The sequence below is a fragment of the Sphaeramia orbicularis genome, chromosome 7 (genome assembly GCF_902148855.1).
Source record: "Sphaeramia orbicularis chromosome 7, fSphaOr1.1, whole genome shotgun sequence".
NCBI lineage: Eukaryota > Metazoa > Chordata > Actinopteri > Kurtiformes > Apogonidae > Sphaeramia > Sphaeramia orbicularis.
Window position 1 is genome coordinate 3609776 of NC_043963.1, and position 72089 is coordinate 3681864.

A 72089-nucleotide genomic window follows, 5' to 3' on the forward strand; every position below is an offset into this window, starting at 1 on the left:
TCAAACATCTTCTCTGACTAAACTACTGGTTGGATTAGTTTTACATTTTATATGTATCTTCCTCGGGACAATGTCTGTAAAGTCTGTTCACAGTTTTTGAGAAATTTAGATTTATGAAGTTTGGATGAATTTTTCAAATATTTCAAATGTTCCTTTCTTTCTACTGGTCCATATGTTGATGGTTTAGAACGTGTAAATGGTTCCAGATATCAGTCTAGTTCCTATTGGTCACTGATAGAAGTCATATCTGGACTGTGATTGGATGAGTTGAGTTCTCGTCCAGTGAAAGTCCCGCCCACTTCTATAGTTAGATTGATCTGCATCCAGAACTACAGGACTGGAACATAGAAGAGATGCTGACGTACAGGGAAACTGGAACTGGTTTTTTTGGTCATTTTCATCTTTTTTCAACTGTTGGGTCGTGTTTGTCTTTTTACTTCTTTAACATTGTTTTCTTTTTGCGTCTTATATCTTTTCGCAACTTCTATGTCACTTTTGTCTTTTTGTTATTTATATATTATTTTCATCTTTTTATTATTATTATTTTATTATTTATTTTCATTTTGTTTTCGGTCGTTTTTGCTCGTTTCGTTGGTTTGTCTTGGTGCGACTTTTCTTTTTTTGTTGCAAACATCTTTCCGTTCTGTCTCGGGGGTAAAGGTGCTAAAACCTCATCTGATGCTCAAACTAAGAACCATAAAGTCTGTTGTTTGTTTTTCTCTGGATGCTCCTGGTATCTGACTCCTGACTTTTCACCCTCCTCGTATTAAATACCGCCCATGTCCACGTGTTCGATCCCGTCTGTCTTCGTCTATTTCAGTTTCTTTTATTGGACTTTATTAAAGCGTCAGTTCAGAACACATCCATCTGACTTTAATGGCCTTCACAGACACAAACCATCCTCGGTGATGATTTTACTTTTTAATTTTATCATCGTTGCTAACGACCATGAAGGGGTGTTTGTCTCATGAACTCCCAGAATGCCTCACTTTGTGTGTCTCACCTCCTTTTTCCTCCTCCTCTCTCTGTTAACCTTCACATCTCCTCCTGTCACCTCCATCGTTTCTTCTCACCTCTGCCTTTAGGTTTGATCTGTTAAAGTCTATTTTAAAAAGTATATTTACTGCAGAACTGGAATATTTACGTTCTACTTTCCATTAGTACTGGACTGTTTACGTTCTACTTTCCATTAGTACTGGACTGTTTATGTTCTACTTTACGTTTGTACTGGACTGTTTATGTTCTACTTTCCATTAGTACTGGACTGTTTACGTTCTACTTTACATTAGTACTGGACTGTTTACGTTCTACTTTACGTTTGTACTGGACTGTTTACGTTCTACTTTACGTTTGTACTGGACTGTTTATGTTCTACTTTCCATTAGTACTGGACTGTTTATGTTCTACTTTACATTAGTACTGGACTGTTTACGTTCTACTTTACGTTTGTACTGGACTGTTTATGTTCTACTTTACGTTTGTACTGGACTGTTTATGTTCTACTTTCCATTAGTACTGGACTGTTTATGTTCTACTTTACATTAGTACTGGACTGTTTACGTTCTACTTTACGTTTGTACTGGACTGTTTATGTTCTACTTTCCATTAGTACTGGACTGTTTATGTTCTACTTTACATTAGTACTGGACTGTTTACGTTCTACTTTACATTAGTACTGGACTGTTTACGTTCTACTTTACGTTTGTACTGGACTGTTTACGTTCTACTTTCCATTAGTACTGGACTGTTTACGTTCTACTTTACATTAGTACTGGACTGTTTACGTTCTACTTTACATTAGTACTGGACTGTTTACGTTCTACTTTACGTTTGTACTGGACTGTTTACGTTCTACTTTACGTTTGTACTGGACTGTTTACGTTCTACTTTACATTAGTACTGGACTGTTTATGTTCTACTTTACATTAGTACTGGACTGTTTACGTTCTACTTTACATTAGTACTGGACTGTTTATATTCTACTTTACATTAGTACTGGACTGTTTACGTTCTACTTTACATTAGTACTGGACTGTTTACGTTCTACTTTACATTAGTACTGGACTGTTTACGTTCTACTTTACGTTTGTACTGGACTGTTTACGTTCTACTTTACATTAGTACTGGACTGTTTACGTTCTACTTTACATTAGTACTGGACTGTTTACGTTCTACTTTACGTTTGTACTGGACTGTTTACGTTCTACTTTACGTTTGTACTGGACTGTTTACGTTCTACTTTATGTTTGTACTGGACTGTTTACGTTCTACTTTACGTTTGTACTGGACTGTGTTTCAGATGATAAACTGCACTTTTTAATTCAAATTCAGAAGAAGCAGGAAATTAAAATCAACCAATGAACCACATTTGGACACAAAACCAAAATAAGGAATTTATGCCATGAATTGTTACGGTGTCTACATTTTACTTGCCCTTTCATCATCTGGTGTACCAAAGAATCATCCATCCATCCATCCATCCATCATCCATCTATCTGTCCATCCGTCCATCTGTCATCCGTCTGTCCATCCATCCATCCTTCATTCCATCCATTCATCCGTTTATCCATCATTCTGTCCATCCATCCGTCCATCCATCCATCCATCCATCTGTCATCCATCCATCCATCCATCCATCCGTCTGTCCGTCCAACCTTCATTTCATCCTTTAATCTGTCCGTCCATCCATCCATCCTTCATTTTGTCTTTCCATCATCCATCCATCCATCCATCCATCCATCATTCATTCCTTTGTTCCATCCATCCATCCATTCCTTTGTTCCATCCATCCATCCATCCATCCATCCATCCATCCATCCATCCATCCATCCATCCATTCATCCATCCATCCGTCATCTGTCTGTCCATCCATCACTCCATCCATCCATCCTTCATTCCATCCATTCATCCATTTATCCATCATTCCGTCCATCATCCATCCATCCATCCATCCATCCATCCATCCATTCATCTGTTTATCCATCCATCCATCCATCCATTCATCTGTTTATCCATCCATCCATCCATCCGTCCATCCATCCATTTTCAACTGTTCACATTTTTTGAGGTGCTTTAATCTACTTTTGCCTGGTTGACTTTTTTTTCCTTTTTTTCCTTTATTTTAGTTTAGATTTTAGTTTCATTTTCATTTTGGTTTGTCATGTTACACCACTGATGTAGTTTCATCTTTTCTTCATTTTCATCTAAAAATATAAATAAAGATTTTTAAATGTCATCTTAGTTTGTCTTGTTTATTATTGTTTACCATTTTTGTTCTTTAGTTTATTCTTTGCTTAGGTCTGGTGGTGTAGTTTTTTTGTTTTAAGCATCATCTAGTTTATATCATTTTCCTGTTTTTTTCTGTCATTTTCTTATGTCTTGTTGCTTCATTTAAATTTTTTTAAATACTTTTCTTCGGTTTTCAACTGTCATTTACATCTTTAACATTCTTTCCATCTCATGTACATTATAAAATCAACTCTGGTGCTTTATAGCTTTGGTTTAAGGTCAAATATTTCTTCAGCGCCTTTTAAAAATGTATTTATTGAGTTGTGTCAGCCGTCTGAGGAAGATCCCAGATGACCTTAAACATGACAAAATAATCCTGACTCCAGGTTGTTTATGAGCCTTTTTCAGAGCAGCAGCAGAATGAGTTCAGATCATGAAGACAGTGAAACGCGGCAAAACACAACCTGAAATCACCTGATGATGACGAACCCAGCTGATTTCACATCTGCTCATGTTGACAGACAAGATGAAGGTCAGCAGTATTTATTGATCTGCATGTGAGGACGATGATCTGAGGGGATTAGAGGAGATGAAACCAGATTAGAGCTGTTGTTTTAAGGCAAACACTGATTATCTTTTCAACCAAAAGCCAATAAATGACAGAAACTATACTGGATATGACAGTTTTCTCAATACATGAGGATATTTACCACATACTGTGACACTGACATGTATGAAAGAGCAGATGAATATTTTATCATCTACGTGGATTAGGAGGAAAAAATTAGATCAAGATTAAAAAAAACACACAAGGTTATTGATAAGAGTGTTTTTTTAAGCCCATAAAGACCCAGTGGTACTTCTGTGGCAGTTCCCAAATAAATTTTTCTCTCAATTTCACCTTTCTTAAGTGATTTATCACCATTTATTACAGAATTATCCTCTGTATTTGGGTTTTTCAATCACATATTTTTCTATATTTAATGTACTGATCATGCAGATGTTGATTAAAACTCAGATTAAAAGTACTGTATAAATCTAATCCATTATTATTATTAAAACTTTTTGAAACATCTTGAAAGGTTGAAACTAATAACACCTTGAAACATCTTAAACATCCTGAAACTTTGCAACAAAACTTAAAATGTCTTGAAACATTGCAACAAAGCTTAGAACATCTTAAATATCCTAAAACCTCCAGAAACATCTCAAAACATGTTGAATCATCTGTCTGTCTGTCTGTCTGTCTGTCTGTCTCTGTCTGTCTGTCTGTCTGTCTCTGTCTGTCTCTGTCTGTCTGTCTGTCTCTGTCTGTCTGTCTGTCTCTGTCTGTCTGTCTCTGTCTCTGTCTGTCTCTGTCTGTCTGTCTGTCTGTCTCTGTCTCTGTCTCTGTCTGTCTGTCTGTCTGTCTGTCTCTGTCTGTCTGTCTGTCTCTGTCTCTGTCTGTCTGTCTGTCTGTCTGTCTGTCTGTCTGTCTCTGTCTCTGTCTGTCTGTCTGTCTGTCTCTGTCTCTGTCTGTCTGTCTGTCTCTGTCTCTGTCTGTCTGTCTGTCTGTCTCTCTCTCTCTCTCTATGTAGGTCTAGGTCTATTTTTTGGTCCTTTCTGGTGATTTCCAACCCTGTTTGGTAAATGTTCTGCTTCCACACAGTTAATTAAGCTCAGCGTGAAGCAGTAAAACCAGTTTTGAAGGCAGAACTCTTTTTTATCTTCCTCTATTCAACTGCTGTAATCCCCTCAGGCTTTAGTCTGAAACACTAGTTTAGTCAAAAATGAAGTTTTTCCAGAAGGTGAAACTCTGAGAATGTGACGGTTGCACTTTGTCAGACATGAAATGGGGGAAGTGAACGCCACACGGGGCGCCTGGTCCGTCCCCGCTGAGACCAGGAGGGCTTTTCCTCTGCAGACGCTGACAAATTAACAGTCACATCATTTCCACCTCGACTGCTACATGTTTGATTACAGCTGTAAAGTCTGGGTTCTGCTTCGCCGCCGTCGGATGCGTCGGCGTCATATTCTCGCTCACAGCGGTTTTCTGCGAAGTACGTGTGTTTTACTACAGCTGCTGAAGCCTGCGTGCCAAAAAAGAACTCACATTCAAAGACGCACGTGACTGACTTAGTTTTACGTCAGACAGAAACGGACGAACCAGAAGAACCACCGAGGGGGCGGGTCTTCAGGTCTGTGGTACGGACTCTGAAGGGTTCTCCAAAGCCCTGAAATCAGATAGTTTTACAGAATAATTATACTTTTCACTGACAGAAGATGGAGATGACTAGGTATAAAAGTTACATTAGTTACAAATGAAAAATGGGTGCTTCTCTGAAACTGGGTTTATTTTAGTTTCTGTCACTTTTCCATCTTTTTAGACCCAATAATCAAAGGTAAATGTAGACAGATTTACCCCAGGATGGACCTAATGATGACCTCAGAGAAATGCAAAAAAATTATCCTCATACTCTGATCCATCCCATAATTTATGAATTTATAATCAAATATTGGGTCAAAAAATAGGACCCAAATATGGACATTAAATCTCCCTAGGTGTCAGTGCATTAGATGTGTAAACGTGTGTAAATGCTCTTCTATAGACTCTAAATACAGACACTGTGTTCAGTGTGTGGATCCTAGTGGTTTTTCTAATCCACACATGTGGGTTTGGCATCAGTCTCATTCCAGGTTTGGTGTGGAACCCATCGTGTCCACTGGTGTTACATGCGGAACCCATCGTGTCCACTGGTGTTACATGCTGAACCCATCGTGTCCACTGGTGTTACATGCAGAACCCATTGCGTCCACTGGTGTTACATTCAGCTATCACACTTTTCAACTCTGACAGCAGCTATTTTAGTCATTTTATATGAGATTTTTCTTTTTTTTTTTTTATGTTAGCAGAACCAATAGGATCTTATAGTCTTTTAGTCTGCATTGGTATTTATTGATTATTCATTGTTGATTATTTAAATGCATTTATTCGTAGTTGCTTCCAATGATCTTGTATTTGTGCACTGATATATTTACGTTTGTCACACTGCACTTTGGATGTGGGCTGATGGAGCAGCAGTAGTACAGTAGTTTTATTTCCAGCACAGAGAATCATCAGATCACACAGAACCGTACAACACGGTCAAACAACATTTTTCTGCGCTCACAAAGGAGTGGGCTGAAGTATACAGGGGTTGGACAAAATAATGGAAACACCTTAAAAAATCAACAAAATATAATTTAATATGGTGTAGGTCCGCCTTTTGCGGCAATTACAGCCTCAGTTCTCCGAGGTATTGATTCATACAACTTGTGAATTGTTTCCAAAGGAATTTGAAGCCATTCTTCAGTTAGAATACCCTCCAACTCTTAGAGACGATGGCGGTGGAAATCGACGTCTTACTTGAATCTCTAAAACTGACCATAAATGCTCAATAATGTTGAGGTCTGGGGACTGTGCCGGCCATACGAGATGTTCAACTTCATTAGAATGTTCCTCATGCCATTCTTTAACAATTCTAGCTGTATGGATCGGGGCATTATCATCTTGAGGTGAAGGTGTTTCCATTATTTTGTCCAACCCCTGTAACTTACTGACTCCAACCCCTTTTTGCAAATTACTAATTAAATTAAATCTGCTTCCTTTGCTTTGTTTAGGCAAGGCAAGTTTATTTGTATAGCACATTTCAGCAACAAGGCAATTCAAGGTGCTTCACACAGGACATTGAAATAAAAGAAGCAAAAAGAAACACATTTAAAACATTATAAAAGAAACATGTAAAAGGTGATTAAAAACAGCAAGTAAGAAAACAACACATAAAATAAAAAAATAAAATAAAATAAAATAAAAATAAAAACACACACATATTAAAGTAAGAGTTGCAGTGCAGAGTTTCAAAGAGAATATAAAATTTAAAAAGTCAAAAGCCTTTTAGTCAAAGGCAGCACTGAACAGGTGAGTCTTTAACCTGGACTTAAAAGAACTCAGACTCTCAGCAGACCTGAGATTTTCTGGTAGTTTGTTCCAGATATACGGAGCATAGAAACTGAACGCTGATTCTCCATGTTTAGTTCTGACTTTGGGAACACAGAGCAGACCTTACACACCTTTTCTTCTGTATATTTTTCCAATAACACCAAACATCTGTACAAACCATTCACATCCACTTTTTTAGTCAGCTCACACTCAATCAGATTTGTGTAATCAACCATTTTTTAATATAAACTATAACATTTATATGCACTTTAATTATTTACTACAAATACAACGATCAATAAATGTGATAATATGTTCTTATCATGATAATTAATTAATTACAATAATATCTTATTTTATGTGTATTTCTATGTTATAACTACAAATTCACTTCTTCAGATAATGTTCTATATGTTGTTATTATAGTGGATATATGTCTGTATATAGTGTGTATGTCTGTGGTAAGCTGCTAATGAACTGCCCGTATGGGATAAATACAGTTTTCTGAATCTGAATTAGAACCCGCCTCGGTTCTAATCGGGACCGGAGCTGGAGCCGGTGAACTGTTGCTGTGCAGCGCTGTGTACCAGTACTCTGGAGGCGTGGCTTCAGGGGGTTTGGACTTTTGAATTGAGTATTTTCAAAACGTAGCTGCTCGAACCGTTTTTCTAAGATCTCGTACCCCACCTTTAAATGGAGTCTGCTGCCACGTCATCTCAAATCACATGTGTCATCAGGATGCGCTGACGCATCCACGAACCCTCTACAGCCACATTCACCCCAGTGTGATCTCCAGTGGGCCGGACCAGTGAAATAGTATCAGTGAAAAAAGTCAAATGACATTATGATGATGTTTACATCTATATTGTTTCCTTAAAAAACTGAATAACGTGAACGATTTGAAATGTCTTAAGAAAAACAAGTGCGGTTTTAATAATATTCTGCATCAGTTTATCATTTACATGTGTGCATTACAAGTTATATTACAATTACAAATACACAAAACATTTAGTAACAGGTATAATATTGATAATATTGCATTTACTTTTGTCAAGACATTTCACGTTATTCATATTTCTTCAGGTTATTCACATTTTTTGAAAGAGGATAGTTTGTCAATGTAAACATTTTCATGTAATTGTACTTTTTTTTACTCTAAAACTCAGATAAAATCTGCAGTTGTCATTATTTACAGGTTATTATGACCCAAATGAGATGTAATTGGTTTATATGTGTATGTATGGAACCTGAAATAAAATGATTTTTACACTATTGACTGATATCTTCAATGTAATTTTTGCATTTCATAAATTCATCCTATGGGCCAGATCGGACCCTTTAGTGGGCTGGATCTGGCCCCCAGGCCGCATGTTTGACACCTGTGCTCTAGAGTTAATGGATGATTGACTTCATTTTTGAGAAAAATACATGGATTTAGCCTAAATTAGGCCATGACAAGGTAAGAGAAGAACATACTGAGAATTAGGATGGCTTTGACGAAGACCTGCACCATTTTTTAAATTGTGCTTTTGGAAAATTAACTGTATAAATCACAGGTGACAGACAGTTCTGACAGTTCTGTTATACGTTTATTTAATGACATGATCTCCGTTCACAGTCAAAGACCATCAGACCGTCCAAACTACAAACATGGGATTAACCTTCATCAACCAGAAGTTCAGGACTGAACTTGTTTCTGCGTACAGAACACATTTACATCTGCTGTTACAAATGGAAATGAGTGGAAGAACTGAAAGGTAACGCAAAGGAAAAACACAGAAATGGAGGAAAATATATATATGGGATGTGGCTTTTGATCACAGCTTCAAGCGGTTGATCCTTGAAACAGAACGAGGAGATTCAGGTTTTTCAGTTTCCTGTGAACTCCAGATGCCTCTGCTTGACTTTGTGATTATATACAAACATTAGCAGAGGGGGGGGCACCCAAAGATGGAGACGGACGAGAAAACGAAAACAGCAGAAAATGAATAGTGCGAGGCAGAATTGAACACAACAGAAAAGAACAGGCTGCGATGGGGAAACATGAAATATGAATAGGCCCTTGATGATATTCCCACTCTATCTGCCTGTCAGTGGGACTTCATTGATATTCAGAGGAGAGCTCCCCTCCGAGCTGCACATATCAAAAGCCAGTGTTATGATCAATAAATATGCCATGGGAATCAAAGCTTTTTTCTTTGATAGCGTTGGTCATTTGCCCAGAAACTGTTTGGAAGTCGGACCGGGCTTTGAAGGCAGTGCACTCTGAGTCAGTGGTTACATTTACAAAGAGCAGAAAATCAGATTCTGAACGTTTTGTAGGTCAGCTGAGCCGCCGATCCTCTGCAAGACCGAGAGCTGGTCCTTGAAAAGAACAGCTGTAAAAGAAAGTTGGGATTGACTGTAAAAAACGTGTGTAAACAGCAGCCGCCCGTCGGCCTGTGATTGATAAAAGAGCAGAAGTAACAGACGGTGGGACACGTCGGAGTTCACCTGAGGGTTTAGGACTGATTGGATGTTTGGACCGGCGTCGAAGCAGGTCCATAAAACCTGAGGACCATGATGAAGAGGTGGAAATAAAGTCCTGGAGCGGTCTGAGGACACAGACCAGCTGAAGGTTCTGATGTCACTGTATGACACAGGTGCCAAACATGTGGCCCGGGGGCCAAAACTGGCCCGCCAAAGGTTCCAGTCCGGCCCGCAGGATGAATTTGCAAAGTGCAAGTTAGGGCATCGAACTCAAAAATAATTTCATAATAACCTAGAAATAATGACAACAGCATTTTTTTCTCTTTGACTTAGTGCAAAAAACATGAAATTATGAAAATGTTGATGTTAACAAACTATCCTTTAACAATAAAATGTGAATAACCTGAACAAATATGAACAACCTGACATGTCTAAAAAAAATTAAGTGCAGTTTTAACAATATTCTGCCTGTTCTTAAATGTTTTGTGCCTTTGTAGATCTGATCTGTAATGCATATGTAGAAATGATAAGTCAAGGCATAATATTTATAAAATTGTACTTAGATTTCTTTATAAATTTCATTTTTTCAGGTTATTCACATCCTTTTTGTTTGGATAGTTTGTAAACGTAAATATTGGTATAATTTAATATCGTTTTTTGCACTAAAACCATTTGGAGTTGTCATTATTTATTGGTTATCATGCTATTATTTTACTGGTCCGGCCCACTGCAGATTAAATTGGGCTGAATGTGCCCCCCCCCCCCCCTGCAGAAGAAAATGACTTTGACAGCCCTGCTGTATGAGGACGGACCAGCTGAAGGTTCCTCTGATGTAGGGCTGCACCGATACTGATACCAGTATCAGCATCGGCTCCGATACTCAGTGTGTGTACTTGTACTTGTACTCGTAAAAGTAATCCGATACAAATGCACCGATACCTCTTACAGCCATGTGACATTCCCAGTTCAGTGCAGCAGGTACAAGGAGGAGGAATAATGTGTGTGAGTGTGAAGAGTGTGGAGACTGCACCAAATACATGACGGTGATAAAAGTAAGGCTGACTGACAGTACCGTTCAGACACAGATACAGACGCAGCCTTCTGTCCGTCCTCTGCGTACATTCCATCTGTTTTCCAGGTGATGGAGGATGAGTACCCAGACAGAGAATACCAGCGGGAGTACGGAGCGGTGCGGACCGCCGCCAGCGGAAGTGAAAACCAAACTTATGGTTCATTTGTCTTCTCTCTTCCTGCTGAAGCTAAACTTTTAAACCTTACCAGAGAAAACGCTGCAACATTAGTATCACAGTAGTGTTCCCTCTGTCGTCTACAGGTTTGGTATTACTGACTTTCTTCTTCTTCTTCTTCATTAAACTTTCCTCTTCTTCGTGGTATTTGTCCAGTATGGTTTATTCAGAGCGACGCCCCCTGGTGGATTAACTGACGAATGCTCATCCCAACACATTAAATGTCAGTAGCAGCACTTTGTTCCAGTCAGACTAATGACAACGACAATAAAGCACATTTACAAAAGGAACTAACAACTGGAATGGGATTATTAAGGACTAGGATCAGTACTCGGTATCGGCAGGTACTCAAATGTAAGTACTCATACTTGGTCTGGAAAAAAGTGGTGTTGGTGCATCCCTACTCTGATGCCACTGTCTGAGGACAGATGTTCACCGATAACAGACACATTCTGAGTTAGAGCGACTGCATTTACAGTGAATCCAATCAGATTCACAGCTGATGGTTTAGTTTTAGGTGCACCTCTGTAGAACCTTTTCCACAACACTTCTGCTCTGGAATATTCCACCTGTATTCTGGAACCACGTCTGTGTAAATGAAATGGTGGATCATTTGGTTCCACCTCTGGAACAGAGCGAGGCATGGGGGGGGGGGCATGGGTTTTTGAATTTAGATGGATGTTGTTTCAAGAGGTTTTAAGATGTTTCAAGACATTTTAAGATGTTTCAAGACATTCTAAGCTTAGCTGCGATGTTTCAAGACGTTTTAAAATGTTTCAAATTGTGTAGCAGCAGCAGCATGACACACAAAAATGGAACACAAGAGCGAACACTACAGAGTAAACATGATAATAACTGAAAGTATAAACCAGATGTGGGTGAAGAACCTGGATAATGACGGTCATGTGTTGGAAACAGGCTGCAATATTCAGAATAAGGTGCAAAATGACATTTAAGTACAAACACATTTATGACTGTAGTTATCAGACAGAGGTGAGTTATTGGACAGTGAAACAGAACGTGAAGGGTTAATGGTGTTAGTGTAAATAATTCACATCCTTAATCGTGACGTAAATGTTTGTGTGAATAAAAACTCTGTCTATAAACGACCCATAAGAAAAAGCAAACATCAAAACTCTGTTATGTGTCGTACCAGTGTGTTGTATGGAGGAGTGGCTCGTGTCCATTTGTGAAGTGGCAATGGGTCCCCCCCCCACCACCACCACCCCCACCCCCATCACCCCACCCTCCCACCGCCTGTCAGCTCATCACACTTCTATTAACACTGGAGCCAAATGCTGCTGCAATTACTATGACTGTCACAGCAAACACAAGTGGCACAAGCCTGGTGATTAGAGTCACACACACACACACACACACACACACACACACACACACACACACACACACACACACACACACACACAGTTGTAACTTGGCTAAGTGGGTGCTCAGTGGTGGGCTCCAGTCGACCACCTGCCGTTCCTGGTCTTCAGGACCAGAACCCTTCCTCAGACACTGGCTTTAGTCATTAATTGAGCTTAATGGTCTCATTGTTTAATTGTCTGAGACCGACCTAATGTTTCTGCCAAACTCAAGTGCACTCCACACCTGGCTCCAATAAACCTGCACAGCCTCTTAAGCTAAGGCTGGCACTGGAAACAGGGCAGGGGTTCACCTCCGCCGGGTCCAGGTGGTGACGAACGACACAACTTTGAACGACACCGAGGGACGGAGGAAAGAAAACTGAACACATACATGGAGGACAAGAGGAGGACAGGGGGGTCACACATGAGGCCCACGGGCCAGAACCGGACCACCACAGGGTCCAAAACTAACCCACCACAGGGTCCAAAACCGGACCACCACAGGGTCCAAAACGGACCCACCACAGGGTCCAAAACTAACCCACCACAGGGTCTAAAACTAAACCACCACAGGGTCCAAAACCGGACCACCACAGGGTCTAAAACTAAACCACCACAGGGTCCAAAACCGGACCACCACAGGGTCTAAAACTAACCCACCACAGGGTCTAAAACTAACCCACCACAGGGTCCAAAACCGGACCACCACAGGGTCTAAAACTAACCCACCACAGGGTCTAAAACTAACCCACCACAGGGTCCAAAACCGGACCACCACAGGGTCTAAAACTAACCCACCACAGGGTCCAAAACTAACCCACCACAGGGTCCACAACCGGACCACCAGAGGGTCCAAAACTGACCCACCACAGGGTCCAAAACCAGACCAACAGTGGGCCCAAAACCGGACCACCAGAGGGTCCAAAACCAGACCACCACAAGGTCCAAAACTGACCCACCACAGGGTCCAAAATTGACCCACCAGAGGGTCCAAAACCAGACCAACAGTGGGTCCAAGACCAGACCAACAGTGGGTCCAAAACCAGACCACCAGAGGGTCCAAAACCGGCCCAACAGAGGGTCCAAAACCAGACCAACGGTGGGTCCAAAACCGAACAACCAGAGGGTCCAAAACCAGACCACCACAGGGTCCAATGGGTCCAAAACCTGCCCACCAGAGGGTCCAATGGGGCCAAAACTGGACCACCAGAGGGTCCAATGGGGCCAAAACTGGACCACCAGAGGGTCCAATGTGGCCAAAACTGGACCACCAGAGGGTCCAAAACCAGCCCACCAGAGGGTTCAAAACTGGCCCACCGGAGGGTCCAAAACCGGCCCACCAGAGGGTCCAAAACCAGCCCACCAGAGGGTTCAAAACCAGCCCACCAGAGGGTTCAAAACTGGCCCACCGGAGGGTCCTAAACCGGCCCACCAGAGGGTCCAAAACCAGCCCACCAGAGGGTTCAAAACCGGCCCACCAGAGGGTCCTAAACCGGCCCACCAGAGGGTCCAAAACCAGCCCACCAGAGGGTCCTAAACTGGCCCACCAGAGGGTCCTAAACCGGTCCACCAGAGGGTCCAAAACCGGTCCACCAGAGGGTCCAAAACCGGCCCACCAGAGGGTCCAAAACCAGCCCACCAGAGGGTCCAAAACCGGCCCACCAGAGGGTCCAATGGGGCTCCAAGTGCAAAAATGACACTGAGGATATGAACGGTTAATGGTGTTGAACTGGTTTAGTTCAGGTTCCACATTCAGACCAGTATGAAATAAAATAAAATAAGAACAGAATGTTTTCACTGGTTTAATGTGAAAAATAATAATTTTATATTCTTCTTATAAATAAAGACGAGGCCAAACTGATGCAGCTGGGCTTTAGACCAAGGTCTGGGTTTGGAAGAAACACAAGTATGTGATTATTTGGATCCTTTTTTGACCAGTTTGTGTCTTTAATCTTTCTCATTACATTTGTTTTTCAATTCATTTTGGTCTTATTTTTGACTGTTTTTTGTCTCTTTCATTAGTTTTTAATCCAGTTTTTTGACTCATCTTTTTTAGTCTTTTTTTATTTTATCTTTTTGTCTCATTTTTTTAGTTTTTCTCTTTCTTTCATCTCTTTTTCATTTCACTTGCATTTAATTTTTGTCTGTTTTCTAGTTCATTTTTGTCTAATTTTACCTCCTGATTTCTTTTTTGTCTAGTTTTTGATGCTTTTTTGTCTTTCTTATCTCTCTTTTTCATTTCTTTATTTAATCCAGTTTTTTCTCTGTTTTTCCTTTTTCTTAGTCTCTTTCATCTCTTTTTCCTTTACTTTCATTTAGTTTTACTTCCTGATTTCTTTTTTGTGTGTAGTTTTCCTCTTTCTGTCGTCTCTTTTTCATTTCACTTTCATTTAGTTTTACCTCCTGGTTTCTTTCTTTTTTTGAGTAGTTTTTCTCTTTCTTTCGTCTGTTTCTTTCACTTTCTGTCTTGTTTCTGTGTGTTTCAGTATTTCCCTCTTGACAGAAGCTGCTCAGATTTGTACTAAACTGTTTATTTCGGTGCGTTTTAGACGTGACCGATGGCTGAAATTGCAGTTGGGATTTAGATCAAGGCCTGGGTTTAGGAATAAACACAATCCTCACACTGGTACCAACACAAATGTGAGTCTGTGCCTGAAGCCAAACTCCAATTACACCAGTCCAACACTGACTCTGGGCTCAAACTCCAACACTTGTTCACTCATGTATTTTATTGTTTCAGTCGACGGCGTGTTCGTTCTGGGCTGCGGTGGGAATGGATGGAGGTCCATGCGTGCGGCCGTTGGCTGGTGGGGGGGTGACCGGGTGGACGGCTGCCCATCCTTTGTGCTCCAAATCCGGGGGAATCCGCTGCCATTGTGGCTCCGTGCTTGTTCACCGGCCAGAGAGCTGAGAGAGGGGATTTCAGCTCCACAGAGCCGATGACCAGCAGCGTTTTTTAATCGTCCTCTGGGTTTCTCTCTTGCTCTTTTATCCTCTCGGTCTATTCTGGCTGTCTCTGTTTTGTTCGGGGGGTTATGCTCAGTCAGCCCCCACCTCACCAACCATAGGACGATCAGTCAACGCTAAGGGTTAAGAGTCGCACAGGAGCCGAGGTGTACGTCTGCAACATGGGCGTCAAAGTCCTGTACGTTCAGGTTTGTCCAGGACAACATATGGAAACTAGAAAAGCACTCGGAGAGCGCAGACCTCCCCCAAGGCAGATCAGTGTGTGCTCTAACTGGTTGTTTTTGACTGTTCCCAAAGTTCTGACAGACTTTGGAAAAACAGCATTTTCCCATCATGCACCATGGTCATGGAATAATCTTCAAAAAACTAAAACTACAAACAATCATTTCTCGTAATGATTTTAAAAGTATCCTGGGGAATGAAGAATTAATAATTAATTAATAATTGAGGAATGTCACTGTTTTTCTTGAGTCCATTACAGTTGAATAGATGTTATTGTGTTTTATTGTTCACTGTGTATCATGTTTGTGTTTTATGTTGTTGTAGATTCCTAATCTCAGTGGGACTTCCTGGTTAAATAAATAAGACAATAAACACGAACAAACTGAAATGCATTAAGAAAAATAACTATGAAAAGAGGTGACGACATGCACATCCAGGTCTTCAGGATCAAAAAGAAACAGTGGATGAAAGGATCAGATACGGTCCGCACAACCTTTGAACGCCTCAAACAAATGTTTTCTTCACCTCAGTCATGACGTTTGGGTCCACAGTCCTGGGACATTCAGACGAGTTCATGTCGTTACATGAACTTGATCATTGCATTAATATGAATTTGCTTTGTTTTAGTGGTTTGATTGCTGTCTTTATGAACTTGAATGAATTTGGACTAATTTGATCATTGTGTTTGTGTGCCTCTGCATGAACTCAGTGTTTGTATTAATTTAAAGAAACTTGATTATCATACTTGTATGAATTATTATGTATTTAAATACACTTATCCTTTTTTAAAAGTTACTGATTACATAAAATGATTTGCATTACCTGTCATGTGATTTCACAGTTCGTACCCTGTTTAAACCTCTGTGTGTCATCATCTGTTCCATGTCTGATGAAGGACTGTGGACCCAAACGTCAGTACTGAGGTGAATAAAACATTTGTTTGAGGAGCTCACAGGTTGTGCGAACCTTATCTGATTCTTTCATGTAAGAAAAATAACTGCAATTTGACCAATATTCTGCCTCAGGTTATCATTTACATATGTTCGTTACAACTTACATTACATTTAAAAATACACAAAACATTCAGGAACGAGCAGAATGTTGTTAAATTCCACTTATTTCTCTTTAGACTTTTCATGTTTTTCATATTTGTTCAGATTATTCACTTTTTTGTAAAAGGGTAGCTTGTAAATGTAAACATTTTCAAGTAACTTTACTTTTTTTACACTAAAAAAAGAGAGAAAATCTAGAATTGTCATTATTTATAGGTTATTCTAATGGTATTTTACTAAAGTTTAGATCATATTGGTCTGAATGTGGGACCTGAACTAAAATGAGTTTGACACCCATGTTCCAAATTAAAAGCTTGAGCTTTGTTTGTTTAGATAATAATAGTTTAAATAGTTGGTGTTACAGTCAGATATAAAAAAAAAACATGCCTGAGACCAGAAAATGGGCTTTTTTACTGCCTGTATCACTAAACATGCAACATACCCAAAACTCAATCTATTTTATGTGTTATAGTCAAATTAACAACCTCCACTTAATTTAGCGTTTACCTCCTGGGATGTGAATTTTATTTTATTTTTTTTTTGCATATATTTATAATCTTTATTTTTAACAAACTGATTTTACACCATTAAGTTACCATTTTTAAATACTGACTAATTCTAATAGTTCTTTTATCAACAGTGGGTCTGCGGGGGGTGGGAATGTACCTTGGAGTGTTTTTTTGTAAATGTTAAAAAAAAATTCAATAAGAACAATGTTATAATAATAGTTAATATACAATTTCATTGGTTTAATAATTGAAAATGTTTGTATTCACCAGGAAAACTTGAATATTTCAAAGTAAAAGCCCTCAAGCGTTTAGGTGGATTGATTATTTAACAGCTTTTATTGTGTGAATGTTTGGCTAAAAAAAATAAAACACACACCTGCAGTGACCGAAACTGCACAATAACACTTTGGATGAGTGATTAAAAACTGAATAATAGTTAAATATATTATATAATGTATTAAATCAAACATGTCAAAGTCAGAATTGTACTAAACTGCATCAGGTGTTTATCTATAATACTTCTTACCAGCTGATAATTAAGAATCAGTGTTAATTAGTCCATGTTGACCCTCTGCTTTTATTAGAGAAAAGGTTTAGAATTGACTCCTGGTTCTATTTGAGGAAATACAGTAACTGTTAAATAGCAGTTTCATGTTTAAGAGCTGGATTTTGATAAGATTAGATAAGGTAAGGTAAGATAAGATAAGATAAGATAAGATAAGATAAGATAAGATAAGATAAGATAAGATAAGATAAGATAAGATAAGATAAGGTAAGGTAAGATAAGATAAGATAAGATAAGATAAGATAAGATAAGATAAGATAAGGCAAAATAAGGTAAGATAAGACAAGATAAGACAAGATAAGACAAGATAAGATAAGATAAGATAAGATAAGATAAGATAAGATAAGATAAGATAAGGCAAAATAAGGTAAGATAAGATAAGATAAGATAAGATAAGGTAAGGTAAGGTAAGGTAAGGTAAGATAAGATAAGATAAGATAAGATAAGATAAGATAAGATAAGATAAGATATGATAAGATAAGATAAGATAAGATAAGGCAAAATAAGGTAAGATAAGACAAGATAAGGTAAAGTAAAGTAAGGTAAGGTAAGGCAAGGTAAGATAATATAAGGCAAAATAAGATAAGATAAGATAAGCCCTTATTTGTCCCATAAGGGGAAATTCCAGAAAATTGTGAGTTTCAAGGTGAGTAGGATGTGCTCTTATTTTGAAAGAGCAAAGGTTTCATTGATACAGTAAGCAAGTTTAGCATCTACTTGAAAGCAAAAACACAAATCCTAATTAATTTTTTAGTATACTTGTATGTAAATTCAGGCGTTAAAGGGTTAAAATGATCTTGACTCCACTGATAGTTCATATCCTCAGTGTACTGTTTGAACTGGACCCTTCGGTGGTCTGCTTTTGGCCCATGGGCCGTATGTTTGCCACCCCTGCTCTACATCCGGCCCCTTTAACAAGCCCTTCTTCAGACCGACCTATTTCAGCTCAGACCAAATCCACACTTATCCTGCTATTACCTGCACAGCACTGTTTTCCACCCAATCGTCTGTGAAGCAGCATGTAGACATCAGACGAGCCTCAGCTGAAACCAGGACTAATGAGATCCTCTCAGGTGGGTTGGCAGCCTCTCAAGGCAGGTTGATGCACCTATTCCTGTCAGAGAAAATGGCAGTACAAATATATTTAGTAACACAACGACGACGACGGCAAAGGCTCCCACACGTTCCACAGCTCCTGGTGACACTAGTTTGAACTCTGCAGGGGAGAAAAAATAAGGCTGGAACTGTGAAGACCTGCTCCAAACTAAACACAGACTTCATTAACACCAGCTTTATGCTTCTGTTGTTTGAAAATGATCACAGAGCATGTGCAGAACTCCAGCAAATCATTAAGGATCATTTTCTGAACAAATAAAGACCCAAACGTCCACCTTTAACCGAAAGCATCTGCTGATCTATAATGTTTGATCCACTAAACCTATCAATATATGACAATAATTGGAGTAAAATACAGTTCTTCAACCTTTCATGGTCATCAGATGTGACCATATTTGGACATTCAGAGGCTCCGTAGTTACCATGGAAACACCATCATCTTCTACAACATTGATTCACCAGTAAAACCCATGGAGTTGGATCAATGACAGTGGATGGACACACTGGAGTTATGTTCAGTTAAAAAAAAAAAAAGAAAAAGAATAAAGAACCTACAAAACAATAAATAATGTAAAAAAAGAGCAAACTTTACTAAAATAAAGTAAAAATAATCATAAAATAAGCAACAAAATGAACAAAAACAGCCAAAGTGATCGATAAAAGGAACAAAAATTAATAATAAATCAATGAAATAATAAGTAACATGAACAAACTTAGCCACAAACTGAACAAAATGTAAGTTTTTTTCTCTTTCAATTAATGAAAATGACCACAAAAAAAAAAAAAATTGAAACATTGATTCCCCAGTAAAACTCATGGAGTTGGATCAATGACAGCGGATGGACACACTGGAGTTATGTTCAGTTAAGGATATTTTTGCTGAAAAAGTCAACTTTTCATATGGATTTTCATTTGGGTCCATGACCTTTGACCTTGAATGACCTTGAAGGGTCAAACTGAAGGTCACCAACGTCTAGATTTCAAATATCTTCTTCTCTGAAACAACCAGTTGGATTCATTTCAAATGTTACATGTATCATCCTTGGGACGACATCTACAAAGTTTGTTCACAGTTTTGTGAAATTTAGATTTTTAAATTTTTGACAAATTTTTGAAATAGACCATTTTCACAACTTCCATATTTTTGACTGGAAGTACAGGGGTTGGACAAAATAATGGAAACACCTTAAAAAATCAACAAAATATAATTTAATATGGTGTAGGTCCGCCTTTTGCGGCAACTACAGCCACAGTTCTCCGAGGTATTGATTCATACAACTTGTGAATTGTTTCCAAAGGAATTTGAAGCCATTCTTCTGTTAGAATACCCTCCAACTCTTTTAGAGACGATGGCGGTGGAAATCGACGTCTTACTTGAATCTCTAAAACTGACCATAAATGCTCAATAATGTTGAGGTCTGGGGACTGTGCCGGCCATACGAGATGCTCAACTTCATTAGAATGTTCCTCATGCCATTCTTTAACAATTCTAGCTGTGTGGATTGGGGCATTATCATCTTGAGGTGAAGGTGTTTCCATTATTTTGTCCAACCCCTGTATGTAATCATCACAGAATTTTACTTCCTCTCCTATCAGGGAAACTATGGCACACGCGAAAAACAAGAGTTTTTGTAGCTTTCCAGGTTGGTCCAGTTCTGCCCAAAAGGAGTTGGATCTGCCTGTTATGGAAGAGGATTAGGACCACAGGGAAAAGAAAAAAAAGTCCAATATATTTATATTTTTATTAGTATTCTGAGAAAAAAGTCAGAATTCTGAGGAAAAGTCAGAATTTTGAGATAAAAGTCAGAATTCTGAGATAAAAGTCTGAATTCTGAGAAAAAAAGTTCAGAAATTGTGAAATTAAAGTTAGAATTCTGACTTTAATCTCAGAATTGACTTTTTTCTCATAATCATCATCATCATAAAAAAGAAAATATCTGACTTTTTTCCCAGTGGCCTTAATCCTCTTCCATAGTCTTTTCTTTCTTTTCCTGTGGACAAACATTCACGTTATCCAAAAAACAGGTTAACTGATGCTAGCACTGGGTTAACATTACTGTGGCTATAGCAGACATTCACTTGGACAGCCTTAAACAGACCAACCTGATGAAGCAGACTATGAGCTTCATAAGGCCGACTGTACACTAGACATAAGTGTCTACGTAAACATGCTAATGACGTGTTGTTCTATCAGTTCAGTAACAGCCTGATCAATCTCTACTTACTTTGATATTTATGGATAAATTCCTTGTGGAAAAATTTGTACCCTTTATTAGTTTAGTTCTTTTTGGTTACGGAGTTTTCTTTACTGAACCTTGGAACATCAGCTAATGTAATATTTTTTGCAAATGGCTCAGGCAGGTTGTGTCCACCAAGGTTCTAATAATTTTGGATTTTTCATTCTAGTTTCATTTTATTTAGTTTTGACTTTTTTTTTCTCTAATGCACTTAGTTTTAATTCGTTTTTACAGCAGGTTTGCTAGTTTTTTATTAGTTTTCTTTTTTTTTTTCTAAATGCTTACTTTAGTTTAGTTTCAGTATTAATTTTAGTTTTTTCATCTCTTTTCTCTTCTTCTCCGTCGTATTCAAATAAATCCCAGACAGGACTCTGCTGCTTTCTCCCAACTTCAGTCTCCATGTTTCCAGGTAGAATGGGGACCAGAAGACGACTGGAAACCACACGTGTCATATGGTGCCACTAGCTATAATTGCTAGAGCAAAATAAAACAATTTTGTATCATTCTGATGTTGACAAAGACGAAAACGAAGAGAATTTTATCCATAATTTTTATCTGTTTTAGTTAGTTTTGTAAACACACAATACAGTTTCAGTTAGTTATCGTTTTTTCTTTTAATTATAGTTTTTATTTATTTCAGTTAATGAAAATGTTTTTTCAATTCTAGTTTTCGACATTTCGTTAGTTTTCCTTAACGATAATAACATTGTCCAGTACAACATGTGAAATGAAGAAACTACTGAAACGTTTTTGCTAATGATAATATCCTTGGTGTCCACTCTCTGATCCGTTTGGTCTCACTTTGCAGGAAGTCCTTTTCTGCGACGATTACGTATTTCCGGCAAGTGTGACAAACCTCCTGCATCCAGACCACAGGACTCTAACATAGCAACCAAACCTGCCAACTTCATAAATTCATCTTGTTGATACTCGGTAGAACATGCCACTGACGTACGGGGACAGCGGTCGTATTTTTCCAACACTGACCGAACGCATCATGCGTTTGTGTTTCCAAAGCGCCTACAGCTGATGGATGCAGATGTTTTCTTTACCACACAGTTTGGGGTCCGAATATTTCCTGATGTGGGTTCAAAGCGTTTATTTGAGGTGATATTTCTGCCTGGTGGATGTGTAAAGAAAATGACGCAGAGTAAAGCAGAGGAGCGTCTCCAGCGGCGACGAGTTAAGAAACAAATGGGGCTTCGTGGAGCGGCGGGGGTTTGGACGGCGGCGTGAATGTGTGGGTTTGGTTCCAGTCTCGTGCTGAGCTGTCGCGTCTCTCTGCTCCATTTCCTGTCGCTCTGCTCTGTGGGCCGTCTCCAGGCCTCGAGGAGGGGATGTGGCAGCGGGGGGGCAGTGATGGAGGAAGGGGGGGTGGGGTGGTGGTGGTGGTCTGCTCAGAGATGTGAGTCAGAGGATCCTGACGAGGGGAGGGAACGGGTGAATCCCTCCAGTTATTACACGGACCCGACTGTCACGTCTCGTTTTTATTTAACTGGGGGAGTAAACACTTGACAACACTAACCTGATCCCCGTCTGAACCTGATGAACCTTTTCAAGTTTTCAGAGTGAGACTAAAGCGGCGGCAGCGTTTTTGGAGGCGATAATGCATCTGTGTCTCGACAGAAAACACAAAAAAAAAAAAAACAAGGTGGAGAAACAGAAAGACAAATCACGGCGTCATTTCAGATAAGTGCCTCAGGAGTCAGAACAGTATCAAGAAAATCAAACAAACAGAAGGAAAGATCTAAAAATGACTGTTTCAACAAATCTAATGTTCTCAGCTGGTCCATTTTCAGAAGAGAACGACCGTATTTCCTCTGACAGAAGCAGGACAGAAGGTTCCAGGCTTTTATTTGCAATTTCAGTGGTGTGATAATTAAAAATGTTTGTATTTATCAAAAAAACTCGTTTTTATTCACTCCTGTGTGTGATTTTAAAGTACAAGCTTAATATTTCAAAATAAAAGCCCTTTTCAGAGTGAGACTAAAGCGGTGGCAGTGTTTTTGGAGGCGATAATGCATCTGTGTCTCGACAGAAAACACAAAAAAGACAACAAACCAAAACAAGGTGGTGAAACTGAAAGACGAATCATGGCTTCATTTCAGATAACCGGCTACAGAGTCAGAACGGTATCAAGAAAATCAAACAAACAGAAGGAAAGATCTAAAAATGACTGTTTCAACAACTCTAATGTTCTCAACCGGTCCATTTTCAGAACAGAACGACTGTATTTCCTCTGACAGAAGCAGGACAGAAGGTTCCAGGCCTTTATTTACAGTTTCACAGGTTTAATAATTGAAAATGTTGGTATTTATCAGGAAACCTTGTTTTTATTCACTCCTGTGTGTGATTTTAAAGAACAACCTTTAATATTTCAAAATAAAAGCCCTTAATTGTTTTGATGGATTGATTATTTAACAGAGCTTTTATTGTGTTAATGTTTGGCTAAAAAAAATAAGACACACACCTGCAGTGACTGAAACTGCACAATAACACTTTGGATGAGTGATTAAAAACTGAATAATAATTAATATATAATGTATTAAATCAAACATGTCAAAGTCAGAATTGTACTAAACTGCATCAGGTGTTTATCTATAATACTTCTTACCAGCCGATAATTAAGAATCAGTGTTAATTAGTCCATGTTGACCCTCTGCTTTTATTAGAGAAATGGTTTAGAATTGACTCCTGGTTCAATTTGAGGAAATACAGTAACTGTTAAATAGCAGTTTCATGTTTAAGAGCTGGATTTTGATAAGATAAGATAAGATAAGATAAGATAAGGTAAATTAGGATAAGAAAAAATAAGATAAGAAAAGAAAAGATAAAATAAGAAAAGACAAGATAAGATAAAATAAGATAAGATACTTTGTCATTGTTCATAGGACATAACTACATTTCGTTCTGCCTCACACAGGTGGGCTCAGCTGTATTTAAAACAGTACAAATGTTAACTTCTCTGCTTCTTTGCTCGCTGTTGTTGTGTTACTTGTGATGAAGTCACACAATGTTTAAGTTGTGTTACTATGGCGACACGGATGGAGGATTATACCCATGGTGGAAATGGAATGTACTGGCACCAAAACTAAATGAAGTGAAACTGAGGTCACTTTAGTGGATACGCTGAATGGAAAAGTAGCATTAGTGTTAAATAATGACAGAAGGATGAACACAATAAACTGTGGTTTAGTACAAGTTAAACCAAGATCAATATCTGCTAGTTTTTGACATAATGAACTGTTTTTATTGGTGCAGGGTTGTCAAATTGAAGGAGCTGAGGGTGAAAACATAGTTATTTGACCTCATTCTAAACCTTCAATTATTTGGTCTTTAGGGACATCTGACAGTTCAACGTCATAACCACCATGTTCCTAAAAAAACAATGAATTTTGTTGTGTTTAGCTTGAATTAGTCAGATTGTGTGCAAAAGTTTTTTATAGTGTCTGAAAGTAAATATAGTTGTGAAATGGATGCAAATTAATGTTATAAAAAGCTAAAGAAAGATGCTAAAAGAAGATGAATTTCTTTTAAAGGGGTTCAACTGTGGAATAGAGCTAATTTAAAACTTAAGCAACAGACTTCCTTTGTTATGTTTAAAAAAAGCATCATATGCATCTACATTTGAGAGTAATGGCTGGAATTGAAAAAAAAAAAAAAAAGAAAGATTTTATATATATATATATATATATATATATATATATATATATATATATATAAACTACTGCTGTCAAACAATTAAAATTTTTTCATCAGATTAATTACAGGGCTACTGTGAATTAATTTTGATTAATCACGATTAAATATTCATTTTCAATTATATTAATCATGTTTTATTTTGCATAAACAAAAAGACTCATTAAAAAAGTGAATATATCTGCATTTAACGTGTTTGTCCAAACTGTTCGACCCGTTAGCCGCAGTGCTAACAGAACCCCAGACTATCATGTGTTTGATATTAAGGTGGTATTTTAAGGTGGAAGTGCTTCAGTGAATATTAAACTCCGTCCTGCAGAGTGTGTCTAATACTGTCTGTGGGTCGACTGTTTCATCTTAGGTTTTTTTCTCCTCATATTTCCATCCAGACGGTCAACGGGCTGGTTCTGCTCTTCCATCTTTATGGGTCGGTTCTGCTGGTTCTGCTCTTCTATCTTTATGGGTCTGTTCTGCTGGTTCTGCTGGTTCTGCTCTTCTATCTTTATGGGTCTGTTCTGCTGGTTCTGCTGGTTCTGCTCTTCCATCTTTATGGGTCGGTTCTGCTGGTTCTGCTGGTTCTGCTCTTCCATCTTTATGGGTCTGTTCTGCTGGTTCTGCTCTTCCATCTTTATGGGTCGGTTCTGCTGGTTCTGCTCTTCTATCTTTATGGGTCTGTTCTGCTGGTTCTGCTGGTTCTGCTCTTCCATCTTTATGGGTCGGTTCTGCTGGTTCTGCTCTTCTATCTTTATGGGTCTGTTCTGCTGGTTCTGCTGGTTCTGCTCTTCCATCTTTATGGGTCGGTTCTGCTGGTTCTGCTCTTCTATCTTTATGGGTCTGTTCTGCTGGTTCTGCTGGTTCTGCTCTTCCATCTTTATGGGTCGGTTCTGCTGGTTCTGCTCTTCTATCTTTATGGGTCTGTTCTGCTGGTTCTGCTCTTCCATCTTTATGGGTCGGTTCTGCTGGTTCTGCTCTTCTATCTTTATGGGTCTGTTCTGCTGGTTCTGCTGGTTCTGCTCTTCCATCTTTATGGGTCGGTTCTGCTGCCTGTCACTACCGGATCAGCTGACCGTTGCTTCATGTTGCTTTAACGTTAACTCTACTGGGACAAACTGATCCAAATGTGTTGGTGCAGACGTTCACAGTCATTGTACCGTAGATGGTTCGTGGAGTTCACATTTACAATCACATTCAACAGGAGGATGGATTCATCTGAGTTAACGAGTTAATTTTGACGGACCTTATCTATCTATCCATCTATGTTTTCTTTTTCTTTTTTTTTCTACTTGACCCCATGTATTGTGTATCTGCAGCTGTGCAGTCAACAGCATTACGACGCTTTACTTCTGTCTGAGCCTTTTTCAGTTAAACTGTATTATTTTTCTCTTCTTCTATTGTTTTGAAATGTATATAATCCTGCGTTCCAGGTCGGTTTTTGAGCCCATAAGTCACGTCTTCAAACCCCGACTCATGACTTTGTAACATTCCAGGCAAGTCACGCCAAACTACCTGAGCGCAAGGAATTGTGGGAGCTAGATGTAAACAAACCAGCATGGTGGACCGTACGTTATGTTCATTTACAGTCATTTCTATCACCAAAGGTGTTTGTTCTTTGGTTATTTGAGGGAAACAGAGAAGGAAAAACGGCGCATAAGGCAAGAGAAGCTGTTCTACCTTTTCTGTTCTGTTATTTGTATATTTGGATACGTATCCTACTATAATATAATCCTACTATAATCCTCCTGGAGGATTCTGTTGGGTTTCTGTAAATTGGCTTAGAGTCTGGTTTTTCACCAACTCGATATATAAAGTGTCATGAGATAACTTTTTTTGTGATCTGGCATTATATAAATAAAATTTGATTGATTGAGTGATTTAATTGGTTTTCCCCTGTAAGTCGCTTTGGAAAAAAGCATCTGCCAAATGCATAAACATAAACATAAACATAATGCACGTTCTGTGTCTGTCTGGCGTCCTATTGATGTTGCAGCACAGGAGGGTGTTTGTACGGGTTTTCCTCAGCCTTCACAGGCCCGATCACTGCCAAACTCACCAAATGAACAGAAACATGACCTGACTATCTACTAGGCACAATTTAATGTCCATATTCAAACGTTGTGAGGTATGCTGGGCAATTTTATCCTCTCGTGGTATCGTACAATGGCACCACGGGTACAATGCTGCTAGTTTGTATTCATTTATTCTTCCACTCATTGGACTGAAAACTAGCTAACGCTAGAGCAGCTGCTGATTATACAGAACATTTGCAGATAAATGATGTCGGAGCAATACCTTGTTTTAATAAACAATCTGCATAAACACCACATCCATGGGGGGGCGCCATTGCTACGTGACGTCAGAACTCAGAACTGGGAGAACGTGGATCTAGTACAAGTTCACGGGTGGAAAGTCACAGGTTTGACTGACATTCCAGTGCATTTTCAGCAGTAGAAGGATGGAGAAACAGGAGTTATGGGTGGACTGGAACGCAGCATAAGACTGAACATAAACTAACCAACTAACTAACTAAACCATGCCCAGTTTTGCACATCCTCTGTAGTTCTTCTCCAGTGCAGGGTTTGCATCTCCTCTCAGATCCATTTCATGTTCTTCATCTTTGTGTAGATGATTTAACCAGAATGTGAATCACATTAATACTCCATCATGAGACACTGGGACAAATAAATGGGGATATTAGCTCCAGAATCGGAGCTGGAATCACTCCACGCACTTTCCAACTCTATCAGAGTTCAATATCCACTTAACAGCAAATGAGTATGAATAAAAGAAAACCATTACAAGAAAATGTAGTAGCACCGTGGAGAACAGATAAAGGAGGGGAAAAGGTGAATGTGAACAATTGCATCTTGGAAAGAAAAAGTGAAAACGGCAGCAAGAAACAAAAGATGAAAGGTTAGCGAAGCCTCACTCAGGCATGAATTCTAATGATCCGGCGAGTTAAAGTGAGAAAGACTGAACCAATAAAGCCGTACGAACACGCCGGGAAAACAAACGGTCTCAAACAGCGAATCTGACAACAAAGAAAATGAATTTAAAGAAAGAAACTGTGAAGCAGCACGAGGCACACAACAACAATAACAACATGGGGGGGAAAAGACACCGAGAAGAAGCGAGGAGCAAATATTAGACGGGAATTTAAAGGAGGTGAAACGGCAGAAGAGGAACAGGAATCTGGAGGGATGAAAGCCACGCACCAGGAGGCGGTGGCGTGCATCTGTGTACATACGTGTGTGTTCCTATGTATATATGTGAATGTGCGCCATCCGTGTGGAGTGAGCGCTGCATGGCTGAGCAATTCCTGTCCAGTTGGCTGGTTGTGTGAGTGTGTTCGGTGGGGGGTCCCGGGGAGGGCTTTGATCATTACAGACTGTGACAGAGGAGTTCTGACAGAGAGGTAACACCACCCCCCCACCACCACCACCACCACCCCAACACAACACACACTGGGACCAGTAAGAGCAGCATGAGCACCAGGTTCCTCCCAGCGCACACCCAGACCCTGCCCCTCAGACCCCTGACATGGACTCTGTCTGCAGGGGTGGACCTCATCTGCTCACAGAAACAGAAACAGGCCTGAAAACAACAAACAGCAACAATGGAAACATCGTTTAAGGATGGAAACAGAACATTTGACCAATCACTGGGCTGAGCGGTGGTGTAGGGTTAGCACCTCCACCTTCAGTTGGACCAGAGCCTTTCTGTGTTGAGTCCACCTGTACCCCCCCCCCCCCCACACACACACACACACACACACACACACACACCTCACTGACTATTTTAAAGGTGGGGTGCGAGATGTTTTCCTGAAGCATTTTTTATTACATTGCTGAAAATCCCCTTCACACCCTGATTACAACTAATTAAAGCTTTACCTACCGATGTGGCATTTCTCACAGCACTTAGTAAAAGTTTGAACATGAACAACCCGCCTCCCTCCAAAGCCCCGCCCCCTTCCCTCTGCCTGAGCTCTGAGGCTCCTCCTCCTCTCTCCTCCTCTCACCTGATGCGCGATGGAAACGGAGGAGGAAGCAGAGGTGGAGGTCCGGTCCGTTTTGGCGTGTCCGCGGACCCCTCCCTCAGTAATCAGATACATCATCCACCTGCCGCGGGCCCGTGGCTCCTGTTCCATCCGTAGACCTGTTCCATCAGTAGACCTGGTCTGTGCAGTACTGGGTCAGGGTCTTCACTGCAGTGCCCAGGGGATGGGCGCGCGCACTGTGAACGCGCGGCCTCCGCGAATTTTCCGTGGACATTTGAAGTTTCATAGTCCATACAATTATCATCCTACATCATCTTACATGTGTGACACCAGGTACATGTACCTGTATGAGTCCCACCGTCAGAAAAGCTGAGCTTTATGCAGACCTGTTCAGTCCAGTACAGCTGACTTCTGGACTTTTATCTCCATCCTTCATTCATCAGACTCCTGTTTGTGCCCCTCAGTTGTTGTTTCTGTTCATAAATCCGTTTTTTCCCTTCCACATGTGCATGTCAGTTCTATCCAAACACATCCTAGACAGTAGACTGTGGTCAGTGGTCAGTAGACTGTGGTCAGTGGTCAGTAGACTGTGGTCAGTAACAGGAGAAGCAGCACCAGTGAAGCGTCAGATTCACAGGGACACATATCGGATGTGAGGCGGCGATAATGGATCGGATGCTGGACGGCCGTAATGGATGATTGACAGGAGGCTCAGTCAGGTTCAGCCAATTATTTTATTCGGACCGACTAAAATGATTGGTCAGACTTTTATTAGAAATATATGAGAATTAAACATTTTTGAGTTTCAATACCCGGTGGATTTCTTTTACATTTTAGTTTGACACATACTTATTAGGAGCATTTTAAGATGACAAAAGAAAAGTGTAAAAATGCCACATCATACGGTATAGCTTTAATTAAATGCTCTAAACACAAAAATTTAAAAATTTAGTCACCTGTGGAACGGACAGGACTGAAAAAACACCACCCAATCCTTTTAACCAACCCATTGAAATGCTTGAATGGTGATATGTCTATCAAACTCAACTGCCATTTGTCCCTCCCCCCTCTAAATTAAAAAATAGGACCAATGTCCCTGTAGCTTACCGGCCAAATGAAAAGCTTTGGGAAATGTATCCAGATGCCATTTATTATCACCCAGTTCTGTGTATTTATTCTATTACAGAAATAGCCCATGTTCTGGTCATATTCCAATCAGATCTGTAAAAAATTCAAATTCCAACTTGATATCATTGACACTGATTTATTGCATCAATCCACTTCCTATCTCTTATAATGGGGACATTTTTCAAAGTCACACCAAATCCAGAATCAGATCTGGATCCAAATAATTTCACTAACTTTTGTTGACATCATCATACAGAAGCTGTATACCAAGTTTGAAGTCAATCGGAATTGTAGTTTCGGAGAAGAAGATGATTGAAATTTTTGTAACGGACGACAGATGACAGACGCCACATGACGACAACAGCTTACAGCCTGTCGGCCGGTAAACTAAAAATGATTGGGTTTCCTGGTGTGTCCACACATACCGTGCCATGTTTGTTTTAAAAACTCTTCTTCATCTCTCGTTGTAATGTCCGTCAACATCTGTGTGTAGCTTACCGGCCGACAGGCTGTAAGCTATTGTCGTCATGCGGCATCCGTCGTCGTCTGTCGTCCGTTACAAAAATTTCAATCGTCTTCTTCTCCGAAACTACAATTCCAATTGACTTCAAACTTGGTATACAGCTTCTGTATGATGATGTCAACAAAAGTTAGTGAAATTATTTGGATCCGGATCTGATTCTGGATTCAGTGCGACTTTGAAAAATGTTCCCATTATAAGAGATAGGAAGTGGATTGCATCAGTAAGTATCAATGATATCAAGTTGGAATTTGAATTTTTACTGATTTTATCTGATTGGAATATGACCTAAACATGGGCTATTTCTGTAATATAATAAATACACAGAACTGGGTGACAATAAATGGCATCTGGATACATTTCCCAAAGCTTTTAATTTGGCCGGTAAGCTACAGGGCCATTGGTCCTATTTTTTCTTTTTTTATTCATGTGACTCTAGTTGCAGAAAAAGGTCTTTCCATTGCAGTTTTGTGTGATATACCAATTGCACTACGCCTGAAAAAACCACCTCTTGCCAGCACAAAAACTTTTAATCAAAAAACAAGGGTTTTGGCGAAATTGTTGTTTTTCCATTAGGTACATTTTTATGCTTAAGTTATATTCACACGAGGGTCAATGGAAAAGAGACTACTGTTCCCATTAGTGCTGGTGCATCCCAGAGCAGTTTTTACAGCATACTGTCTCCATGACGACAACCAGTAGCACATGCAAACTCCTCATTTAAATAGGGCGGTCTCCAAGACTTTGACCTGTTGTCATTTGTGCAGCAAATCTGAGTTGATCACTTGTGACGCACAAATCAATAGCACTTGCATTTTTAGCGTTAGCAAGCAAATTTGTGTTTATTTGTGATCTTAGTAAATCAGGCCTTTTGTGTTTCTGTATTTGTCGTCTGAATGTGAGGAATGGTTCTTTATTTTCAAATGATATCAAGTGAAATATGTTGTGTTCACTCTGTCTGCAATGAAATAAAAGTCAGTCATTTGCATTTTGCCCGTCGGCTGGACACACAGTCTGTACTTTTTAAAAAAATGTGAAACTACATTCGAGGTAAGACGAAGCCGAAAAAACAAATCCATCATAACATTTAATTTGCAAATCCCTGCTGTCACGCTGCGGAATAATCTGATGATATGTACCGGTGTACAGGAATCTGAAGGAGGGTTTTTCCTCTGATCGGATCGGACTAAAGCCCAGTTTCCAAATACTATTCATCACCTGGTTGTGAGTGTGACGGACGGCAGGTGTGTGGGCGAAATAGACGGGGAAAAAAAACTGAGAAAGAGAGAATGAGAGAGAGAGAGAGAGAGAGAGAGAGAGAGAGAGAGAGAGAGTGAATCATTCCCTGAACAGACCACCTCGACAGCGTGATATCAGATGCATTATTTGATGATTGGATCGCTGGCTACAAAAGCTGATAGATCTCCGCCTGAAATTGATTTCTGTCTGGATGTGACACACACACACACAGACACACACACAAACGGCTATGAGACAGAAAGCCAAGAGAAACTAATTACCAGTTCACGGAGCGTCTGAGAAAACCCGAACCTGAATGAAAACACCTGAAGGACTGGCAGCCTGGCACCTAGAGACAAAATAAATTGGGAAATTAATGTTCTATTATTGGACCGAGGGAGTGAGTGTGTGTGTGTGTGTGTGTGTGTGTGTGTGGGCCGGTCTTTCCACACAGTCTGATGATTTGATCGCCTTCAGGGTCACTTTCGGTCCTTTTCGGCGCCGGTCTTATTGAACAATGAAATAATACAGTTGCGCACAGTATCAGCAAACAACGATCCCTGAACTGAAGCAGTTAAGGTTCGGTTCACTGGAAATTAGAATAAAACAAAGTGTAAAGATGGATTTTCTGCTGCTTTGGAACATTTGTACTCACTTTGGTACATTCGTCCACATTATTACAGCAGGTAGACTCATAATGATGGATGATTTAGGACTGGGATGTCCAAGTCATGTTAGTTCAGGTTCCACATTCAGCCCAGTTCGACCTCCAGTGGGTCGGATCAGGAAAATAATAACAGAATAAAGAAATAATGACAACTACAATTTAAAAAAAAACAAAAAACAATTGTTCCATTGTATCTCGTAGTATCTCTGGGTCTTGTTCACGAGTGAGGGAAGGATGGAACATGAGGTCGACAGGTGGATGTTGTAACTGTGTGTTGTGGTGAAGAAGGAGCTGATCCGAAAGGTGAAGCTCTCCATTTACCGGTCAGTCTGTGTTCCTACACTCACCTATGGTCATGACCGAAAGGACAAAATCCCGGATACAAGCAGTCGAAATGAGTTTCCTCCGTAGAGTGTCTGGGCGCACCCTTAGGGATAGGGGGAGGAGCTCAGAGTAGAGCCGCTGCTCCTCCACATCCAGAGGGTCCAGCTGAGGTGGACCAGACATCTGTGTCTGATGCCTCCTGGACGCCTCCCTGGGGAGGGGTTCTGGGCATGTGCTACTGGGAGGAGACCCCAGGAAAGACCTAGGACACGCTGGACAGACTATGTCTCTGGGCTGAACTGGGAACGCCTCTGGGTCCCCCTGGAAGAGCTGGAGGAGGAGTCTGAGGAGAGGGAAGTCTGGACATCCCTACTTAGACTGTTACCGACCTGGCCCCCGGATAAGAGGAAGAAAATGGATGGATGGATAGATGGATGGATGGATGGATAGAAATCTGTTTTAGTGCAAACAAAAATCATTAAATTATGAAAATAGTTACATTTACAAATTATCCAAACAAAAATGTGAAAAACCAGAAAAAAAAGATATTTCTGAAGAAAAATAAGTGCAACTTTAACAATATTCTGCCTGAACTTATCATTTCTACATGTGTATTACAGATCAGATCTACAAATGCCACGTTTCCACTGCGTGGAACCTGCTTGACTCGGCTCAACTCGGTATTCCTGCAGACCGTTTCCATGACAGGATACTACTGACTTTATAGTACCTGGTCGTCATAGCGATGCGGCGCGTTATTTCCATGTCGTCTGCTCAGAGAGTTGCTGATAAACTTGCTCGTTGCGTGTTGTCTCGTCTGAATTTTTACATCAGCCACCAAAGACTGAATCTCCTGGACCGACCATGGTGTAGTTTTGGGCTGTTATCATGTGGATTAATGTACCGCTATATTTACTGTCCACTTCCGCATCTGTTTTTTGTAAAACGGTGGGTCACAGAGAAAACTGTCTGACCAATCAGTGGTCTGCAGTGTTTATATGTCACGGTTTAGTATCATTGGAACCTTGGCGGAGGTGATACCAAAAAACTAGAACCAGGTACCAGATTCCAGGTCCTTTTTCATAATGGAAACACAAAAAGGCCGAGTCGAGTCGAGTCGAGCCGGTACCACGCAGTGGAAACGCGGCAAAAGGCACTAAACATTTAGGAACAGGCAGAATATTGGCCCAGTTCCACTAATTCTTTAGACATTTCAGGTGGTTCATATTTGTTCAGGTTATTAATATTTTATTGTTAAAGGATACTTTATTAACCCTTTCATGCATACTGGTCACTACAGTGGACAGCTATTCTACAGCTGTTCTCTTGTATATTCATGGATTTTGATGTTTTGTTTTTTTGCACATATCTTTATTAAAATTTTAAGGCACTACATATCTTTTCTGACATGAACTGGTGACATTGTGTAGATCTCCCCTGAGCGTAATAGTTACAGTTTTCACGCAGTTTATTAGTAAATACATGTTTCTTCGCTTCAAAAATTAAACACATGGTGTCCAGCTGAATACACATTTTTGCAACTTCATGAAAAATAGGTTAATAACATTATTATTATTATTATTATTACTATTATTATCATTATATATATATATATTATATATATATATATATTATATATATATAAATGTATTTTTTAACATTTATTTATTTATTTATTTATTTATTTATTTATTTATTTTTCATAAGAAATTTTTCAATCACATTGTTTTTTTCATGTTTAAAGAGAAATTAAAACACTCAGGAAAAAATCTTGATTAAGGTTCTCATAATTTGTGCATGAAAGGGTTAATGTAAACATTTTTATAATTTATTGCTTTTTTGGCACTAAAACAATGAGAAAAATTTGGAGTTGTCATTATTTATAGGTATAATGTAATATTATTTTTTTTCCACATTAAACCAAGAAGAAAATTTGGAGAGATTATCTATATGTTATTCTGCTGTTATTTTACTGTAGATCATATTGGTCTGTATGTGGAACTGAACTCAAACCAGTTCAACACCCTCGACTGTTAATACCTTCAGTATAATTTTTGTACTTTGCAGATTCATCCCATGGACCGGGCCGGAACCTTTTGTTTGACACCCCAGTTTTAGGATTAATATAACTAAATATACTGGAGTTAAAGACTTAAAGCAGATTTGTCAACTGTATTTATCAAAAGGGAGGATTTTTAAAGGACATACTATAAAGGCCAGACCTTAAAAAAAGTCATTTTTTGGTTTATTATAGTTCTAATGTCCACACATGTGCATTTGTCTGTATTTACATCCAATCTGATACATGTGAAGTATGAACAGCAGCAAAAACTACAGTTTCAAGGAAAGAAAAACTAAAACAAACAAACAAAAAAAACTGTTCCTATAAACCACAGTGGTATTAAGGTGTTCTAAATGTTATCAGATATTTTTTTTTTCTAAGAGAAACTACTGGAAATTTGATGTGATAACAATAATGAAACCCCTACTATAAGATGCTAACTAAGCTAACATTAGCTTCTTTAGCACACAGATATTAGCAAACAAAGACAGTTCCACATGTTTTGAGGCTTAGGAGTTAATTAATTCATGTTTCCTTTAAGTTAAGTTATTGTGTATGAGTCAAGACTGAATAAATACTGTAACACAAGGAAACACAAGTAAGACTGGTTTCAGACATATTTTTCGTAATTTGCTAACAACAGTGTGCTAAGCTAGCTAATGTTAGCTACAGTCTGACCTTAGAGTAAATGAAGGAGTTTGTACTGATTGTTCATTAAAGTCAGATTATTAAAGTAGCTCTAAATACATACTATGGTCCTTTCTTTCTACACCTCACTGATATTTCTATTATCACATAAACTTAACATTAATTCCTTGTTAATACCTGATCTACAGTCCTGCGTTAAAGTCCTGGTCCACGGTTCTGTTTGTTGTTTTATTATAGTTCTAATGTCCATACGTGTGCATTTGTTTCTGTATTTAGAAGTATGAACAGCAGGAAAAAGTAAAGTTTAACGGTAAAAACAGCTTCTATAAACCAAAGGGGTCGTATTTAGTGCACTTAACGTGTCTTTAACCATTTTGTTTGGACAATAGGAGATTTATGGTTTTACACCAGTAACAAATTTAACAAAAAATGTGACGCAAACTGAAAAAATAATTAATTTCAAAAATAATCAACAAAAATGAACAAAATATTCAACAAAATGAGCAAAAATTAACAAATTATTCAGAAATTGAGCAAAAAATGAACAAAAATAATCTACAAATTTAACAGAAGTCAATAAAATAATTAGGTTTCATTCAACACACATCAGATGTTACTAACTGTTTGAGCCGTTTCTTCTCATGGGGTCAGAGGTCATACTAAAATAACACACTACAGAGTGACTTTAACCTTTATAACACATTTACTTCCGTTTTTTTGTGCCTTTTAAAGCTTGGAACATATTTCCTGTATTTTTTTGTTGTATGTGAAGAGAAGAGAATTAGAAATGTATGATGGTTTCAACCCTGAAAAACAACAAAGCTAAAGGTAAAATAAGACTTTAATACAGAACTATATATAAAAACAAGGTCTAATAGAACTAATTAACCCTCAAAAGCTGAGACTGAACATTTCAACTGCTGTAAAAGAATCTCTATCATATCAATGTGAAGTTTATCTGCTTTTTGTTGCTATTGGTAATATAATTCTTTTCAGACACATGCATCCATGTTAATTAAATCTGAATAAATACTCTGAAAAACACCCACAACAATATTAAATTGAAGGCCCTCGATTTACTTAAAGAACAGATGTGGAGGAAAAAAAAAAACATCCTGTGGAAGCTGAAAATAGCGACTTTCTTTAGCGTTCGCAGTAAAAACACCATTTTTAGTTTTAATTTCAGTAAAATAATCCATTTTCAGATAAAGTAAATGTTCAATCTGGACTTTAAAAGAACCAGATGAAAATTATCTTCTACATCAAAGTGGACTGAAGCAGACAGACAGACAGAAAATGAGAGAAAAACAGAATAAATACTGAAGAGGCTGAGTCTGAAACACTGTTCTGGACCTCTGAGAGTTAATTAACCTAATATCGGTGCGCCAAATTAACATTTTCACTCAACTAGTAGATAAAATAAAGGCACCAGTGGCTGAAATATATTCCTATCAGCTTTGATTTTAGTATTTAATCAGTAAAAATGCTGCAGTAAAACCATTCAATCATTCTTCAGACCCTGTTATTGTTGAGTGTGGTTGAAGGGAAGGCATGGTAAAGACTATTTCAGAGAATATAGTAGGATGAATGTGTCAAATAAAAGGATCTGAGGTTATATATGGTGTCTGTAACTGAAATTTAATGGCTGATCTGCACCCCCCCCAAAAAAGCAGGAAAAAAATGAAGGAATTAAATTAACACACAGACACTCAGATCCTGACCTAAAGTTCTCATCGCAGTCGTATTTCACCAAAGATGTCAGTGTATTGGACTGTAGAGATATGAAGAGAAAACTAACACCACAAAGGCCTTTAGCCAAAGCGTCAGAAAGTGACCAGATAGGATGAGAACCATTAAGAAACAACTGTGAGAGTCAAAGAAAAGAACAGATAAAAATAGAATTGTTTTTTTCCCACTGGACTCTTACCGTGTAGAATGGAGTCGGATGGTAAAATGTCAGCGTTTCTTCTACACGAGTGAGTCTGATTCTGATGCTTATGAAGGTATAAAGTTATTATGGGATGTTCTTGTTGATAAGTTGCCGTTTGTTGATCTATGGTTCAGACTAAACTGTGACAGTTCTGAACATGTTTGTTGAATTCAAACAGATCTTTAGTTCAGGTACTGACGACACAAACCAACAGAAAACAGGTCATTAGTGGTTTTACTGTGGATGTTTCCAGTATAAAACAGAGCTAAGCTAACAGAGCTAAGCTAACAGAGCTATAATGTAAACTATCAGCTGATGCAGCATCAACATTTTAAGACACAGTAGTGGCTTTTCCATTGGGCATCTGCGTTAAACTTTACCCATATTTCCTAAATGCGTTAAAAACAAAAGTGTGTAATGTTGGTTTTTCCATTCCATCCCAAAAGTGCTGATTAGTTTCTTTATTCTGGTAGATGTCAGTAGTTGTTCCATAAACATGTCATTGAACATAAATCTGTGTTGTTTTGAAACTAGACTGCTTGTTACCCCTCTATCTCATACTAAATTCTAAAATGATCCTGTTAAATTAACGTTAGCCTGCATAAGCCAGTGTAGAAAAGCCCGACTGGTGTTTATCAGTTCGATAACATTAACATGAAGTTAGATTGCGATTCTGACAGTGAAGTGTCCATGAGCGTTACTGGAGCAATAGCACGTAGCTAACACTACATTAGCTGAAGCAACCGGATAGATGTTAGTTGGTAACTTGGTCAAACTCTCATCTGTTCAGACTAACATATGAGCCCTTGAACCTTAAACACGCAGTAACCAAACTAACGGAACTTGTATTTACTGTAACTTACTGGTTACTTGTTGTTGAATGTGTGTTCTGCTCTGTACAGCACATGTCAGCAACAGCTGTTGATGGCAGCGATGTGGAGGAAGTGGTACCTGTTAGCATCTTCTACTATGAAAAAACAAAATAAAGGAATTCGTTATCTTGAGAAAACAAACTTTGTTATCTCGTGATAATGTCTTAATTAATTCGTTATCACGAGATAACAACCATAAAATTATGTGTTAAACCATGGCTGTTCTCAGCTTCCGTACATACCGACACGTTTGGTTTAAACTCTTCTTCTTCTCTTGTTGTAATGTCTGCCAACATCTGTTTTTTTGGGGGGTCACATGACTCTAGTTGCACAAAAAGGTCTTTCCATCGCAGTTTTGCACAATATACCAGTTTTGCTACGCCCAAAAACCACCTCTTGCCAGCGTAAAAACTTTTCATCAAAAAACGAGAGTTTTAGTGAAATTGTCGTTTGGGCAAATTTTTATTTGCAAGTTATATTCGTGCAATTTGAGGATCAATGGAAAAGCGACTAGTGTTAGTTTGAGCGACTGTTAACATAAGTGTCTACGAGTTTTAGTTTTTGGATAAAACTTGATGAAACCATAATCCAGATGTTTTGTTCTTTGATCCAGTCGGTGGATTCATGAGGTTTATTCGTTGGTGGTTTTGGAACCAGACTGACCCCTGCTGGTCAGAGTTTAGAACGTTAATCCTGTTAATGAAGTCCATCAACTGCAACCACTGGTTAGTTCCATCATACTGATTTAAACCAAAGCCTCATACTGGGAGGAAAATCTGTGAAACAGGAACAGTTCCTAAACCTTTAAAACACCTGTTAACCTGAGTGCTTCACATGGTTCTACCCTGCATTTGTCTCCAGTTGTTACTGTAGAAACCGATTCACATCCCCTCAGTGTTAATAACACACATCTACACACTCACAGCATAAATTTCCATAAAAATGCACAAACAGAAAACAGGCGTGTTGCCAGACTGCAGGTGTGAAGCTCTCCAGCGGAAAGTGGAGTCGCACACACAAACACAAACACACACTTTCAGATGCATGAACACTCAAGTGGAGCAGGAAGAAAAGCTGTTAACGCTGAAAGGGAGGCATGATGGAAGGACTCAAAACACCCTGAGCATGTGTTCGCTGGGTTTTTCACCATCAGCTGGTGTGATAATCTAGTCAGACATCATGACTTTAAATGTCAAAAATACAGAAGGGTTGGTTTTCATTCATCTGCTGATGGAACTGTTGAATACCTGTTGATCCACATATCAATCCATGTCAATAATTGGTGTAAAATACAGTTCTTCATCTTTTCATGGTCATCAGATATGACCATATTTGGACGTTCAGAGGCTCCGTAGTTACCATGGAAACACCGTCATCTTCTACAACATTGATTCCCCAGTAAAACCCACAGAGTTGGATCAATGACAGTGGATGGACACTCTGGGGTTATGATCAATATTAAATAAAATTGACAAAAATTAATAAGACAGTTCACAAAATAATAAATAACATGGACAAAATAAGCAGGAAAATGAACAAAAATAGGCAAAGTATTCAGTAAACTGAACAAATTCAGTAAAAAATGAACACAAATACTAAGAAAAAAGAACAAAATAAACCACAAACTGAACAAAATTGAAGAAAAATTCTCATTTTCTCTGTTTCTGAAATAATAACCCTCAACTCTAATCTGAGCTTTTATGAACATCTGCACAATCAGTGAAATAAATATAGGAAAAATATCTGATTAACAAAGGAAAAAAATGCAAAATACAGAGGATACAGTTATAATAAATAGTGATAATCACTTCAGAAATGTTAAAGACAAAAATTCAGTGACTTTTTCAGCAAAATGTAAGATTAACTGAACAAAAGCCAGGTGTTTCCACTCAGTGATTTATTACAATTCATCACTTTGTCTATATTTAACTCGTCTTCTGTCATCCATCACACTAACTTTACATAGGTGGAGTTCCCCAGGGGTCAGCTGTAGGTCTTTTTAATATTTAAGTTACATTTGTTATCCTCATAACATGTTGTAACAAGCAGATATGTTACTTTATATGTAATTTATCTCCATCTATTATCAGTGTTGTACACACTTAAACTACATGTAGTTCAACTCCATTTGGCTGTAACTTACTGGTAGTTCAACTACATTTATATTTTGTGCTACGTCAAGTAGTTTAAGTACTTTTTTGGGTAATTTTTTGTAGTTTAACTATTCAATGTGCAAACTACAATTTTGGGCAACAACATAAAATTAAAGTTTTTTTAGATTTATTTTTTGTTTTATAAATTGTATTTGTATTTTGATTTGGTGCTATATAAATAAAATCTGATTGACTGATTGATATTTGACCATTGGACACAGACAGTCCCTTTGTCTTTCCTCCTGAATGTCTTTGAAGACATGATCATGTCATGACATCACAGCCAACGCTGCCTCTGATTGGCTCGCCCTGGCAGTGCTCCAGATGTGCGATCATTATTAATGTCATCACCATGGACAACCCTCCCACCAGCCCCAGCCCCACCCCCGATAGCGATGTGCCGCTGGCCATATTTGGTTTCATATTCACCACATATACATTCACAAATTAACGCTGAAAATAAAAAGTAGTTACTAAAACTCCTTTTTCTAGCCCTAGTTTTACAAACTCCATTTCTCCAGAGGTGGAAATGGAGTTTGTTTGAACTACTGCCATGATGAACAACTGTAGTTTTACAAACTACACTTGTATTTTCTGCTTGTCAGTGTAAATCAAATATTTTCCTGTATTTAATTCATGGATCATGTAGATCACAGGTGCCAAACATGTGGTCTGGGGCCCAAATCTGGCCCGCAGGATGAATTTGTGAAATGCAAAAATTACACTGAAGACATTAACAATCAATGGTGTCAAAATCATTTTAATTCAGGTTCCACATACAGACACATACAGTCCAGTTAGATTTCATATGGGTCAGAACCAGTTAAATATTATCATAATAACCTATAAATAATGACAACCCCAAATTCTCTCTTTGTGATTTTTGGTGTAAAAAAGTAAAATTACCTGAAAATGTTTACATTATCAAACTATACATTTACAAAAAACATGAATAACCTGAACAAATAAGAACAAACGGAAATGTCTGAAGAAAAGTAAATGCAATTTGACCAATATTCTGCCTGTAACTAAATGTTTTGTGTGATTGTAATGCACATGTGTAAATGATAAACTGATAAACTGAGGCAGACTATTGTTAAAATTGCACTTGTTTTTCTTAAGACAATTCAACTTGTTCATGTTATTTAGATTTTTAAGGAAACTTTGTAGATGTAAACCTGATCATAATATAGTTTTACTTTTTTCACTGTTATTATTTTAGTGGTCCGGCCCAGTTGAGATCAAATTGGGCTGAATGTGGGACTGAACTAAAATGAGTTTAAGAGCCCTGCTGTAGATGTTCATAAAAGCTCAGACTAAAGTCAAAGGTCATTCTGTCAAATCAGAGAGAAGTGAATAAACAGTGTCTTTTTCAGTCCAGTCTGTCATTAACTGATCATAAACCCAGTGTGTCCATCCACTGTCATTGATCCAACTCCATGGGTTTTACTGGGGAATCAATGTTGGAGAAGATGACGGTGTTTCCACGGTAACTACGGAGCCTCTGAACGTCTAAATACGGTCATATCTGATGACCATGAAAAGATGAAGAACTGTATTTTACACCAATTATTGACATGGATAGATAGGATTAGTGGATCAACAGGTGTTAAACAGTTCCATCAGTAGATGTTTTGGTCGACACCTGTTCAAGTCTCTGGAGGTTAAAGGTGACACTAACTCTTCTAAATGCCAAAGCTGGTGCAGAAATAGATGGACAACTTCTGGACTAGTAAAGAAGTCACAATCACGTTCCTCATTCATATTTTTAGCCGCTACAGAACACATGCAGCCACAAATGACCAGGTTTCCAAGTCGTCCCAGGTCGTAGTGTCTCATTTCAGGTTAAATTTATTGAACATTTATTGAAATCTACAGTACCGTCGTCTGAAATACGTGGACGCAGATCGTGTGTGTGTGTCCCAGAGCGCAGTGATTAATGTTGGGAGCATATTTGCACAGTATAATGTGTGTGTTTGTGTGCATTGTCGGGGTTAAACATCGATGTCATGATGCATTGAGACAGACAGCCTCTCCCACTGTGATGTCGTCATGGTAACCACATGAAGACACAATGCTGTAAATATCTCTATTTACCATCAGTGCCCCCCCCCCCCGTCTGACACACACATTTACACACACATGATCACACCCCCTTTGTCTTTCACTTTATCACTTTCATGTTTTCACATTTACTTTTATTTTTAGAAAACAGAAGCTGACTCGCTGATGCCCCGCCCCCTCCACCCCCCGACATACTAACACCATATATGCACATCTCCGTCTCACAACACTCTTTGATCTTTTAATCCAGTAAATTACCGTTCACCCATTTACTCCTTCTCTGGGTTTTCTCACTACCTGCTCTCGCCGCCTCCTTCCAGAGAAAGGTCAGCTCTCACCAGGAGACCGAGCAGCCTGTCAAAGGGAGGAGGAGGGGGGAAGATGGAGCACATCCACCCAGCGGAGGCTCTGACACCAGATCACACAGAGCTGGGGTCCGATGGAGCCGGAGCCGGACCTGGACACAGGATCTGTGGACGTCTGATCAAAGTCAATTCAGGACTTTTGAAGATGTTTTTAAAGGTGTCTGTGGTCAAATTCAGACATTACATTTGTATAAATAAGAGTCCAACAGACCTCATAGGTATTATGCACAAAATACACACAAGAATCAACTAAAATACACTAAGATATATGCTCAAATACACAAAAATCAGAGAATATATGCTGAAATGCACTCAAATATATGATGAAATACACTAAACCCACAAAAATCCACCAAAATGAAAAGTAAATCCTCAAAAATGCAATAAAACATATGGTAAAATACATGAAAATCTGCAAAAATTCACTAAAAAATACACTAAAATACAGAGAAAATATAGTAAAATCCATACTAAAATATATTAAGTACACAAGCAGTACACAAAAAATGCTCTGAAATATATGCTCAAATACACTAAACCGCTCTAACTAACACTACACAGCGAATCCTCTAAAATGCAATAAAACATATGTTAAAATACACAATTACACTGAAACGCAAAAAAAATCTGCTAAAATTCACAAAAAAAATACACGAAAACACACAGAAAGTAAACTATCATGTATGAAAATCCATGCTAAAATATACTGAAACACACAAAAAGTACACTGAAATGCACTAAAATATATGCTCAAATACACAAACACTAAAATGCACAGAAAATACACAAAAATGCAGAGAATATACACTGAAAAGCACTAAAATATTTGCTCAAATACACTAAACCCACAAAAATCCACTAAAATGGACAAAAATCTGCTAAAATTCACAAAAAAAATACATAGAAAATATGCTAACATGCACTAAAATCCATACTAAAATACACTAAACTACAGTGAAATTCATAAAAAATTATGGTAAATATACAAACAGACAGGTCTGATGGAGCCAAATTTTATACTTTTTAAGGAATTTTTCAAGGCGTCTTTGGTTAAATTTCAGACCTGACATTCAAATAAATAACAGTCCAACAGGCCTCAGAGTTATTATACACAAAATACACACAATAGACTAAAATACACTAAAATGCACTAAAATATATGCTCAAATGCACAAAAATACACTAAAATGCAGAGAATGTACACTGAAATACACTAAAATATATGCTTAAATACATAAAAAAAAAAAATGCATAAAATGCTATATCTGACCATGAACAGATGAATAACTGTGTTTTACTCCAGTTATTTCCATGGATTGATAGAATTAGTGGATCAACAGGTATTAAACAGTTTAGATCAGTAGATCAGCTAGAATTTCCTTAGGGGGTCAAATGAGTGGCCATTTTTGTAAAAAAAAAAATAATGTTGTAATAAATACATAAAACTGTGTGTAAATAATGCTAATCCATTTGTGCACAGACTACTGATATTCTCTGACAGTGGAAGCTCTATTTTCAGAAATATTGGATTTGGAATAGCACGTGGATGTGAAAACTTTTGCTGGTGGACGGACGTGACATTACCCATGATGCTCTGGTCAGTACCAGTACTTTATTAAGAATAAACTTATAGACTTACTATTGCTAATCCTCCTCGTCTTCATAAATGTTGGTATTGTGGATCTAAAACAACACCAGCTGACACAAAAACACTAAATGTGTCAGTGGACGGATGTGACATGGTTGTTGTGGATCCCATCATACTGATGCTCTGCAGCCATGTCAGCGTTTACACTAATAATAATAAACTTTACTGCAGACACAGGTCCATAAACCACAAGCACACAACATACAGAATAAATAAAATAAAAAGGATAAAAAAGAATAAAAAGGAGATTAAAAAAAAATTAAGCACATTATAAAATATACAAACTCTTGCACCAGTGCCATCTCAGTTTAGAGGTAAAATGCTAGCAGCTTTTCAGGGGGCTAACTAGAGCTTCTATAATGTGGTTCTCCGATTCATCCAGGTGACACATAAAACTAAACATCAACTTTCTTAATAGTGCCTCACAAGTTGGCACTCCTGTGGTCCCAAACAGTTGACTGGCACTATGACACCCAGGGACATGAAGCAACAACTAATGATCCCTGTGCAAAAACTAGGATCACAATTATTTACTGGATAGTTTATCATCAGACTAAAGAGGAAAGAACAATATAGAATTGTTCTTTCTGTATGAAAATGCTTCTCATTGTAAAAGTGTTGATGTAAACAGTGCTGTGTGCCATTCTTCATGTATGTATTGGTGGAACAGAAGCAGGATGGATCAGCACCATACTCCAGATTGAACCTGTACAAATAAAACATGTGATATGGAGGAGAGAATCTGGGAAGAAAAACTGGGGAATCTAAAAGAAGAGAAGATTTGTTTTTCAGGTAAATTCAGTTCAAATAGAATTTGGCCATTTGTGACATGAAAATATCGCATTAAATGTGCTGAACTTGGACATTTTTGAGCTGAAAACATAGTTCATATGAGCATCAACATGTTGAACAGAACTGAAATCCTGTCCATTTGAACAACTGTCATTTACCAACACAAAGTTCCTTTGGGGATTCACTTAAATTGATTTCTTTTGCACAAAGACAGAAATAAGACCTCTAAGCACATTTTAGCTGAGATGGTTTTGGTTAAAGGTGGATGTTTGGGTCTTTAAGGGTTAAATCCCTGAACGTACCTGAAGTAAACACACAGATTAGTTTCCTGTAATGGATGTGAAGTGCCAACACATTCACACCAGCCTCGGCTTCTGCTGTGACTAATTATCCAGAGCCATAGAGAGTTGCGACACGCTTTGATGTTGTCGCTACGGTGATCACATGGTTCATGTAAGCCTCAATAGTTCCAAACAAACAGTAACTGTCCTGTTCTTCTACTGGACAGACAGCAGTGAGTGGGTTATTACAGGTAAATCTACAAATAAACCACACACAGGTATATTCACAACTGTTGTGTCACTACTGTTTGTGTGTTTGTGTCAGTTGTGTTTTTGAGTAGTGGGGTTGAAACCACTGAAAGGACTGACTTTATTACTGCCAACAGGGTTACATTTAATCGTAGGTTCACAAATCAAGTGCAGGACAGAAAAAAAATACTTACAGGCATCACACGAAACCATTATGAAACGTTAATAAATGACAAATAGAATCAAATAACTGTCGGAGTGGAGCCATGTTTGTACCACAGTATGTAGGCGCTCAAATTGCGTGAATATAATTTGTGAATAAAAATTTACCTAATGGAAAAATGACAGTTTCGCCCAAACTGTCTTTTGTGCTGGTAAAAGGTGGTTATTTGGACGCCGCACAAATGATATATCACCCAAAACTGCCGTGGAAAGACCTGTTTCTGCAACTAGAGTCACATGAATACAAAAAAACAGATGTTGACGGACGTTACAACAAGAGAAGAAGAGTTTAAAAAGAAACATGGTGCAGTATGTGTGGACACACCAGGAAACTGAATCATATTGTAATTTAGTCGGAGACAGAGGGGGAATACATAATAATAATGAATATATCTGTAAATAAACACCATATTTACGTTTGTCACCATGTTTATAGAATGACTTCTCGTGTCATCTCGCGATACTAAATAAACAAATCATAACATTTGTGATTTAATGGAAAAAAACGACATCACATACTTCTGTTTTTTTGACATTTAGTAAATATCAGTAAAGTTTTGCGCAGATGTTCAAAGGAAAAGTGACTAATGACACTAATGATCACATGACCTCAGCTGACTTCCCTTGCTTCTCTCGCACTGCATTATTTATTCATTATTCATTATCAGGCTTTACTGTTATTATTTTAAATAGTGCTGGGCTGTGATTAAAATTTTTAATTGCAATTAATTGCGTGGATTTCAGGATAGTTATTTGGGGGGTGGGGGGGTGGGGGGTTGCCAGCATCAACAGCGTGTATGTCTTTTAAGTGATATTTCAGACTGGAAGTACTCTGGTGATTAAAATAATTCCACATGTCAGATCTTCCAAACAACTCTATCCTTCTCCCCCCCACCATCTGAAGACATTTAAAATGAAAATGTCCATGGAACAGAACGCTACTGTTACACATGTTTATGTCCACACCAGTTTATTTACGGTTGTGAGTGACTGACAGGAGTCTTAGTCCCACTAATCAGTACTAATACTAATAAGACCAATAATATGTGATGTTCAGCTGTTCAGAGTAAACAAAGGGGGCCCTCTAGTGGTGGGAATAAGTTGCACTAACGTATGATTTGTCCTTTCGGTGTTACTGTAGTCAGTTCAGACATAAGAAGGAACTAACAGACACGTTTCTTTCACTCTGTTTGTATGGCCCCAGAAACGTTTGTCTGTGAGTATTTTATGTTCAGTTGTTGTCAGAATGAATAGTATCAAATATCTCTGATGTGAACCTTTGTTGCTGGATTAAAAGACTTGTAAATCTTAATCTGTAAATGCTAATCGTTAGCATGTCTATGGATTTTCCCATTCAAGTTAGCATCGAGCTAGCGATCTTTTTCCCATTCATTTAAATGTATAATGCCATGTAAATGTACTAAGGCAGTGAACAGAACTCAGACATATTTTTTTTGTATGTTGCAGTTTTACAGTGAGTCTACAGGAACAGATTTGGACAGAAGTTTTGGGCGTCCGGCTTTTCTTGTTAAACCTGTTGTCTATCTGCAGCTAATCGCTACATGCACACAAGCAGAAGAATAGAGATTAGAACAAAACTGCATTAACGTGAGATTTTAAAAAATTGTCGCCGTTATTTAATGAATGCGTTAACGCGGTAATAACGCATTAACTTGCCCAGCTCTAATTTTAATATAGGACTAATTTTGAAAGGAATTTTTACGCTGTACACTGCTGGACCTGAGTACTGATTTCATTTCATGTATAAACATGTCATAAATTGAACCTTGACAAAAGTGAACCCAACACCACCAGGTTCAACAAAACAACTCCAACTAGAAAAGCACTCGAAGAGCACAGACCTCCACCAAGGCAGATCTTCGCTGCCCCCCCCCCCAGATCACCACCAAAATGTAATCATTTGTTTTTTGTGCCAGTATCAACATTTCCTGAAAATTCCATCCAAATCCGGCCATAACTTCCTGAGTTATCTTGCTAACAGACAAACAAACAGACTAACCCCAATAAAAACATAACCTCCGGTTCCTTGGTGGAGGTAAATATAAAAAAGTAGAAGAAAAACACATGTAAGGTGAAGGTTCAATTGAGAATCCAGAATCAGCACCTCCAGAACCTGGAAGTAGGTCCATATCTGCCATTTTTTACAACAGTAGTCTGTGGAAGTGTGGTAGCTGTGTTGTGTCTACCCCTCTGTAATTATCCTTCCATATAGCAGGTTTAAAGTCAGTATGCTGTATACGTCCACTGGGTCATGACAGCCACGTTTAAGGGGATCACATACCTGCTAAATGCAGAAAAGTCCAACCTCTTCATGTCTCTTTCAAACCAATTTGATCTAATTGGCTCTGGGGGGAAAAAGGCTTTCTGAGTTACATTACCTCTCACTCCACTTTGAGTTTTGTTTTGCCTCTTTGCTGCCAACACGAGTGTGTAAGAGTACGTCCTAATGGAAAAAAGAAAATAATTAAATAACACCAGATACCCTTTAAAGCTGGAAGCATCCTTGACTGTCCTCTACAGAGACCAGACAGGATTTTCCTCCTCTTTTTCTTTTTTTCCACTTACATTTCACCTTGTCCTTGTCTGTTATTTTGTGTTTGCAGTGGAGGGGGAAAAAAAAAATCAGACATGTAATGCAATTTTATGTCACTGAACGCGCAATGAAACGAACCATACTGGGGAGCACATGTTGGATTTTTAGCCATGTTTGCATTGTGGTAATTCCACATCCATCACAGTCTGTAATCTGCAGCTATAGAGCAGAGAAGAATAGAGAAAAGAATAAGACCTTGAGTCAGAGAGGGAATAAGAAGAATAAAAAGATGAATTTGAAGGTGGATTTGATTCTCTCAGACAACTCCAAGGAGACTGACACAGGTGGAATATGAATGAGGAAGGAGTGGTGGGGAGACAGTGTGTGTGTGGGGGGGGGGATGGGCGAGAGAGCAAGGGAGATGGACACGAAAGAGAGAGAGAGGAAGAAATGTCAATGAGGGAAGGAGCGAAGGGAAAAGCAACAGAAAATGTGGAGAGAAAAAGGCGAAGAAGGGTCAGAGAGGCTGAAAGAAAACTGATGGTGGTGCGAGAGACAGACTTGTAAGCTAATGGCAGAAGACAATAAGAGGAGGAAAAAAGGAAATAATAGATTCAAGGGGAAGAAAAGGTGTCGGTATTAGACAGAAGAGGGGGATAAAAACGAAAGGAAGGTCATAGAAGGAGAGGCAGACGTTGGGATTATGAACAGCACAACTTTTTTTATGGGCTTTAATCAGCGACAGTTTCAGTCTGTGGATCAATTTGACGACACTGGAAAAAGCGAACTTTTGGAAAATTCTGGCGTATGATTGTCGGACATGCCACCCTCATCTATGTCACATCTGATTGGAGATGGAATATATTAAAAATACACTTAAATGCACAAAAATTGGGCAAAAAAATCACAAAAATCCAATAAAATGCACAGAAATATATGCTTAAATACACTAAAATGTATAAAAAGTACAATAAAATGCACAAAATATACACTAAAATGCACAGAAAATGCACTAAAAGATATGCTAAAATACACTAAAATGTATAAAGAGTATGCTGAAATTCACAAAAAATGCACTAAAATGAGCAGAAAAAACACTAAAATGCACTAAAATATATGATTAAATACACTAAAATACACAAAAAGTATAATAAAATGCACAAAATATGCACTAAAGTATATGCTTAAATACACTAAAATACACAAAAAGTACAATAAAATGCACAAAATACACACTAAAATGCACAGAAAATCCACTAAAAGATATGCTAAAATACTCTAAAATGTATAAAGAGTATGCTGTAATTCACAAAAAATACACTAAAATGCCCAGAAAAAACACTAAAATGCATTAAAATATATGATTAAATACACTAAAATACACAAAAAGTATAATAAAATGCACAAAATATGCACTAAAATATATGCTTAAATACACTAAATACACAAAAAGTACAAAAATATGCACTGAAATATATGCTTAAATACACTAAAATGCATATAAAGTACACTAATGTGCACAGAAAATGCACTTAAAGATATGCTAAAATACACTAAAATGTATAAAGAGTATGCTGTAATTCACAAAAAATACACTAAAATGCGCAGAAAAAACACTAAAATATATGATTAAATACACTAAAATACACAAAAAGTATAATAAAATGCACAAAATATGCACTAAAGTATATGCTTAAATACACTAAAATACACAAAAAAGTACAATTAAATGCATAAAAATTCACTAAAATGCACAGAAAAAACACTAAAATGCACTAAAATATATGCCTAACTACACTAAAATACACAAAAAAGTACAATAAAATACACAAAATATCCACTAAAATGTCCAGAAAGTACACTAAGTGCACAGAAAATGCACTTAAAATATATGCTAAAATGCATAAAAAGTACACTACAATGCAGAGACAATACACAAAAATGTACTAAAAGACACATAAAAAATGCTAAATACACCGTATAGTTAATTGTAGGTTTGATGAAGGTGAAGTTCAGATGTTTTAAGGTGAAGAAGGGGATAAAAAAACAAACAAACAAGGGAAGGTCATAGAAGGAGAGACATGTTAGGATTATGAACATCTCAGATAAGATGCTTTTACAACTTTTTAATGGTTTTTAATCAAGTTTCAGTTTGTGAATCAATTCAACAACACTAGGAAACAGAAAGAAAATGATCAGATTCATTCCTAAAAATGTGATTACAACTCCAGTCTGTTCCAACCCTGTCACTAAAACCTTGAAAGCAGAAGGAGTGTGGATGGAAGTCCAGTCTGTAGAGTCCAAACTGGAAGAATGTGTTACTCTGGATGGAACGCTTCCATCCGGTCACCGGTGCAGTTCTGCTGCTGCTGTAGAACTGAAAAGTGCAGATGATGGACAGATGAACTTCATGTCAGAGTCTTCTTCCTCTCAAATGTTCTTCTCTGATCTAAGCACTGACTTCTGCAGGATTCCAGTCTGGAAGTGTCCACATCACAGCCTTTTGGATTTGGTTCTATATCTGGGAGGAGGTGCTTACATTAGAGGAAATTGGAAAAAAAAAAAAAAAAAGGAGAAAATCTATTGAAATAAAGTTTTGACACTTGAGAGAGGTGGAAAAGTTGGTGAATAAATGAACAGGGAACCCCAGTGTGAGCATGTGAAAGGACTGAAGCAGATTCAGTCAAAGGTCCACGGCCTGATCCCAGTCCAGGGTACCAGAAAGGGTGCACAGATAGATAAAAAAGAATGTTTATGTTTATGCATTTGGCAGACGCTTTTTTCCAAAGTGACTTACAGGGGAAAACCAATTAAATCACTCAATCAATCAAATTTTATTTATATAGCGGCAGATGGCAACAAAAAAGTTATCTCATGACACTTTATATATAGAGTTGGTCAAAACCAGACTCTAAGCCAATTTACAGAAACCCAACAGAATCCTCCAGGAGCAAACACTAGTGACTGGTGACAGTGGAAGGAAAGACTACCTTTAACAGCAGAAACCTGGAGCAGAGCCAGACTCCCCTTATCTGCCTTGACCAGTTGGGGTTAAAGAGAGAGGGTAAAGAAAGAGAGAGCGATAGAGATAGAGACTGGGGGAGAGGGGGAGAAGGGGGGAGTAGGGGGAGACACATGGAGGCAGTTGAGGATAGGTGAGTGATGATGATGAAGGCAGGAGAGAGGCAGGACCACCGCAGCAGGTCCAGAGATAATCCTGGGAAAATCTGTGATAATCCTGGGAAGAACTTTATTAAAATATTTAAAATGGAATGTCTCACAGTGCTAGGACAGGAGGTTCTCCTGGAAGAGCTGGGTCTTCAGGAGCTTCTTGAAGATAAGCAGGGATGCCTCTGTTCTCATAGTACTTGGTAGAGCGTTCCACCAACGTGGAACGACCCATGAAAAGAGCCTGGATTTTCTTGTACAAGGTCTGGGGACCACCAGACTACGTTCCCCAGACGAGCGGAGTGGTCGTGGGTAAATAATACTGCTCTATCCAAAAATCACACAGGTCATTTTATTTGTCTGATATTTCTCTTTTAAAGTCCAAAATCTGTGTGTATTCTGGTGTCTCCTATAACTGTGTCAGGCTTGTACCCCTGTCAGATCACACATTCTTGGCTGTACGGACACTCCACCTAATAGCCTCCATATTTAATGCCTACACACAGATACAAATGTTTCAGACCTCAGCAGAATCATGCATTGTTTCTTGCATAGATGTGGTGTCCAAAGCATGCCTGCTGAAAAATTCCATATATTGACAGAAACAGTCAAATCAGAGCCACATATTTAGAATGTGGTGTACGGACACTACTGGTGTACGGACTCTAGCAGATGTGAATGGAAATGTGTCTGAGCACATGGTGGCATCTGTGTTCCATCTGGAACTAAGTCTTCTGGTACAGGAGGACACAAACATGTGGAACCAGTGAGAACAGCAGATCTGTAAGGCATAGAGTCCAGATTAGTGATGGAAGTATATTGGTGTACGGACACTCCAGGAATTTGGGTGAACAACGCACCATTGAAAACATGCGCTTCCATGTAAACATCCGTTTGACACATTGTTCCAAATGTTGTGCAGCATACCAGGGAGCAGAGCCACATCTGTCTAGTTGTGCAGATTTAGTCCTAATAATACTGAAAGAACAGGTTCCCATTCTATTATTCCAATTAAAGAGCTGGAAAAGAAGGGGTTAACAACAAAATGGTGGATTGTCTTCAGACTGAAAATAAGAATTGATAATCAAACAGATGTTCAACAAAAAGGATCAATAAATTAAAAGCAATGGGATGTGTGGATTTGGAATAAAAAAGACACAGGAGTTGAGTAGGAATTATTTATTGTGTTACAAAACATTATGGACACTCATTTTGCTCTGTTATCACAATCTAATTGTGCACATGTTTTCACGCTCATTGGGTCGACATTTTATCAGTTTTTATCTGATTTTCTTCAAATTTGGAGGATTGCAAGATTTGGTAATAAGATGGACAAAGGAACATTTTGGGAATGGTTTTGGGGGGATCTTTTTGCAATACTGATTAAAAACTGATGCAGATATACTTGTCCACCTTGACTGTGATCAGGCCGTTCAGTGCATCTGCATGTGTGGACCTTCTGGAACCTGAAGCTCCGTTCCATTCCACAGACCAGAGGGTCAGCTTCAGCTATTGGCTCAAATACTGACCTCATCAATCAGCTGCTCAGGTTAGTTTGAGACACTTTAACCCGTTATGGACTCCAATTAGAACAGGAACACATTTACTCATATTGATTTTGCAATAAAAGTGTCAGAAAATGTTTGTTTTTGAACCAATGGGAGGGTTAACGTCTACAGGTTTGGGATTTCTTTAATTATATAACTGCCTATATTGGAAACACCATGATGCAACAGTTTTTTCACCTGTATTCTTTCAGTTTTTTCTGGAATGTCCTTAGCAGTGGACAGTTTTGTTTTGTTTTGTTTTGTTTTTTTGTATAAAAGCTGTGAAACCCATCGCTGGGTCTAAGGAGTTTAGTCGATTATTTATTATTAACCCATAAAGACCCAGTGGTGCTTTTGGGATGGTTCCCAAATAAATGTTTCCCCCATTTAACGATTCTTAAGTGAAAATCTTGAAGAAATGGAGAAACTGTTGAGCTGAATCCTTTTCAATATATTTTTTTTTCATGGTGCCTATTGTCATCAACAGAGGTGGGTAATCCCAGCTCCATAGAGTAAAAGTCCTGCCATGTATTGGTTCTACCTCACTTAACACAGGTGATTCCACTAATTATCCCATCTACCTGGATGAGGAGTTGTGCTCATCAAACTGGGCTGGTTCAGTGAGTGGTTGGAACAAATACGTGGCAGGACTTTTACTCTATGGAGCTGGGATTACCCACCTCTGGTCATCAGGCTGGGGACTACAGTAGGATGCCAGCCATGCTGGCTAAAGCCGCCCCTTTTTACTGTTATTGATACAGTTAATTAATTGGGATTGTCTACGATACAATAAACTAATAAACTAAACTTCAACTAAAACTAAACTAAACCATTTATTATAATATTATCCTCTGTATTTTGCATTTTTCAGTGTAAATCATATATTTTTCTGTATTTAATTCACTGATCATGTAGATGTTCATTAAAGCTCAGAGTAAATTCAAAGGTGATTAGACCAGAAAAAGAAAAAAACAGAAGAAAAACTGACTTTTTCCACAAAGATATCAACCATTGAATGCAAAACCCAGTGTGTCCATCCACTGTCACTGATCCAACTCCATGGGTTTTACTGGTTGTGAGGTCAAAAAACAGTATTCCAAATCTCTCTGATGGGACATTTTAGAGACTATCTGACAGATTAGTGTTGCTAAATGACCCACATTTTTACTTTTAAAGTCATTTTTGCTTTAGTTGGACCATAAGGGATTATCCAAAACAAGGAGCTACTTTATATTGAAATAAATGTTGGAATGAAAATCAATTAAAGTTCGCTCTGTGACGGGACATGACTGTGTTTAAGATGACAGTGTTTCCATGGAAAAAAATTGTCTTTTTCAGTCTAGTCTCTCATGAACTGAACATAAACCCAGTGTGTCCATCCACTGTCATCAATCCAACTCCATGGGTTTTTTATTTTTTCTTCAATTTTCTTCAGTTTGTGGCTTATTTTGTTGTTTTTTCTTAGCATTTGTGTTCATTTTTTTTTTTTTTAATTTGTTCATTTTACTGAATACTTTGGCTGTTTTTGTTCATTTTCCTGCTTATTTTGTCCATGGTATTTATTGTTTTGTGGACTGTCTTATTCACTTTTGCTCATTTTATTTATTATTGATCATAAACCCTGTGTGTCCATCCACTGTCATTGATCCGATTCCATGGGTTTTACTGGTGAATCGATGTTGTAGAAGATGACTGTGTTTCCACGGTAACTATGGTGCCTCTGAACGTCTAAATATGGTCATATCTGATAACCATGAAAAGATGAAGAACTGTATTTCACACCAATTATTGACATGGACTGATAGGATTAGTGGATAAACAGGAATTAAACTTTTTAGATCAGTAGATGGTTTAGGTTAAAGGTGGACATTTGGGTCTGTAAGGGTTAAAGGTGGACGTTTGGGTCTGTAAGGGTTAAAGGTGGACGTTTGGGTCTGTAAGGGTTAAAGGTGGACGTTTGGGTCTGTAAGGGTTAAAGGTGGACGTTTGGTTCTGTAAGGGTTAAAGGTGGACGTCTGGGTCTGTAAGGGTTAAAGGTGGACGTTTGGTTCTGTAAGGGTTAAAGGTGGACGTCTGGGTCTGTAAGGGTTAAAGGTGGACGTTTGGGTCTGTAAGGGTTAAAGGTGGACGTTTGGGTCTGTAAGGGTTAAAGGTGGACGTTTGGTTCTGTAAGGGTTAAAGGTGGACGTTTGGGTCTGTAAGGGTTAAAGGTGGACGTTTGGTTCTGTAAGGGTTAAAGGTGGACGTTTGGTTCTGTAAGGGTTAAAGGTGGACGTTTGGTTCTTTCAGGGTTGAAAAAGCTTCAAACCATCATTGTAAGGTTGTCTGTAAAAACTGACACTATTGTTCGACCTGTTGCAGGAACATTATTGGATCTATTTTTATTTCAGTTCATACTTTTTCCTTCTACTTTTAGTCTCAGCTTTTAAGAGCGATGTCGTCTAAGGACAAGAAAGACTAAACAGGACGGAAGAGAAGGACGACTTATAAGGTGACTGCAGAACGGGAACAAAAGCAGAAGGCAGAGCGAGGAAGAAGGCATCGAATAAAAGCCAAGGGAGGGAGACTGACAGAACGACGAAGGGGGGGGGGGGGGGGGGGGGGGGGGGGGGGTGGTCGGGGGATCAAACCGGTCTCAGAGATCATTTGACAACAGATGAAAAAAGGAGGTGATGAGCAGTGAATGGGTGCAGATGAGCCGACAGACGGGATGAACGCCGACGCCGAGTGGAGGTGACGAGATAAAAGAAGGAGACGAGGAAGACGAAAGGAACACAGCGGTGGAAGACTTAAGTACCGCCGGTGTCACCTTTGTGGAGCATGACGCCACCGCCGTGCAATAAAACCAATGAAGACGGCGTGGGCTGACTCCAACCCCCAAAACTCCACCTGTACTATTTATATCTGGGTTGTTTTTCCTGGCATTTGGGCGTTTATTAAAGGCCGGAGGAAGAGCCCGTTTATTGGGACGACGCTTCGCCGTCTGACCTGGAAAAAAACAGGTGTGACGGCGTTTTCATGACACCGCTCATCTCCACAGAAAGCGCCCGTTAATGATTAGTCGATGTCTTCCCTGACCTTGATTTTAGGGCGGCTACGTGCTGCAGTTCGCCATCAATAAATCATTCGCACATTCATTTTAGGACATGGCGGTAATTACCCCACAAACCCATTGACGGCAACATCAGTTAGATAATTATGAGCCTCTAACGGCCTCTGTGCTGCACTTTAGATTTTATGACACAGGGTTGAATTTGAGGAGAAATGAGAATGTTTTCTGAATGAACAGACGTTACGTTTTTTTTTTTTTGGGGGTGGGGTGGGGGGGGGGGTTACCACCTGGGAAAAGCAGAGTTTGGAAAAACAGCTGAACGTGTTTATATGTTCGTCAAGTTTCACAAACGCAGGGGGGCAGGTGGAGCCGGTGGAGCCGGTGGAGGACGAAACCAGGTCACGACTGAGACCAGGACCAGGACCAGGACTTCAGCCCTATTTCGAACAGGATCAGTTTGACGTAGGTATGTGGAGTAAAGTAATAATTCCCAGAGGTTTTAGTCCAGTTCAAATGTGCTACTTCAGTAATTATTACTGCACAATGTCAGGACAGATTATTGTAGATGATTCCTTTCTCAGCCAGGGGCAGTCATTTGTTTACCTGCTTTACTAGTTTCAGATACGTCCTGTAGCCTTCATCAGAAATGTCACAATAATGTCGCTGTTACGTATCTTACAGGTTGGTCTGACAGCAGGGGGGGGGGGGGGGGGGGTATGCTAGGGATGCATAAACACTGAGTACACACACATACTCAGTGTGTGTACTCGTACTCGTAAAAGATATCCGATACAAATGCACCGATACCACTTACGGCCGTGTGACATTCCCAGTTCAGTGCAGCAGGTACGAGGAGGAGGAATAATGTGTGTGGAATGTGAAGAGTGTGGAGACTTTTCAAAATAAATGATGGTGATAAAAGTAATGCTGACTGACAGTAACATTAAAGACACAGACAGATACAGACGCAGCGTTCTGTCCGTCCTCTGCATAAATTCCATCTGTTTTCCAGGTGCTGGTGGATGAGTACCCAGACAGAGAATACCAGCGGGAGTACGGAGCGGTGCAGACCGCCACCAGTGGAAGTGAAAACCAAACTTATCACTCATTCATTCATTCATTCATTTTCTGAACCCGCTTTATCCTCACTAGGGTCACGAGGGTCGCTTGGAGCCTATCCCAGCTACATAGGGGTGAAGGCGGGGTTCACCCTGGACATTTCGCCAGTTCATCTCAGGGATGAACATATAGAAACAAACAACCACTCTCACATTCACACCTATGGGCAATTTAGATTAACCAATTAACCTATCAGTGCATGTGTTTGGATGGTGGGAGGAAGCTGGAGTACCCAGAGAGAACCCACACAGACACAGGGAGAACATGCAAACTCCACACAGAAAGGTCCCACCCCCTGTCGACTGGTGTTGGAATCAAACCCAGGACCTTCTTGCTGTGAAGCACGAATGCTAACCACTGCACCACCGAGTCGCCCAAAAAAAACTTCTCACTCATTTGTCTTTTCTCTTCCTGCTGAAGCTAAACTTTTAAACCTTACCAGAGAAAACGCTGCAACATTAGTATCACAGTAGTGTTGTCTCTGTCGTCTACATGTTTGTTATTACTGACTTTCTTCTTCTTCTTCTCATTAAACTTTCCTGTTCTTCGTGGTATTTGTCCAGTATGGTTAATTCAGAGTGGCACCCCTGGTGGATTAATTGACAAACTCTCATTCCAACACATTGAATGTCAGTAGCAGCACTTTGTTCCAGTCAGACTAATGACAATGACAATAAAGCACATTTACGAAAGGAACTAACAACTGGAATGGGATTAATAAGGACTTGTATTGGTACTTGGTATCGGCAAGTACTCAAATGTAAGTACTCATACTCGGTCTGGAAAAAAGTGGTATCGGTGCATCCCTAGTTTATGCCCTCCCTGCTGTCCTACGTCGTCTTCTTAACACCAGGGTCATCTGTGCTGAAAGTAACAAATACAATCTTTACAGCCTGGATTACTTCTGCAAATGGACGTCCATCAGCCCTGGTTCATCTCCAGTCTGTCCGTCCATGGCAGTGGATCTGTCCTTCACTGTGGTTCTCCCTCAGGTTTCTCTTTTCCCACTGGGTTTTTGGAGGTGTTTTTTGCCGAGAAGGAGGGTCTAAGGACGGGGGATGCCCGGGACATTAATCCATTTCCTTCATCTGCTGTTTCTTTGACTGTTGTTTGTTTTCATGTCCAACTAATTCTGTAAAGCCCTGTGAGGAAACCTTGTTGTGATATAAGGCTCTACAAATAAAACTGAACTGAAACTGAAACTGAACGCTGGATCAGAGAGGCCATGGGATACGGAAACACACGCCAAAGACAATGAACAGGGATGACGGTTCATACACCCGATCACACACCTGTGGTCCTGGAGAAGGCGTCAGGCAGCAGGGGGCGTAAACTCTCCCTGCTGTCTGAACAACCCTCCTGAGCAGCATATAAGACACGTCAACATCATGTGACACTTTTGACGAAGGCTACAGGAAGTATCTGAAACTAGTAAAGCAGGTAAACAAACAACTACCCCTGTCTGACAAAGGAATCATCTACAGCAGTAGTTCCAACTTTCCTGACCTCATTTTAACATCACACATTTCTGTTGACCCCAGACATCCAAAATGAAGACATGTTTTTGATCCTGTAATAGTCTTCTACACTATGTTTCAAACACAGGTTAATTTTAGCGGACATTTAGTCTATATAATGTATATTATTGTGGACAGAGGCAGTAAATCCAGGTGTAGATTTCTGCACAAAGGGAGAATTGGATTTTCCTTGGTCAGGATCTGTCCAGTCAGTCCAGCTGTGATTTACAAGGAGGACAATTAATACTGAACAAACAAGAACTGAAACTATGAATTATGAAAGAGCTGCAGCATCTGAAACTGACCACAATGAACATTTGACACATAAACAGAACCACAGTGCTGGATTGGGATTGGCTCTGTCAACTCAACACAGATTTATATTGCAAAGGTTTTTTTCTTTTTAATTTTTTTTTTTTTTTTTTTTTATCAATTTCTAGAAATTCCAGGCGACCCCAAGGTTGAAAAACACTGGACTACACGAACAAATATGGAACAGATTCATAGATACAACAAACCCCTACTGTAGACCCCTCACTGGTACAGGGTAGTGGTTCAGGACCACCATCATCACCTGCCAACACTGTGTACTCTCCCACTTTAGCCAACATCTCACTGTAAAGAATCAAAACAGATGCCTTAGAAAAGCATGAAGGAGCAGCGGCCTGGCAGCAGAGCAGCCACCATCATATGATTCACTGTCGACGTGATGGGTCACTGGAAACAAAAAGGAGGTGCAGAGTGAGAGTTCAGTGTCTTGACATGTCATAACAGCTCATAGGAGATCAGAGCGGAAAAGAGCAAACTGTCGACTGAACAACACCAACAGCACCCACACTGACAACAGAATGGAAGCCGACGGTGTGGAGGCGGAGCACAGACCACTGCAGAGTTCCAAAACCAAAACCCACTTCCAATCAGCCACAGAATCCTGACACCACTACACCTGTATCCAAAGAACTTTAACCCTTAAAGACCCAAACGTCCACCTTTAACCCTGAAAGACCCAAACGTCCACCTTTAACCCATAAAGACCCAAACGTCCACCTTTAACCCATAAAGACCCAAACGTCCACCTTTAACCCTGAAAGACCCAAACGTCCACCTTTAACCCATAAAGACCCAAACGTCCACCTTTAACCCATAAAGACCCAAACGTCCACCTTTAACCCTGAAAGACCCAAACGTCCACCTTTAACCCATAAAGACCCAAACGTCCACCTTTAACCCTGAAAGACCAAACGTCCACCTTTAAACCCATAAAGACCCAAACGTCCACCTTTAACCCATAAAGACCCAAACGTCCACCTTTAACCCATAAAGACCCAAACGTCCACCTTTAACCCATAAAGACCCAAACGTCCACCTTTAACCCATAAAGACCCAAACATCCACCTTTAACCCTGAAAGACCCAAACGTCCACCTTTAACCCTTAAAGACCCAAACGTCCACCTTTAACCCATAAAGACCCAAACGTCCACCTTTAACCCTGAAAGACCCAAACGTCCACCTTTAACCCATAAAGACCCAAACGTCCACCTTTAACCCATAAAGACCCAAACGTCCACCTTTAACCCATAAAGACCCAACGTCCACCTTAACCCTGAAAGACCCAAACGTCCACCTTTAACCCATAAAGACCCAAACGTCCACCTTTAACCCTTAAAGACCCAAACGTCCACCTTTAACCCATAAAGACCCAAACGTCCACCTTTAGCCCTGAAAGACCCAAACGTCCACCTTTAACCCTTAAAGACCCAAACGTCCACCTTTAGCCCTGAAAGACCCAAACGTCCACCTTTAGCCCTGAAAGACCCAAACGTTCACCTTTAACCCTGAAAGACCCAAACGTCCACCTTTAACCCTTAAAGACCCAAACGTCCACCTTTAACCATAAAGACCCAAACGTCCACCTTTAACCCATAAAGACCCAAACGTCCACCTTTAACCCTGAAAGACCCAAACGTCCACCTTTAGCCCTGAAAGACCCAAACGTTCACCTTTAAACCTGAAAGACCCAAACGTCCACCTTTAACCCATAAAGACCCAAACGTCCACCTTTAACCCTTAAAGACCCAAACGTCCACCTTTAACCCTGAAAGACCCAAACGTCCACCTTTAACCCATAAAGACCCAAACGTCCACCTTTAACCCTTAAAGACCCAAACGTCCACCTTTAACCCATAAAGACCCAAACGTTCACCTTTAACCCTGAAAGACCCAAACGTCCACCTTTAACCCTTAAGACCCAAACGTCCACCTTTAACCCATAAAGACCCAAACGTCCACCTTTAACCCATAAAGACCCAAACGTCCACCTTTAACCCTTAAAGACCCAAACGTCCACCTTTAACCCTTAAAGACCCAAACGTCCACCTTTAACCCTTAAAGACCCAAACGTCCACCTTTAACCCTTAAAGACCCATCAATCAACACCATATTTACGTTCGTTACCATGTTTATGGAATGACTTCTCGTGTCATTTCATGATAATAAATAAAGAAATCATCACATTTGTGATTTAATGGAAAAACCAACATTACACACTTCTGTTTTTTTCGACATTTAGTAAATATCAGTAAAGTTTTGTGCAGATGTCCAATGGAAAAGCGACTATTGCTAATGAAGACGACGATGGCGATGCTGGACACAGTACCTTTACAACAGCTCATGGCCAGTCGACTGATGAGATAAAAACACCTGACCTTAACAGATCATCGTGTATGGACAATGAACCATCAGGAAAGTGAAACAAAACACTGGAAACAAACTAAAAACACCTAGAGTACGTACGTTCACCTGAACATTTAAACACCAACCATGTTTAATATGAACGTCTGCCATCACACCACCATGTATACAATAGAAAATAAACAAAAAACAACTTTCTTCTTCAGCCTGACCTTCACCTCAGTCCCTACGAGGCGTTCAATGTCATTTCATCTAAAAGTGTGAAGGACGTGTTGGTTTCAGCAAAGACCAGCACAGAATCTGTCACCAAGACCTGTACACGACAGCAGTGGTCCTCAACCTTTTTTCATATATATATATATATATATATATATATATATATATATATATATATACATAATTTATTTATTTATTATTTTTGTGACAGGAAGGGGATGGGGGCTGATGGACCGCTCCTCCTTGTCACATCCATTCCCTCTCTGAAGCTAGTTGTTGAGCGCTGGGGGGGGGGGGGGGGGGGGGTCTGAAGGAAGTTATATAGGTAGCATAAGCAGCGACACCCCCCCCCCCCCCCCCAATGACCAGGGGGGAAATGTGATGGACGTTAACAAGGAAGACATAGAGTCATCAAAATTTACCATCAACATAACACGCTGCTTGATACTGATACTTAAACAGACTAACGCCCTCCATTTCAGTCTCAGCGCCCCCCCCCCCAGCTTTTATTGTTCCAAATGCGATACCACCCCTGTTGACAAATGCTGCACTAATGGAAACTCAAACTGAATATTCTAATTAGAACTATGGGAGGATGACTAGGGATGGGAATCAAGAACCACTTCTTTTTGAGAACCGCATCCCAGTAGCTCCATTCCTTGGAATCGTTTGCCTGCCTGCTTAACGATTCTGCTTATCAATTCCACCCTTGTTGCGCATGCGTGACATCGTCATTGGGTGCATTGTTTTGGTCAGAATGTAGCCAACATGGTGTTGAGGCAGAAACGGTCCAAAAAGATGACACCAGGTCCAAACAGACCACACCAGGTCCAGTGGAACATTGTCAAAGCTTCCATTTCTTCTACAAGGTGGAATCCCTCCAATCTGCTCAAACATTTGTCCACAGCATGGGATTCATTTGATTCGTTACTTTGCGGCACTTGTGAATCTAGCAGCAGAGTGAACACCAGGCCGTCATCTGGGCCCAATTCTGGCTCCGGTGTGGGCAACAAACGTCGTACCCCCTCAAAGACAAATTTCCAAAGGTAGGGGAAAGGAAATGAGGAGCACAACAACAGGAAACGGGCAGAGTCGAACCGGTTCCATGTAGTGGAAATGCAGCAACAGAGGAATTAGTAAAGAGTCTGGAGTTTCACTTTCACTGTGCACGCCCCCCCCAAACCAGGCCTGGCATCATCTGTTCTTATTATTTGTTCATACTGTATATGTTCTATTTACTGTATATGTTCTATTTACTGTATATGTTATATTTTCTGTGCAGATGGAAATATAAAAGACAGTTAATGCAAACACACTCGTTTGTACTCTTTTATTCCCTTGCCCAATGAGAATCGATAAGGAATCAGATCAATAAGCAAAATCGATAATAGAATCGGAATCGTTGAATTCTTATCGATTCCCATCCCTAATGATGACTCACCTGTGTTGACTCATCTGAACAGTAGCTGTCAGGACTTTAATCACTGCCACATTTCTAAAACATTTCTAAAACCGCCGACTGAATAAAACCAGATTCAATAAAGACAGAAGTGACTGTTGAAAAAAGCCACATTTCAGATTCTTGGGTTTGACTTCGATCTGGGGGATTTTTATGTGGTGTTTTATAGGTAGAGCAAGTTTTCTGACCCTGAGGCCCACAAAATCCATTCAGTAGCCTTAATAAGATTTCAAAGAGCCGTGGTCATCAATCTTAAAATGAGCCTGCCTCTCTAAATTCAGAAAAATTGACTTTTGAAAGTGCAGCGAACAGCAGGTGAAGGCAGAAGGTGTTGGACCTGTGCAGACACACAAAGGAAACGCTCATCCCTCTTCTTTCTAATTCAATTTGGTCGACAGCTGAGGAAAGACTTCTCTTACTTCTCATTTATTTAACATTCGCTAAGGATGAATATTCCTGATATCTGTGTGATCTACAGACGGAGCTGCCTCGGTCCGGTCTATGACGGACCCCCAACACAGATAGACCGGAACCTCTGAGAAGGTCACACACCAACTCCAGCTTCCATTAATTATTCATTCAAACACACTGAATGTGTTCAGAGGAAGTGACTTAAGAAGTGTTGTGGTCGGAACACTTTTGTGGTTCTGGATGTGAACACTTGTTTTCTGGGTCTGTCCATGAAACTGGGTTTATTTTAGTTTCTGTCACTTTTCCATCTTTTTAGACTCAATAATAAACAGTAAATGTAGACAGATTTACCCCAGCATGGACCTAATGATGACCTCAGATAAATGCACAGAAATGATCCTCTTGCTCTGATCCATCCCATAATTAATGAATTTATAATCAAATATTGGGTCCAAAAATAGGACCCAAATATGGACATTAAATCTCCGTAGGTGTCAGTGCATTAGATGTGTAAACATGTGTAAATGCTCTTCTATAGACTCTAAATACAGACACTGTGTTCAGTGTGTGGATCCTAGTGGTTTTTCTAATCCACACATGTGGGTTTTTCATCAGTCTCAGTATCATTCCAGGTTTGGTGTGGAACCCATCGTGTCCACTGGTGTTACATGCAGAACCTGAACATTAAAACACAAATAAATCACCAGTAATTTTGCAACAGCAGTTGTTTTTGTCAAACTCTGCCTTGAATATTTACTTCAATTCCCAAAATACACCTGTGAGAGAATAAAGAGATGTTTGAAAAAAGTAGTAGCGCATAAATTTCGTGTCCTTTTCACCATGTTACATACGGATTTTGTATGCATGCATAAAAAACTGTTTTATCTGAAAAAGTCTCATCTCAGTAAAATATTCATTTTTTTAAATAGACCCAAAGTTTCTCCAAACCTGCTTCCTAACATCCGTCTCCATCTGGTTTGAATGTTTAGCCTTCTGTCCTGTTTTTAGGACCAGGTTCAGAAAAACACCCACATGTTCACAGCCAGTTCAAACATGTTAGTCATATATTTATCACGTCTCAACTGCACTATTGTAATTCGCTCTATTATGGGATGGACCAGTCCTCAATATAGGCAATATAGGATATATACAGGCAATATAGGATATATACAAGTAATATAGGATATATATACAAGTAATATAGGATATATACAGGTAGTAAAGGATATATATGCAAGTAATATAGGATATATAGGTAATATAGGATATATACAAGTAATAAAGGATATATATACAGGTAATATAGGATGTATACAGGTAAGATTAAGAAAAAAGGTGCATGGGTTGTGATTATTGCATTGAAATTTAAAAAAAAAAAAGCGAGAAAAACTCCAGTTGTGCTGGTTATTATTTTTAAAAATGAGACGTTAACTTTTCTAGATGAACTTATCTGGCCACACCCACTTAGGAAACAGGACGTGAAGCGGATCACGCCATTGGCTGTTTCTTAAACTAACAAAAAGCAAGGATGGGGTGATGAAGAGTCCACCTGAGTCTGGCACTGATGAACGGAGAAACAGAGTCTAAAGGGGGAGGGGGGGGTGAAGGGAGTAACGGTCGTCTCCATGGTGAAGCAGTGGTCGTCATGGTTACCCACAGAGCCCGGGTCAGTGGCTCCAGGAATGTGCATGCTGTTTGCACACACACACACACACACACACTATTGTGTTGTATGAGTGTGTTTGATGACAGATGACGCCTGTTGTCAGAGTCGTCGAGGGGCGTGAATGTCTACACTTCAGGAGGGAGAGACCGAGGCGTGTGTTTTCACCGTGGAATAAAAACACACACACACACACACACACACACACACACAGACACACATAAGCAGCTGGCGTGCCTGTGGTTTAGATTCCAGTTCCTTCTAACAGATACAGATGAGTGTTGTGTTTTTGTTTGTGTAGATCATAGATGTCAAACCCAGTTGAGTTCAGGTTCCACATTCAGCCCAGTTTGATCTCCAGTGGGTCGGATAAAAGTAAAACAATAACCTATAAATAACGACAAATTCAAGTTTTCTCTTTGTTTTAGTGCAATAAAAAACATTAAATTACACACATTTTTCCATTTACAAACTATCTTTTCACAAAAAAGTGTGAATATCCTGAAAAAACTGAAATTTTAGAAGAAAAATAAGTGTGATTTTAACACTATTATGCCTAAACTTACATGAATTAGACAAAATGTTGCAGAAACTTCTGGTAACAGGCTGAATATTGTTAAGATTTTGGAGTTTGGAACTAAAATAAGAACAATTCAGCTTATTAGTAACAACTAAGAGATGACCATGGATCTACAAATACACAAAACTTTAAAAAATTACACTTCGTTTCCTTAAGACATTTTAGATTATTCATATTTGTTCATTTTCTTGTGAAAGGGTCGTTTGTAAATGTAAATATTTTCTTAGTGTGATTTTTTTTCACATTAAACCAAGAAGAAGATTATTTCTAGGTTATTATTGGACTTTTGTGCGTAACCTGAACTGAACCCAGTCCAACGTCTTTGACTGTAAATATCTTCAGTGTCATTTTTACACTTTGTAAATCCATCCTTGGTGTAGGTCTTCACTGTCAGGTCAAACGGGTTCACGGTGGTGGTGGGGGGGTCAACATGACGACCGTGACTCAAACGAAGCCGCCTCACGCACACGACTAACGGTGTGTTCATGTGTTCGACCAACATGCACCACTGGGATGCCATTTGTAGATCGACAAACATCCAAATCTTCTGGCATGTGGTGGTTTTAACACACACACACACACACACACACACACACACACGTCTCCGCCTCCAGACACGCTCACTCGAGCACAAAATCAGAAGTTCAGGCAAGAAACTCACTCAGTATTTTCCCAGCGTCTTTCCACTACATTTGGGTCTGAAATGCGCTCTACATGGTTACCGTGGCGTGCAGGCGCACCACGCCGCCGTAACGGGCTCTGATGCGTTTGTGTTCATGTGTACGTTTGTGTCTTATTGATGTGAGTCGTCACCGCTTTGACTCACTTTAACCCCGACACACTCAACATCCATTATTCAACTTTATATGAAACGGAGGAACACGACCTCTGGAAAACCACCTGCACATTTAGTTTCCACGTGAACCCAGACACACCCACAGACACTGAACTGGTACTTTTAGATCTGCGTCACCTTTAATAAGTCATTTATCACCATTTACTGAAATATTATCCTCTGTATTCTGTGTTTTTTTCAGTGAAATCATGTATTTTCCTATATTTAATTCACTGATTATGCAGGCTATTCTATTCTATTCTATTCTATAAAGGCTATTCTATTCTATTCTATTCTATTCTATTCTATTCTATTCTATTCTATTCTATTCTATAAAGGCTATTCTATTTTATTCTATTCTATAAAGGCTAATCTATTCTATTATGTTCTATTCTATTCTATTCTATTCGATAAAGGCTCTTCTATTCTATTCTATTCTATTCTATTCTATTCTATTCTATTCTATTCTAAATATGATAAAAATTTGAGTCTGTTTTTTCATTTTTTACTCTAACACACTGTTTTAAGCATTTATTCCATATAATAATGATAATTAATGGACATATATTGAAAGTTAAGTTCTTCCTGAAAAAAGATGAAGAAGAATTGGCAAAAAGGACATTTTCTGACTCTTTAATTGCAAAATCAGCAGAAATAAATCAAGGCCTGTTATAGTGGTCGTCCTTATCTTGAAACAGGAACATCTGGACCAGATGATGCCGGTAGAAAAACCCCAGGAGACATGAAGAAATCTGCATTTGTCTTTTTAAAGTTAAAGAACCTGTTTTATTTATTCAAACTTAAACAACAGTCCTAGCTAACGGTGAAGGCTCTTTTCTGGAGTTTAAAGCTGCAGAAAATGGAAATACTTGACTAAAAGCACCTTGGACCTGTACACTTGGGTAAATGTACTCCGTTTCCAGCTCTGTGATTGAAGATGATATTTTCCACTTTTCTCTCCTCCGTAGAAATTGCTACAGAACTGCGGCGCTGTTGAATATGATCACATTTTACGGCCTGAACCGTCTGAAGGGAAGGACCGTCATCTGTCAAAAGCTGCATTCTGCTCTTTGACACGTTGCTATTGTTGCTCGTCGCAGGCGGCGTAACGATGCCAGGATGCTGATGCTCGGCTGCTGTTGTTCAAACGCACCGCCTCCAGGTACAAACGCTCCCTTCTGCATCTGACAGCGCCACAAAAACAGCTGAAGTGAGGCAGGATGGAGTGACAAACAGAGGACCTGGGATGGGGCGCCGGCTCAGAGGCGGCCCCCCCCGCACTGCCCCCCCATCCCCGTCCTCCACCACAGTGATGAGGACCCTTATTTCTGACCCCTCAGTGCAAAGGCAGAATGCCCCTTTAATAAATGACGCTGCCTGCTTCTGTGTGCATTCGGAAACATCAGTTCATCTCCACTAACAGGTTTCTTGTCCTGAGGGCGAAGCAGACCTACTGGAAACAGCAGCGGCAAAGGTCAGAGATTTATGGACATCTACTGGGGAAGTGCAGCAGGTTGTTCTGTCCCGTGGAGGTCCGAGGCGTTCTGAAGGTCAGTGACCATACACCGCATGGCTCAGCGGACCACCACCACCACTGAGGCTCCACCCACTGAGGCTCCACCCACTGGCCTTTAAGGACACCAGCAAGCATTCAGGAGGAAGCTGCACCCCAGTACCCATGAGCCCCAGTACCCATGAGCCCCAGTACCCATGAGCCCCAGTACCCATGAGCCCCAGTACCCATGAACCCCAGTACCCATGAACCCCAGTACCCATGAGCCCTAGTCCCTATGAGCCCTAGTACCCATGAGCCCTAGTACCCATGAGCCCTAGTACCCATGAACCCTAGTACCTATGGTCCCCAGTACCCATGAGCCCTGGTACCTAAGAACCCCAGTACCTATGGTACCTAGTACCCATGAGCCCTGGTATCTATGGTCCCCAGTACCCATGAGCCTTAGTACCCATGAGCCCTGGTACCTATGATACCTAGTACCCATGAGCCCTGGTATCTATGGTCCCCAGTACCCATGAGCCTTAGTACCCATGAGCCCTGGTACCTATGGTCACCAGTACCCATGAGCCTTAGTACCTATGAACCCCAGTACCTATGGTCCCCTGTACACATGAGCCCTAGTACCCATGGTATCTAGTACCTAAGAACCCTAGTACATATGGTCCCCAGTACCCATGTTCCCTGGTACCCATGTTCCCTAGTATTTATGTTCCTTAATTGAAGCCAAAAATCTGCCAGTGGAATCAGTGAAAATGATCCTGTTCAGATGAGTGTAAATCAGATTTTCAGATCTGTTGTCTATAAATCTGTTCTTCTATCTGTCTGAAAAGTTCCTCTTCAGGTGATTCTGTCTGATTTTAAATGTGACGAGACATTTGGCCTAGAAATGAGACAAATCCACTTGGTCAGCTTTAGTTTTTACAGTGGAACAGACTTCATGGCGGTTTATTTCAGCAGTAGGTTTCCTCCTCAACATATACAGACATCACATGTTCGGCCTCAGGTCATGAAATCGTCTGTTTTTTTTTCCTCTTAACGGTGAAAAACTGTCGTCCCAACACGTCTGTGTTTTTTGTGGAGGTCATGCCCACTCAAACTAACCTTCATCCGTCTTTTATTTGAATGAAAACGTCTTGAACTTGAACCTTTTCATCTGGACCTTGACCTTTCACTGACACGCGACTCGGCGGCCCCGCGGGCGCCCTTTGACCTCTGTGACATCATCCATCATCACGGCCAAACCCTTGTGTGTGCAGTGAAAGGCCTTTGAGAGGCTGTGAATGGACCTCCCACTCCAGCGCCTTTGTGAGCGCCGTCCCCTCCATTCAGCTCCGATCCGGCCTCTCCACGCCGCGTCGGGCCCCATCGGTGAATAGAGGCAGGAACAGTGTGTGATGGACGCCCGACGGCATTAAATCCATCAGCACAGACACCTACAGTCTTTCTGAAAATGCCTCAGTTGTCATAGAATGCCACTTGAGGCTCCTTCAATTACATTTTCGACGTGGATTTCACGTCCAGTGTGGGTTGTGGCGCCGCCGTGGCCCCTCTGTCAGATTTTTTTTGTGTTCCTTCGCTTCTTCGCTGACAGATATTGTGGAGTATGACAAGACAGATGTCCAGATTCTTTGAAATACAAGACAAATCAGGAATATTGTCATGTGCGGCGCCGGAAAAACTGTCCAGCTTGGTCCTCTGCTGTCTTCAATCACAGACAGAAAAACACTAAATGGTTTTGTTTGTCACGTCTGAGCCATGTTTTCAATACAGAGACTAAAGAGTCAGCAGCTGAATACAGGATGCTGTACTGCAGGGGGTCAAACATACGGCCCGTGGACCAAAACCAACCCATCACAGGGTTCAACCCGGCCTGAGGTGCAAAAACTACACTGAAGATGCAATAATGTTTTCAGATACATTTTTTCATTTTCATTTTTTCAGTTAAATAAATGAATAAACAAATAAATGGAAGCTTTGACAGTGTTCCAGTGGATCTGGTGTGGCCTGTTTAGACCTGGTGTGGTCCATTTGGACCTGGTGTGGTCTGTTTGGACCTGGTGGACCTGGTGTGGTCTGTTTGGACCTGGTGTGGTCCGTTTGGACCTGGTGTGGTCCGTTTGGACCTGGTGTGGTCTGTTTGGACCTGGTGTCGTCTGTTTGGACCTGGTGTGGTCTGCTTGGACCTGGTGGGGTCTGCTTGGACCTGGTGTGGTCCGTTTAGACCTGGTGGGGTCTGTTTGGACCTGGTGGACCTGGTGTGGTCCGTTTGGACCTGGTGTGGTCCGTTTGGACCTGGTGTCGTCTGTTTGGACCTGGTGTGGTCCGTTTGGACCTGGTGTGGTCTGTTTAGACCTAGTGTGGCCTGTTTAGACCTGGTGTGGTCCGTTTAGACCTGGTGTGGTCTGTTTGGACCTGGTGGACCTGGTGTGGTCTGTTTGGACCTGGTGTGGTCCGTTTGGACCTGGTGTGGTCCGTTTGGACCTGGTGTGGTCTGTTTGGACCTGGTGTCGTCTGTTTGGACCTGGTGTGGTCTGCTTGGACCTGGTGGGGTCTGCTTGGACCTGGTGTGGTCCGTTTAGACCTGGTGGGGTCTGTTTGGACCTGGTGGACCTGGTGTGGTCCGTTTGGACCTGGTGTGGTCCGTTTGGACCTGGTGTCGTCTGTTTGGACCTGGTGTGGTCCGTTTGGACCTGGTGTCGTCTGTTTGGACCTGGTGTGGTCTGCTTGGACCTGGTGGGGTCTGCTTGGACCTGGTGTGGTCTGCTTGGACCTGGTGTGGTCTGTTTAGACCTGGTGTGGTCTGTTTGGACCGTTTCTGCCTCAACTCCATGTTGTCTTCATTCTGACCAAAACAATGCAGCGTACGTGTGATGTCATCGCGCATGCACAATGAAGGCGGAATCGATAAGCAGAATCGTTAAGCAGGCAGGCAAACGATTCCAAGGAATCGAGCTACTGGGATCCAGTTCTCAAAAGAACCGGTTCTCGATTCCCATCCCTACATAAATCCCAGACAGAACTCTGCAGATTTCCCCCAGCTTTAGTCTGCATGTTTCCAGGTCGAGTTGGGACCAGAAGACGCCTCTAAACCACGTGTCGTATGGTGACACTAGCTAAAATTGCTCAAGCAAAATAAATCTTTTTCATATCAATCCCACATTGACAAAGACGAAAATGAAGGGAATTTGATACATGATTTTTGCAAGTGTTCATATTTGTCAAGATAAAGTTTCTTGTGGTGAAGACCCACAGTCACACTTGAGGTTACTGTTGGGTCCATCTAAGGCCACAGCTTGCAAAGAGCAGGTCCTTTTCTTCTAAGTAAAGTAAGTAAAGTAAATTTTATTTATAGAGCACTTTTCACAGACAGAGTCACAAAGTGCTTTATCAATTCAAATCAGAATCAAATTAAGTTTACAGAGACCCAACAGAATCCTTCAGGAGCAAACACTTGTGATTGGTGACAGTGGCGAGGAAAAACTTCCCTTTAACAGCAGAAACCTGGAGCAGACCCAGACTCCTGAAGGATGGACGTCTGCCTGGACCAGTTGGGGTTAAAGAGAGAGAGAGAGAGTAAAGGAGGAGAAAAGAGAGAGCGATAGAGATATAGAGAGACTGGGGGGGGATGACACATGGAGTACGTTATGATGAATACATAGAGTGTAATCAGTCTGTGGTGGTCCTGGGTCAGGTGGGAGACTAAAAAGCCTTTTTGAACAGGAGGGTTTTGAGGTGTTTCTTAAAGCTCTCTACAGAGTCCATGGACCGTAGGTGTAGAGGCAGGTCATTCCATAGACGTGGTCCACAGCTTTAACAGACCTGTCACCGTGTGTGCTAAAACAGGTGTGGAACCATCAGCAGGTACTGTCCTGAAGACCTCAAGCTACGAGTCGAGCTGTAGGGCTGGATCAGGGAAGCAATGTATGCAGGGGCCTGGCCATGTAGGGCCCGGAAAGTTAGCAC